The sequence below is a fragment of the Arachis hypogaea genome, chromosome 14 (assembly GCF_003086295.3).
Source record: "Arachis hypogaea cultivar Tifrunner chromosome 14, arahy.Tifrunner.gnm2.J5K5, whole genome shotgun sequence".
Lineage (NCBI taxonomy): Eukaryota > Viridiplantae > Streptophyta > Magnoliopsida > Fabales > Fabaceae > Arachis > Arachis hypogaea.
Window position 1 is genome coordinate 20305330 of NC_092049.1, and position 72089 is coordinate 20377418.

At 32.2% G+C, this 72089-nt stretch overlaps 5 protein-coding genes across 5 annotated transcripts; 1 reads left to right on the forward strand and 4 right to left on the reverse strand.

The window, feature by feature from the left end:
• The first annotated feature begins 11881 nt into the window (after window positions 1-11881).
• LOC112741775 (6-phosphogluconate dehydrogenase, decarboxylating 3, chloroplastic) lies at window positions 11882-13872 on the forward strand. Its single transcript, XM_025790874.3, has one exon. The coding sequence runs from the start codon at window positions 12193-12195 to the stop codon at window positions 13684-13686; it is 1494 nt and encodes a 497-aa protein (XP_025646659.1). The 5' UTR covers window positions 11882-12192; the 3' UTR covers window positions 13687-13872.
• A 638-nt stretch (window positions 13873-14510) lies between these two features.
• On the reverse strand, window positions 14511-19034 carry LOC112741776 (transcription factor GTE1). The gene is made up of 8 exons (XM_025790875.3): window positions 18902-19034; window positions 17606-17806; window positions 17156-17233; window positions 16057-16281; window positions 15825-15923; window positions 15661-15719; window positions 15038-15188; window positions 14511-14891 (listed from the first exon to the last, which is right to left on the reverse strand). Exons 1-8 carry the CDS (start codon window positions 18986-18988, stop codon window positions 14751-14753), a joined length of 1041 nt encoding a protein of 346 aa, XP_025646660.1. The 5' UTR covers window positions 18989-19034; the 3' UTR covers window positions 14511-14750.
• A 13944-nt stretch (window positions 19035-32978) lies between these two features.
• On the reverse strand, window positions 32979-34575 carry LOC112741777 (plasma membrane-associated cation-binding protein 1). The gene is made up of 4 exons (XM_025790876.3): window positions 34193-34575; window positions 33903-33992; window positions 33722-33806; window positions 32979-33627 (listed from the first exon to the last, which is right to left on the reverse strand). Exons 1-4 carry the CDS (start codon window positions 34301-34303, stop codon window positions 33242-33244), a joined length of 672 nt encoding a protein of 223 aa, XP_025646661.1. The 5' UTR covers window positions 34304-34575; the 3' UTR covers window positions 32979-33241.
• Window positions 34576-35618: 1043 nt separating this feature from the next.
• LOC112741778 (DNA replication licensing factor MCM6-like) lies at window positions 35619-41663 on the reverse strand. The gene is made up of 18 exons (XM_025790878.3): window positions 41423-41663; window positions 41152-41301; window positions 40924-41049; window positions 40449-40611; window positions 40129-40322; window positions 39838-40033; window positions 39677-39751; window positions 38721-38950; window positions 38521-38635; window positions 37930-38004; window positions 37710-37850; window positions 37415-37618; window positions 37170-37331; window positions 37033-37088; window positions 36783-36934; window positions 36575-36700; window positions 36201-36331; window positions 35619-36087 (listed from the first exon to the last, which is right to left on the reverse strand). Exons 1-18 carry the CDS (start codon window positions 41497-41499, stop codon window positions 35953-35955), a joined length of 2508 nt encoding a protein of 835 aa, XP_025646663.1. The 5' UTR covers window positions 41500-41663; the 3' UTR covers window positions 35619-35952.
• A 9584-nt stretch (window positions 41664-51247) lies between these two features.
• On the reverse strand, window positions 51248-54089 carry LOC112741779 (probable purine permease 4). Its single transcript, XM_025790879.3, has 2 exons — window positions 52912-54089; window positions 51248-51802 (listed from the first exon to the last, which is right to left on the reverse strand). The coding sequence occupies exons 1-2, from the start codon at window positions 53758-53760 to the stop codon at window positions 51431-51433; spliced, it is 1221 nt and encodes a 406-aa protein (XP_025646664.1). The 5' UTR covers window positions 53761-54089; the 3' UTR covers window positions 51248-51430.
• Between the last annotated feature and the right edge of the window lie 18000 nt (window positions 54090-72089).

Here is a 72089-nt window from a genome sequence, read left to right on the forward strand (position 1 = left end):
ACGGATTCAAGAATGATGATATCTGCCCATGTGTTTTCATAAAGAAAACTACATCTGGGTTCATTATAATTGCTGTGTACGTTGATGATTTAAATATCATTGGAACTCCTGAAGAGATTCCAACAATTATAAAAACTCTAAAAGAAGAGTTTGAGATGAAAGATCTTGGAAGAACTAAATTTTGTCTCGGCCTGCAGATTGAGCATATAAAAAGTGGGATCTTTATTCATCAAACAACATACACAGAAAAGATCTTAAAGAGATTTTATATGGATAAGTCACATCCCTTGAGTACCCCAATGATCGTAAGATCTTTGGATGTGGAGAAGGATCAATTCCGTCCTAAGGAAGAAAATGAAGATATCCTTGGTCCTGAAGTACCATATCTTAGTGCCATTGGAGCGCTAATGTATCTTGCTAATAGTACACGACCCGATATATCATTTGCTGTGAACTTACTAGCAAGGTATAGTTCATCTCCAACCAGAAGACATTGGAGCGGAATCAAGCAAATCTTTCGATATCTTCATGGGACGATTGATATGGGATTGTTTTATCCCTATGGATCCAAGTCACAACTAGTTGGCTATGCAGATGCTGGCTACTTGTCTGATCCACACAAAGGGAGATCTCAAACAGGATACCTATTTACATATGGTGGAACAGCTATATCATGGAGATCCACGAAACAGACGATTGCTGCAACATCCTCTAATCATGCCGAAATACTAGCGATTCATGAAGCAAGTCGCGAGTGTTTTTGGCTCCGGAGTTTGATCCAATATATTCTGTCATCATGTGGACTGATTGATCATAAGATAGCTCCAACTGTCCTGTTTGAGGATAATACAGCATGCATTGCTCAACTTAAAGGCGGATATATCAAAGGTGATAGAACAAAGCATATTTCTCCCAAATTCTTCTTCACTCATGATCTTCAAAATGAGGGGACAATTGATGTCCAACAGATCCGCTCAAGTGACAATCTGGCAGATTTGTTCACAAAGTCACTCCCAAAATCCTCCTTTGAAAGAGTGGTACATGAGATTGGGATGCGCCGATTTCGAGACATTAAATGATGTCGGCAAGAGGGGGAGACTGTACTCTTTTTTTCTTGGTCAGGTTTTTTTCCCATTGGGTTTTTCTTGACAAGATTTTTAATGAGGCAGTCCCCATCTCTAAAGGATATTGTACTCTTTTTCCTTTACTAAGGTTTTTTCCCACTGGGTTTTTCTTTAATAAGGTTTTAACGAGGCAATAATCCTAAATGGTCATCCAAGGGGGAGTGTTGTGATAAGGATAACTACGTGGATGCCCATTCCTATGAGAAGCTAACATTCTCAAGATAGATTATAATTAATAATGTTGAAGAAAGTTAGACTTTCACAAGTATAAATAGAAGGCTTGATCAGAAGCCATTTACACATCAATAAAAGCATTTTTTCTCTCTCTACGAAGTTTTTCTTTCTCTTCATATTACAAATATAGTATTAATATATAAATCATAGTTATTATGGTAGGATGATATTAATATTAGTGAATATTAATACTAGAGTCTTTCATTTATAATTCTTTATTTTATCTTCCTTATTTAGTTATTTTATAACACAAATAACAATTTTCTCAGGTGCCATTTTTCGCCCGGACAACACCCATAATTATCAGAATAATCCCCAGTGGAACGTCCCAAGTCATTAACTCATTATATTACTTGTTCAATCCTATAAATAAATATAGAAAATTTTAATAAGAATATAAATTTAAAAAAATAAAAATACAAAGAAATTTTTTTTGTCAAAACCATTAAAAGACTTTAATTAACAAAAAAGACCAATTATATTAAAATTATTAAAAAAATCAAATAAAAATTATATTAAGAAAGGACCAACAAATAAAACTTAAAATAATAAATTTATTTTATTGTTCTTTTCTTCTTTCTTTATTTCTTACTTCATATATTTTCTTCTTCTATTGTTGTTGTTTTGCTTTCTCTTTTTTTTTAGTCTTTTTTTTTTTGTTTCTGTTGGCTTCATTTTTTTTATACACAGATGTCTTTGCTACGCTTAGGTGATTCTGTTCTACATTTGTCATTGCCGGATCTCTTTTGACGAGTTCCTCTCCGTCCCTGAGTTCTCCATGAATCCCTTTTTTTAGGTGTAACATGTAATTTTTGCCAAAATTACTAATTTCTTTCTATGTTATAGATTTGATAGATTCTAAATTTTATCACTTGTTTGAATTTAACGAAGTTACTTAGATTTACTTGTTTGCCCATGATAAATAGAAATAGATATCACCAAAGACCCATATATGTTCTATTTTTAATTTTATTTTGCTATTGTAAAAAATAGAGATAAGTACTGTTTTTATCCTTAAAGTTTAGGATCAAAATCAAATTCGTCCCTAATTTTATTTTGGATTTAAAATCGTCTCCAACATTTTCATTTGGTATTAAAATTGTCCTTTCTATATTTTTTTTCGAACAAAAATACCCTTTCCTAACCCCACCTTTCACCATCACCACCACTTTTATTACCACCAACTATTCCTCTTCTCATATCTACTCATTTTAATCCATCAACAACAGCAACACAACAAAACTCACACTACTACTCCTCCTCCTCCTCCAACTCCTACTCATCACTATTTACCTTATCGGCGGTCGACGACCTTCTCCGGCGACAGCAGTGGCAGAGCAAACCGGCAACCTTGTTGTCTCTACTTTACTCTGGATCTCGTTTGTCTTTCTCTATAATTGATTAAGTTTTTCATTCTTTTTTTCAAAAAAAATCTGAATGCTTTGTTGTTGTTGTTGTTGTTGTTGTTAGATTTGCAGGATTTGATGTTATATTTAAAACAAAAATTTTTGAAGCATCGGAGATGGTGGTGAACATTAAGGCTGAGCTTTTTTGCTTCTCTGTTAGCATTTGCAGGGGCTTTTCTTGTTCCAGATCTCCTTTTCCTTCATTTTCCGGTGCAATTTTCAAGAACAACAGTGGCGGCAGTTTCGATGGTGGTGGCCACGATTTTGAGCTTTCTCCCTCTCGCTCTCTCGTTCTCTCGCTCCCCCCTCCCCGACAGTCTCACTCTCTTCTTAATCTCTTTAAAATAAATGAGGTTGTTGATATTGTTCTTGAATTTGAATAATATGTTGTTGAAGATGAATTTTTAAATTTGAATGTTATGTTGTTGATGATGAATTTGTGTTGTTATTGTTGATGGATTAAAATGAATAGATATGAGAAAAGGAATAGTTGGTGGTAATAAAGGTGGTGGTGGTGGTGGTGAACAGTGTGGTTAGGGAAGGGTAGTCTTGTCCGAAAAAAGTTGAAAGGACAATTTTAATACAAATGAAACGTTGGGGACGATTTTAAATCCAAGATAATATTAGAAACGAATTTAATTTTGACCATAAACCTTAGAGATCAAAATAGTACTTATCCCTAAAAAATAAGTAATTTGCTTTGTTGAGTATATTATTCGTTCGCCTTTGTTACAAATTGAAACAGGAACTTGACTCGACGCCAAAGCAGAATTCAGCTAGTGTTCCAAAAGGTTCTTATGTCCTGTGTTATGTTAGGAGGATTTAAAATTTTCTATCTCATGTTCTATATTTTGCTCTTTTTTTTTGTATTGATAATCTCTTATCCAAATTGAAAAATACTGTCTTACTCATGAAGTTTGCATAATTTTGTATTTTGTTTGATATGTATAAGAAATAACTTCATAATTTTATTTTTAAAATTTGGAAATGAAAAATCTTTCAACATAAGAAAATTCTTAAATTGCTTTATGCAGTCTAATGAATATTTTCATACACTAGATAATCATGGCTGCTTCAACTGCAATTCAAGTTTAATTTATACTTAAAATATTATTTTTATTTTTGAATGATCAATTATAGTATATGTTTCTATTGTTAGTCTAATAAAGTATAATATAATTTTAGTCTATTCATCATTAAACGACTCTTCACTCTTGTCTAGTGTTTATTTCATTTTTATTTTATCTTTGTTTTTAGTTACTACTTACTAGTTGTTATGCTAATAAATTAGAGAATTTTTGGATAATATTGCGGATAATAAATAGTCAAACCAAATTTTAAACTTAGCAATTTGTAAAACTTGATAATAGACCATGTTTTGATTGTAGAAAAGTTGTATTATTGGTGTTAACATTCTCTTCGATATTTTCAGATGTAGTTTCACTATGATCAAAATTACTAACTACATAACTAACTCAGAGATTTAAAGCAAAGTTCTTGGTCTTAAATGTGAATGAGTTGGTAGTCATGATTAGAAATTAATTACTTAATAAAAAATGCTAGTAAACTTTGATAGCAGGTAATTTTTTTTAAATTTAGTGAAACTCTAAACTTTAATTGTTGTAGGTATTTTATTAATAATGTTATGTTTAAGTTTCTTTTTAAATTATGCATATTTATATCCATTGTCAAGATATGCTAATGCCAACATCAATGCCATATCCTCTGTCAGTGTTGTAAAAACCAGACCGGATCGGCCGGTTCGACTGGAAAATTGGTGAACCGGATCTTAAACCGGTCCGGTCCTCTAATTAAACCGAATAAAGAAGAGAACTGGTGTGAACCGGTCAAATCCGGAGTGAACCGGTAAAAACCGGTCAAACTTGATAAAACCGGTCCAATCGAACCGCTGGTTCAAACGAGAAATTAGTGAACCGGATCTTAAACCGGTCCAGTCCTCTAATTAAACCGAATAAGGAAGAGAATCGATGTGAACCGGTCAAACCCGTAGTGAACTGGTAAAAACCGGTCAAATTCGATAAAACCAGTCCAATCAATGAACCGGATCTTAAACCGGTCCAGTCCTCTAATTAAACCGAATAAGGAAGAGAATCGATGTGAACCGGTCAAACCCGTAGTGAACCGGTAAAAACCGGTCAAATTCGATAAAACCGGTCCAATTGAACCACTGGTTCAAACGAGAAATCAGTGAACCAAATCTTAAACCGATCCAGTCCTCTAATTAAACCGAATAAGGAAGAGAACCGGTAAAAACCGGTCAAACTCAATAAAATCGATCCAACCGAACCGCTGGAAATTAAAATTTTTCAAAATGGGTGGGGTGGGGTTTGAACCCCTGTCCTCAATGAAAAAAGAGCAAGTCACAGCCACCAAGCTATCACAATTCTAATTAATATGTTTACAAATTATTATATATATACAGATATCTTTTATCAAATATATTTACTTCTATTTAATTTATTTTAATTTTAGTTATAAACTCATTTATTTTTAAATTAATTATATTTTTATTTAATAATAATTATAAATTCACTTATTTTTTCTTTTCATAATTATATAATATCTATTAAAATTATTTTTTAATAAATACTTATAGTATATAATAGTATAATAGATATAAATTTATTAATAAATTATTAAAATTTGAAAATAATTATTATTTTAATATAAAAACAAAATAAAATATTTATGATAGAGTAAAATTAATAAAATACTTATTATTTTTGTTTTATATTATTTTAGAATAGCTGAATATTCTTAAAATATTAGTAAAAATATGTATTTTAAATTTTAACTTTAAATTTTTTACTATTTTTTATTTTTTATTTACATAGGACCGGGTTAACCGGTTCAACCAGTGACCCATCGGTTGAACTAATGACCCAGTAACCCAGTAGCTTGACCGGTTCGATTACCGGTTCGTTTCTGACAACTATGTCCTCTGTAGTGAATTCCGAAATTTTTCAAGTAGTTGAGTCTAAGCAAGGTGATGTCAAGGCAAAAAGGAATGATATTTAACATGAAAAATCTGAACTAAGGCCTGCTCAATTTCAGCATCAACTTCATTCGAATGAATCTGATGTACTAATATCATCTACTTGTATAAAAGCATAAGGAATAGTGGTATAGAAGCATTAAAGTTGTCTAACTTTAGCTAATGTATAATTATGCATTGGATTTTTTACTTGTAATGAAATTATATCAATTAAAAATTTTATAGGTATTTCTTTTTCTAAGATATTTTGTTTTGTTTTATTAATTTTAGTTCTGAATTACACAATTTTAGTTCAAAATTATAGAATTTGTGCAGAATTATATAATTTTATTAATTAAGAGTAGACTTATATAATTTACTGCAAAATTACAGAATTTGTACAAAAAGTGCACAATTAACTATGTACAAAATCAGAGAATTAGTGCAAAGATGCGAAATTTAACTTGCTAAATGCAAAATTATAAAATGTGTGTAGAATTTTATTAACTAAGGCAGAATTACACAACTTCAACCCAAAATTATAGATTTTATATAGAATTACAGAATATAAGTGCAAAATTTTGTAGTTTACTTATAGAATTGCACAGTAAAACTAAAACCAAACCTGTAGCATAATGAAGGTGCATAATTTAGGTACAACTTTACGAAAACATTATTAAAATAAAAATAAAACTGCAAAAATCAAATGCAAGATTATACAAATATAATTAAAATAAAAGTAAAATAGCAAAATTCAAGTGCATGATTTCATAAATACAACTAAAATTAAAGTAGAATCACTTCATAAAGTTAGAATTATCTAAAGAAACTCATATTCTTTCTAGATTAGGATTTCTACATTTAGCACAATTATGACCACTCTCATCACATCGGCTATATTGTAAACACGCACATCTTGAAATCGTGACTCTTGGTGCTCTTGCATGGTCTTTCTGGAGGACGAATTGTTATAGGCGACATAAAAAAAATATTATTCTTTCAATTTGTCAGAGTTAAGTTGTTGACATCATGCATATCATGAGTTTCAACTGAAATCACACTATTCACATAAATCTTTTCTTGCGAGCTTTTTAGATAGGACTCTTCTACGTAGGTATAGATATTACTATGTAATAATTTGGTTGCAGCACAAGCATGTGAATATGAAATTCCAATCATTTGCCATTCAAGAGATGTATATTCTTTACATAGTAGATTCACACACACATCAACCGGTAACCCTCTAACCATAACATTATAATTTCTATATCGCATTGCTTTAAGAAACTCACCTCTAACTACATGCTCTATCAATATTTTATTAATCTTTGGCCCAACCTCATTCTTCCATTTAGCCATTTCTAATTTTGCGGTATATAACATATTTGCAAGTTTGTCTATATGCTCTATTATTAAAACATAAATACTGTGAATCCTCTCCTTTTTTATCTATGAATTAAATAATTCAGCAACATTAATAGTTATTAGGTCCCATTGGCAATGAGAGAATTGAGACTTTGCCCATTTATTAATATCTCATTTTTTTTCTCTAGCCAATTTGCAAAGCTATGATGAAAATGCATGAAGTTATTCCATAGCTTTTGTAAAATCTGTACCAAAACGAGTATAGCAAACTATATCTAGTAACTTTTTTGCATCTTCTTTCACTCCACCGTCACCGTGTATTCCCTTTTTGTAATTTTTTAAATTCCGCATTTAAATTTTTTTTTCATGTGTCGATAATAATATGCATATCTATCCTTATCATACACTTGCTCCACAGCTGTAATAATTGATTGATGCCTATTAGATACCAATATAATTGGTTTTGACCCAGTTAATTCTTTTAAATTAGACAGAAACCAAAGTCAATTCTCATTATTTTCGGTACTAACAATTGCTTATGCAATCAAAAATAAGTTATTATTGTCATCAAAGAAAGAGGCAGCTAGAAAAGTCCCTTTGTAGGGACAACTTAAGTGGCAATTGACAACCATCAATGAATAATATAAGCCTTGTTCCATGGAAAAAACTAGTCAATTGTTTGTGAATCAGTTTCTACTAAAGAATTACATATCCAAAGAATTAGTATACATGAATCTTTAGATACACCATTAGTTTTAATTAATATTTTTTTTTGCAGCCCAAATTTGGTGATATGTTAGTGAAAACACACATGCTTTGAAAATGTCATTTTTTATGTTATTAGGCAACTGATCAGAAGTTAATCTTAACTTGTTGACAATAATAAAAAATGCCAAATTAAACCCGAGAGAGTGATTATTCTCTAACACATCTTGAACTGAGTACTTATAATTCTTGGTAAAATGTGACTTAGGGGTGTGCATGGCCCGGCCCAACCCGAAGACCCGGCTCAGTCCCGAACACTTTAGGGGCTAATTTGTTGTGATTTCATCGGGTTTAGGGCCGGGTAAGGGTCTCAAAAATAGACCCGTTCATTATTTCGGGTCGGGTCCGGGCCATGGCTTAGGTCACCCGAAATCGGCCCGGTGGTCCGGTCATCATACACAATTAATATTTTGTGTATTAGTGATGGATGATGGCTATTTTTACATGAAATTTAAATATTGTAAACCTTAATATTTTGTGTTATTAGTTATTATACGACTATAAGTTAATGTTTTATGTTTAAAATGCATAAGATTTTAGACTAATTAATGCATAATATTGTGTTATTTGTATTGATTTAAATATTTAGTGTTATTAGACAATATTAGTATTGATTATGGTTATGCTTTAATTTTAGAGAAGAGTTGGTTCTTGTTATATTTTTCTAAGTGAATTTTACCATGTCAAATAATGGTTGGAGTCTTAGAAATTTGGATATTTTCACATGCTAGCTTATAAGAAGGTATCAAAGTAATGTAATGTTAACGGCCCGATTTTCATCCGGTTTTTACCTAGTATAATCGTGGCCCGAAAGTGTATAAATTTCATCGGGTCTAAGATCGGGTTCGGGTCTAATAAATATGTCCGGTATATATTTCGAATCAGATCTAAATCACATCAAACCCGGTTTCACCCGACCCATGCACACCTCTAAAATGTGTCACTACGGGCCTTTATAATAATTTTTTCAAATACAAATGATAAATACATACATGCACGAATTAATTTCTATATTGATTTCTTTTCAGTGATATAAGTGGAAAAGTGATTAAATGCAAGCCTGTATGGGTCTTAGCATCTCGCAAGTCATGAAGATTTGACATTGCATATCGCTGGTGTCGAGATGCTCTAATAGCAACAAGTGTCCTTCGATCTGTTTTATGCTCTGTTGCTCTTGCTACTCTACTTCATGTGACCAACGAGAAAACTACACTATGACATGCGTCCTGCATGTTTGTTGCGGGTAGTTGTTGTTGGAATAAATTATTTTATTAATTTAGATCATTCATATTGAGTCACAAAAAATATATTATAATGTGGAAACGTATTTTTATTAATAGAAATTAGAAATTAGACGAAAAACTTGTCTCAGTCTTATGATTCCTTTGATCTTCTTCAACCAAAGCCTCCTGTATTTTTAGGCGGTTGAATTGTAACTTTTTGATGGGGAAAGAGCAACAAAGACGGTTTTGGTATATTAGGGACCGAAACCCTAAAGGTCTATTTATATTTGAGCATGATACACATTAAACCTTAAAGACCAAATAAAATAGTATCTAAAGTCTATATCTAAAATCCAAAAGATTATTATCTAAGGAACAAAAGATAATATCTGGTTTTATTCTCATTTAATTCTAAATCAAAAGTAATAATGACTTATTTAATTTAGCATTTATAACAATAAATGAGATCACCATTATATAAGTCGGAAATGTTTGATAACCAAAGAAAATCAGCCAAAAACAGTCATAACTTGCCTTATTTAGCATTTATTAATTGTTGTAACAATTAATTAATGCTAAATAAGACAAATTTCTGGCCTTTTTTTTTGTCTACCTAGCATTATCCTAATTTAAAATAACATAATTTGTGATTATAATTAATATATGAATTGCCCACAAACAAATTAAAAAATTAAAATAATTTCCTAATAGTTGTCCACCACTCTCAAAATTTGTATAAAACCAGCTTCATGCATTTTATCTTGAAGTGTGCATAATATAGTGAGTTAGTACTGAGTTAATGAGTTTGTGAGAGTGAGAATGAAATACTAAATTGTAAGAGTTATATATATATTTTATTTGTGAGAATTAAAGATGTGTAAAGTTTGAGTGTTTGAAGTGTGGTTAAAAAAATTATATTTTTTTAATTTTGTCTTTAATAAAAAATTGTACAAGATATAATTCTACTAAAAGAACGTATTGTTGCGCATTTAAACAATCCTCAATATGTAGGTTACTATTTTGTTGCCAAATCATTTATATGTGTATGTTTTTTTTGAGTAAGATGCTATTTTAACTTCTAATATTTATGCTAAGTCCTAATTTTGTTCTTAACGTTTGAAACATCTTACTTTTATCTCAAACGTTTTATTTTGTCCTATTTTACTTATGTGGTTAATAACACTATTATGAAGCTGTCTTGGAAATTAGTTTAAGACAGAAATTCTCTTTAGATAAGAGTAATGTGCAGCAAATATAGTTGCGGTGTTGATCTTTATTCCGATTATGAAAAAACATATTTTTTGTTCAAAATGTTTAGAAAGACATTTCAAAAGTGTGGCAGAAATTTAAAAGAAAGCTAGTTTGGAGATTTTGTTATGGATATAACATCAAATTTTGAAAAGACCATTGGATCTCAAGTGCCTATAATTTTATTGATTTTGCTTAGAGCGATATAACTGAAGACATACTTGATGAAAGAATTTGTGATTATATTGCTGAAAATGAATAGAATTTGTAGTGCATTACAGATGTTTTGGGAAAGGACTGATGACCCATTTTTCATTGTCTTAAAGACCTCAGAACCAGGTTTAGAGAAGAATATTATTAAATCGACTTATAATCTTTACTTAACCTCGTGAAAGATGATAAGACCGAGCTTTAAGATTTAGAGGTTTGAAATACCTCTAAAAATTTAGAATTTTTGATAGTCGGGTGCTAAAAAAGCATTGCTGACTAATGAGTTCCGCTTTAGAAGACATATGCTTTCGAATAATTTGTGCAATATTTATGAAGTTTCATCTGAATCTTTACTCCATATTTTTCGTGATGGTAGAATTGTACATAGGACATAAAAGAGCATAGACGGAAGGCTGAGTTCAGATAACTTTTTCACCTTATCCCTAGTCTCTTAGTTATTGGTGAACTTATCTTCTTAGTCTCATATCAAAAGGTTCAAACTTGTGGCTCTTCCTTTTTGATAGTACTTTGTATTAGTTTTGTGAGAATAGATTCGTTTTTTAAAGATATAGAGCTCTTGATGAATGTAAGATTCATGGACTAGCTCTCCATTAGCCAAAGACTACCACCTAATTCAAATTGAGTTGTTTCAAATAAGGAAGGTAAATAATTTCTTAGAAAAACAAGTGTATTGGTTGTCTCTCAAACTCTTATCCATTAAACTTAATTCAGATAGCTTTGTGATAAAAGACAGAAAGATGACGTGTTAAGAAATTTTTAGAGATCATGAAAGAAAATTTTTAGAAGCTTATAGTACTAACTTAAGTATTTGTATTGTGACATTTTTTTGAGGTTAGATCTAACGATGAATATGAGTTTCGCTTATGCGAAAATGAAAATTGAGTCAAAAGTAATTATGGTTTTGTATCTACAAGATTCAATTCATTTTCATTTTTTGGATTTTTTTTGTCTTTGCCATCCAAAACAGATGCAGCAGATTGAAGAGTTGGAATCTTTATCATATAGTTAGAGAAGTAAATTTTGTACACATAAATTAATCTTACGTAGATATAATTTATAATATAATTGTTATATATTTCTTTTTATGTTGTATTTTTCTTAGGTTTTTTGCAGATTCAATTAGAAACTATATTTCTTAAAATAGTAGTTGTATAATCTAGATTTTTTTTGAACGTTTCTGTCCCGTTGATTATAAAATAAAATTTTATATTTAAATAAATATGCAAATAAATTTATTACATGAATTAAATAAGGAAAAGTAATTATTTTATTATGTAATAATCAAAATATATTTTGTTTCTGTTTTTCAAAGATGTTGGCTGAGTTGCCAAAATGTATTAAGGCGAATGTGTTTTCAGGTGAGGACTGAGGTTACCTAACCCTTCACACCCTCGAAAAGTCCGCCAACCCCCGCCCTATCACTAACCCCATCCCCTAAACAAAACAAAACTGAAACCCAACCCCCAAAGTCACTGCTACTTGATTAGTAGTTAATTACAATTAGTATTGGTATTAACAATTAAGAATCCCATTTATACAGAACCTAAACCATCCTACTACCACATTCCCCATTCGCCAACCCCCCTCCTTCTCTGTAACTGATGGAAGCATCGGCAGCGTTGTCGCGCATCGGGCTTGCGGGCCTGGCGGTGATGGGCCAAAACCTGGCTCTGAACATAGCGGAGAAAGGCTTCCCAATCTCCGTGTACAACCGCACAACCTCCAAGGTCGACGAGACCGTAGATCGGGCCCGCCAAGAGGGCTCTCTCCCTCTCACCGGTCAATACAACCCCCGCGACTTCGTCCTCTCACTCCAACGGCCCAGATCCGTCATCATCCTCGTCAAGGCCGGCGCCCCCGTTGACCAGACCATCGCCGCTCTCTCCGACCACATGGAGCCTGGCGACACCATCATCGACGGCGGGAACGAGTGGTACGAGAACACCGAGCGCCGCATCCACCAGGCCTCCGAGAAGGGACTCCTCTACCTTGGCATGGGAGTCTCCGGCGGCGAAGAGGGCGCCCGTAACGGTCCTTCCCTCATGCCCGGCGGCTCTCTCCAGGCCTACAACAACATCCAGGATATTCTCTCCAAGGTGGCCGCTCAGGTCGAGGACGGCCCCTGCGTCACCTACATCGGCGAGGGAGGTTCTGGAAACTTCGTGAAGATGGTCCACAACGGAATTGAATACGGAGACATGCAGTTAATCTCTGAAGCCTACGATGTTCTCAAGCATGTTGGTGGTTTGAACAATTCTGAGCTCGCTGATATTTTCGCGGAGTGGAACCGTGGGGAGCTTGAGAGTTTCCTCATTGAGATCACCGCTGATATCTTCAAGGTGAAGGATGAGGAAGGTGGTGATGGTTTCTTGGTGGATAAGATTCTTGATAAGACCGGCATGAAGGGCACTGGCAAGTGGACGGTTCAGCAGGCTGCCGAGCTTTCTATTGCGGCGCCAACCATTGCTGCGTCCTTGGATTCCAGGTACTTGAGCGGGTTGAAGGAGGAGAGGGAGAATGCTGCCAGTGTTTTGAAGGAAGCTGGAATGAGTGATGATATCGCATCTGCCGCGAGGGTTGGCGTCGACAAGAAGCGATTGATTGATGATGTGAGGCAGGCATTGTATGCTTCCAAGATTTGCAGCTATGCTCAGGGGATGAACTTGTTGAGGGCCAAGAGTAATGAGAAAGGTTGGAACTTGAATTTGGGAGAGTTGGCTAGGATTTGGAAGGGTGGATGTATCATAAGAGCTGTGTTCTTGGATAGGATCAAGAAGGCCTATCAGAGGAATCCCAACTTGGCGAGCTTGATCGTGGACCCAGAGTTTGCGAGGGAGATGGTGCAGAGGCAGGCTGCTTGGAGGAGGGTCGTGGGGTTGGCCATTTCGGCTGGAATCAGCACTCCTGGGATGTGTGCTAGCCTTGCTTACTTTGACACGTACCGGAGGGCACGGCTGCCGGCTAACCTTGTTCAGGCTCAGAGAGACTTGTTCGGAGCTCATACTTATGAGAGGGTTGATCGCCCCGGAGCTTTCCATACTGAGTGGACAAAACTCGCTCGCAAGAGTGGATCTGGGGTTGGTGCTCTCAATTGATACGTGTTTTGGTTGGGTTGGTTAGTTGTATTTGTGCTTTATTGTTCATGCAGCATTTGAGTTGAAAAATTGACACTGTATGTGCTTCTTTTGAGGATCCTTGTTTAGGCAGAGGAAAAACCACTATTGTTTACTTCTTATATCTGTTTTTGCTCTTAATTTAATAAAAGCAAGGTTTTTTCCACACAGGTTTTGATTTGTTTCCCTTTTTCTTTACAATCAACTAGGCTGTTGTATTAAAATTTGATGCTTTAAAACTTTGCAGTTGTATGAGATGAGACTAGTTAGTAAGATTAAAATTGCTCCATGTGATGGATAAGGGTGTTGATGATTACTGCTAATTGCCAAAAATATTCCCCTGTAGAACATGTTACATGCAATTATGATATTGTCCTATAGTGTGAGAAGACTAAGAACAAGGTACTGTATTATGTAGTCTTGGCATAGATAAAGCCATTAAGTCATATATGGTAGAGTTACAAATGCATTCTTCATTGCACAGAATAGAAGAAGCCAGGGTTTGTTGGGATCAAAACTTAAGGTTTTGGTTTGCCAAGTAACTCATTCCACACTTCCCATTTTGGCTTTTGATCTTGAGATGAGACTGAAGCAGTTATTTTAACTTGGAACAAACATGGAATCTTGCTTCTTTGAAAAGAAAGGAGAATTGCAGAGATATATTTTTGTTATTATGAATCAAACTCTACTTGAGAATTATTTAATTCCGTCCGATTTTTATGACAGTTTCATGTAAACAAAGTTATGTCAATCACCAGAGAGATGTCTCCAAAGAATCAATTTCGCATTCCGTTGAAAAAGAATCATAGAAAATTTTACCATCCATTTTATTTCAACCAACCAAATACACCAAAGGAAACTGTACCCCTCTAGATTTGTTGAAGGGTCTATATGGTGAAACATTATCAGACACAAACTACTCATTGATCCCTCTAACTAATTGAGCATATCATAAATGATTTTACAGAATGATCCTATCCTACTGCATTACCTAACACTAGATATAAGATTTTTCAGTACTTTCAAAAGATATCTTGGCAAGAGAATCACAAAATTCTCCTCCTTTTGGAGTAGTTCTTGTTCTCGGTTTTATTACTATGGTCAACACCTGTGCCCTCAGCAGTTCTTCCCTGAACTTTCAATGCATGCTTGACAAAAACGTTTAACCTCCACAGTGTGTAGTCGTTCTGTAAAATTTAGCAGAAAAAAAAAGGTTTAGCAACAAGAAAGAGCATGCTTCGCGGAACAACATAACGACTCAAGGAAAGGCAAGGCAAAACTGAAAAATGGTTGACAGCAAACATCAGTAGCTATAGATACAACGTGGAGAGACCTGAGAATTAATGTCAAGTTCCACAACTTCAGCATTAGGTTGGAAGTTTGGATTGTTTTCATGAACTATTTGCAATGCTCTGATGAGGTATTCAGGAGACAACCTTGGGAGAGCTGTCCCAAGTAGAACTTTCTCCTGAGATGAGAGTTTCCTGCAGTATTTTCAGCAACATTTAGCAATACCAAAAGAAAAAGGTTTCTTGAACAATGAACATGGACATCAATGTCACGATGAAATTTAAGGAACCTATGAGTTTTGAAGGATATAAAAACCTATCAGCCTTCAATGTTATATTGGCATAAAACAGCTTGTTCAAAATCAACTCAATGCCAAGACACATGTACGTGAGACAAATTCAACAGCGTAAGTAGCAAAGGGACATCAATATTAAGAACAAGTGGTATACTTTATCATTCAAATCTTCTTAGAGGGGATGTAGGTTGTTATACATGTAACCGCCATTTGTATTCATCTCAGTTATAAAGTCTGGTGACTTTTAGAAAATTTTAACCTTAGTGTAAATGATAAGACAGAAAAACAAGCAAATGGCAACGTATAACACATATCTATTGCAATTTGACCATCATCAAGAGGCATCAATACGAGGTTAATAGTTTACAAACCTGCAGTTTTGAATAACCAATGCTTTAAGACTCTTCAAATGCACATCAACCTTGTCCAGCTGAAACAACAGGAAGAAGATCAAATGGCAGCATAAAGCATACTCCTAAGTAAAATCAAATAACTGATTTAGAACATGATTCTAGAATAAAAATAATCAATCAACCTCAACAGATAAATCCCTAGTCATATTGGCATAAGTTGCTTCTTGTGCGAGCTGTGTTTCCAACTGTGCATCCGCTTCTTCCTTTAAATGTCTCCTCTCCTAACATACAAAATAAAAAGTTACATAGGACAACTGAAAACTGTGTTATTTCTATATATGTAGCCATTGAAATTATGTGTAATCTTTCACTCATCTAAAAGAGAGGCAAAGATTTTGGGAGAAAAAAAGTTACCTCTTGGTCAACTTTAGGCAACAGGAGCAGCCATTTCTCTTCGAACTTGTTCAGCAAGGTTCTCGCCATAACATGGACTTCATTCTTTTTATCATTGTATTTCATTGCATTCTTAAAAATCAACCTTACATCAGAATATATCTCCCTGACATTCTTATAACCAGAGCCATCCTTAGCTTCCATTTTTCTTTTTATTGTGCTGAAATCCATAGGCTTATTGATAACCTATGAGAAGGGAAATTTAAAAATAAAATAAAAAAGGGTAGTATTATCCCAAGAAAGAAACATTGAACATAAAAAGAACTCCTTTAATAGTTTTGGATCAATACAAGGATTTCAAATGTCATTTATCTAGAAGATATAAAGTCTACTCACTTGCATTCCCACCTATAATGGTGCACATTAGAAAGGAATTGAGAAGCAAGGAATCATCTCCCAAGTAAGTAGGAAACTAGAAATAGTAACATAGTAAGTGATATCGTATGTGGCACGTTTCTCATGATAGTGAGAGGAAACAGTGAAGATACTTTTGTAACTAGATAATGAAGTAATTATAGAGGAGAGAACTAGTCATCCAAAAGTCAGAAATTAATTTTTAAATGATTTTTTAGTTGGTGTAATTCACCAAAATAGGTGGTTGGGGTGATGTACAAGAATATGAGTTGGTCTGCTTTTTGCAACCAGCAAAAAGCTAAGGAGTAACTACGTATCGCAGAAGAAAACGCATACTGTTTTCACAACTTATGAAATGCAGAAAAAGATTAAAAAATATTATTTTTCACAACCTGAAATATAGAAGAGGACAAAAAAACAATTGCTTTTCATAACGTGTAAAAGATTTAGGCTCATATTTCTAAAATTAACCTATATGACCCATTTTTAGGAAATTCACATTTTTTTTTATACCATATACCAAATTTTCAGCCTCCAAAAGCCAGTTATTTTATTTTTTCTTAGTTCTGTATTTGATGCTGAAATATCCAAGTTTGGTTACAGCATAAGCAAGTACATCCAACATAATTATTTGTCATCTGGTACAGTTTTCCATGAAATTATAAACAAAGAATTCCCAGAAAAAGGAAAGAGAGAAAAATATTACCTCATAATAGTCATACAGTCCCAGACCTTCAACATCTACAGGATCCATAAAAGGCCAAGCCCATTCATGCTGAGTAATCTGTGAAGCAATGAATGCATCACAATTAAAAACTTGGCAGAACTCAAAATTCAACACAAGCGGTCATATTTATTTGAACAACCAGAAAGAAAACTGATCAATTTTTCTTGATGAAAATGAAACTTAGCATGTAAGGAAATACTATTTTCCATCAAATGAATTCATCTCAATAAAATGCTTTCTACCAGTGAAAGCAGAACAAAATTGTCCTTAATGGATAATCATTTGTTTGAATTCAGTTCATTAATTTAACAAAAACAAAATTCATATTCAAGCAAGATACTGATAACATACATTGGAATTCCATGATTTCATCTTAATCCAACAATAGACATGAAACCTTAGACGTAGTTGTAGAGTGTTAGCAATTACCTGACGCAATATAACGGAAAACTGGCGCATGAGTTCTTCCCTTCCTTTTGCAGCATCAGCATCAGCTTCATTGTGTGAATCACCTTGCAGTGACTTCTTAGTTCCAATAAGATGCTTATTTTCACCCTTGTTTTTGGAATTATTAACTTTAAAATCGTTGGATTGGTAGAACTGTTCAACTTCATTTACTTGTTTCTCTAGCTACATTGAGCACAATACACAAAGAAACACTTTTTTGTTAACTCATTTTCAAATAAAGAAGTTTAAATATTAACAAGCCTATGCATGCATAACAGCAATTCCACACTTAACATGTGCTAGATCCTTATAACCCAACTAACATTAGCTTCTACCTTCCAGCTTTATAACAAAGAGAACATTTCAAAGGGAATCATGAAAACAATATAACAATATCCTAACTAATGCAATGTGTTTAGAAGCATAGAAAACTTTTCTTTATATTGTTTTCAATCATAGGGATTATGAAAACATTTAGATGTCAGAGACTTCATGAAAATATAGATCAGAGAACTTCTAAAGGGGACTAAATTGCCATATTTTCATGAGAGGAGCATACTATTGAGAATGTGCTGTGAATTTATACTCACTATTTGAATAAACATTACCCCAAAGAAATAAACTTTAAGAATTTAATCTTTATGCACTGTTGGTATCAGTGTAAAATGGCTATACAAGAATCTAATTATATATTATTACGTTAAGAAAAGTAATTACATTTCACACTCACTATTTGAATAGCAATCTAAATGAAAAAGATTGATTGAAAACAATATATCAAAATTAAACACAAAACTCAAACCAAAATAAGTTACATCCACATATGAGGAGTCCATTTTGATCCACATACACTGACCCACATTGCATGCACAAACATGAAGAACATTTTCTTCTTGGACTCACACGTGATAATAAAGAGTTAAAGACAACAAGACAGGGTAAAACTTTACCGAGACAAGAAGTGAAGAACAAGGCAGAAAAACAAGAATCAGCAGCATTATCTAGTATCAAGAAAAAAATCAATAGAGATATTTAAAATCTTCATCATCTGGTACATGTGATGTGAGTGAGTAATGTTGGATCCTATATTTAAAAAAAAAAAAAATTGAATGCTATGTTGAACATGAATTGTAATTAAATAAAAAATTAAAGCATCATGGACGCATGAATTATATATCAATTATGGTTGAAAAATGATAATCCACAAACATAGATAATTAAATAAAGAAATAGTTTTGAGTTATTATGATTAGTATTTAGTAGTATAGGATGGTTCACCTTGACAACTTGAGTTTGAATTTGATCGATTGAGAACCTAAAACCGTTCAGATCCTCCTCTGTGACACTGGAATACAAAGCAGCCATTGATGCCAGAAATCTTTCTCTTTCTTCTTTCCTTTTTTTTTCTATAAAAAAAATATCCTTTTACTATTATTATTTGTTTGAGCCATTATTTATATCAGATTCTGTTTTACATATTCGGGTTTGGAAGCGAGTGAGGGTTTAGTGAGGGTTTTTTTTCCTTCTTTGATTCAGAGATAAGTTTTTAAGAGTTATATTTAATGTGCTTAATTAAATAAGTTTTTAATTATAATAATAGTATTTTAAATGATGTTAATTAGAGGATTGGTCATGTTCTCTCACTCTCTTTTAGACTTTTTTTTTTTTTAGTGAATAAATTTTAACACACCATCAAAATTCTCTGTAACTAAAACTAATTTATGTTTGTGATTAGCTAAACATGCTCATTATTATCTCTTGAAACAAATTTTGAAATTGCTTTCTTACTACATGTCAATACGTCATTACTCCAAATATTAGCATGCTCTGTCTCTGTGTTGTACAAAAATCAATAGCAAAATTAAAAGTGAAAAATTTATAAAACTGCAAATACCTCTCTTTTTTCTTTCTTGATTTTTCACGGAATTCCTAATCAAATAAATTAAGGACTAATCTATTATACATTTATATTTTGTTTAGATATAAAAAAATAAAAAAAAAAGAAAAATAAGAGAAAATAAATGAGAAAATAAAAAATAGAATTATTTATGTATTGTTTGGATGAAAAAAATAAATAAAAAAAATTTGTTTGAATGAAAAAAAATAAAAAAAATCATAATAATATATAATATCTTTATAATAAAATAAGAGTTAAATATCAAATTCGTCCCTGAAAGATACCTCGATCTCCATATTAGTCCCCGAAAGATAAAGTTAATCAAAAGAGTTTCCGAAAGTTACACGAGTGAATCACGTTTGTCCTTCCGTTAACTCCCGTGCTGACCTGGCTAACGTCTGCTGACGTGTGTGGTTAGCTTCCAACGTGGAAGAGGCCAACGTGTCATAACCTATTGCTGAGAAGGTAAGTTTGGCAAAACAATTCAAATAAGTCCCTAAGTGTTTGAAACCTAATCCTAAATTCCACGATAAATAGGTCGCCTTCATCAATCAGAGGGTCATATGCCTGGGTTCGTGTTGAAATTGCTGGTTTGGGGCAACGATGGAGGCAGGAAATGGAGTCCGTGGTGGTGGTGTGTCGTTCTTCTCGAACGGCAGTAATGCTTCCAGCGCCTCAATGCGAACCAGGAGGAAAACCCATGAGGAATCATGTTTCTGTGGGTTGAAGGCTGCGATAAGAAAATCTGGGACAGCGGAGAATCCAGATAGACTATTCCGTGCATGTCCAAGGTACTGGGTGAGTGTTGTGTAAGACGTTAAGGGTTTTCAATGTTGTTTTGTGTGTTGGGTTTTCTTTAATTTTTTATTTTCTAATTTCTGAATTTGCAGAAGGGCAGTCACTGCAACTACTTTAAGTGGGTTGAGGATGATGAGTATGAAGGGGTGGGCGAAGGTGGAACAAAGAAAGATTATGGGGCGGAGCTGCAGGTTGATAGTGACTGTGATGAATGGAGGTTGAAGGTGGCATGGAGACTGGGCAGCTTGGAAGCTGAAGTAAAAGCATTGAAAATGTTAATAGTTTTTCTGTTTGTGGTAGTTGTGCTTAATGTGATCGTTTGTAGTTTGTTGTCTCGTTCCAAGTAAAGCAAATTCTGTTGAAACGTGATGGTGTAATGACACGAATCAATTGAATGAGAATAGATGTTGCATTTGGCTTTTTTAGATGAAGACAACACAATCCAATTCAAAGGTTCCAAACCAATTCGGATCACTATTAAAGTAAGATGCACTAAGGAATGGACATAATTAGTAGTCAAAGTACTGTTAAACATTGAGTAGTCAAAGTACTCTTAAACATTGAGTTGCCATAGGAGGCTAGATGTCACATTTTCTTAAGGACCAAAATAAAAAGGTTTAACATAGGATACAGACCACATCAAAGTCATAAGCTTTTACATGAGGATACAAAACCTAAAAGGTATCCTAGACCAAAATAAAAGGGCATAGTACAACTTTCAGTTACATAGATAACCAATTGCCCTGTGCAAAAAAATATAAAGTATCCTCACACAAAACAAATTCAACCAGAATACATTTCAACACTAATCAAAGTCATTTATCAATCTTTCTTGGGGGCTTGAAGCCGGGAGTAGGAACGAAGGTCATAAAGTCGGCCAATTTTTTAGCAGTAGTTGAACTAGTCCCCTTGATTGTCTCAGCAGAGATAGCAACTGGTGCGGCTACAGTAGGTTTAGGAGAGGACTGAAGTCTGGCTTTCCTTTTAATGACCTTTAATTTGGATGGCCTAGCTGTGAGTTGTTCCTACACAATTTAAAAGGTAGATCTAGATTTAGATTTAGCTTATAAAAGAAATGAGATTTATGAAATAACAAATGTTTAAAATAAATCACATATGGCAGATTACCTGTTGTGTTTCTTGGGTTGATGGTATACTGTCACACTGGCTAATATCAATTACTGTTAGAGTCTGTGTTGTTGATGGAGCTGGATTAGGTTCAGCTGGGATAGCGGTTGCTTCAGGGGTAGCCCCTTCTGCAGCAGGGGCAACCACAACTAGTTGCAGCTGCAGCTGCTTAGCATGCTTCTCAGCTTCGGTAGCTTTCTTCTTTGCACAGCTTCGCTTGTTGTGTCTTATCTCACTGCAATACATGCATCTGATAGGGTTATACTTCCTCTTCATCTTTGTTTTTGACCCAGTAGGTTGTTCCTCTTTGTCCCTTCGCCTTTTTTTCGTTGGCCTTCCAGGCTTTGCCTTAAATGGTGGTGGGACGGGAGCTGGGTGTGGAGTTTTTTCCCACAGATCCTGACCTTTCACTGGATTCACATTGAAGCAATAAGTCTTCCTGTACGCTTCCATCTTCAACCAGTCATGACAATAGTCTTCAGCACGTTTGTCATTCTTATCCTGTATAGCCGAGATTGCATGCATACACGGCATCCCTTACAAAGACAAATTGATCATTATTTGAAGATCGTGCATAAAAGTAGATGACAGTAACTAATGTTGAATTTTTTACCTGTGAGTTGCCAAAAGCGACAGCTGCATGTATGCTTTCCCAGGTCAACCACCATATTGGTTGGCCAGCCATGAACTTTATACAGTTCTTTTTTTTCATCACCAGACCATTGAGGAGCCCAGTGGCTAGACAACGTTGTCATGGCTTCAAGTCTACTCTGCTGAACAGGGGGGAGAATCCCTTGATAATTCTCTAGCTTCTTCCGATTGTCAACAATACTCTTCATGATGATTCTTCTAACTTCCTCTGCTAATGTCAGAATCAGCTTGCCCCTATCATGCTTGATTTTCGCGTTGAAAGACTCGCAAGCATTGTTGCAGATGTTATCCACCTTTGACAGTTCACTAAAGTGGGCCTTTGTCCATGCATCTTTAGGCCACTTGCCGAGATATTCCCAGGCTTTTTGATTAATTAGCTTCACTCTGTTCATGTTTCTATTGAATTCAACTGTTGTCCTAGACCGAGCACATTCCCAAACCATATCTTTCAGTTCAGTGCTAGACCATTGTTTTGAGAAATTGCGCCATAAATGACAGGCGCAGAATCGATGGTGTACCCTGGGAAACACTTCCTGAACAGCTGGTATTAAATCCTGCAAGTTAAAACACACACGACAAGATGACAAATCAATTTCATCCCTACAATAACTTCATTAAATCAAATTCATCCCTCAATGTAACCTCATTAAATCAAAATAGTCCTACTAATTCCTACTTGTAAGTCAATAAAATGCTAACCTTCTGCATGTCTAAAATGAAGCACCATTTGTTCTCCCTGTAGTCTCCCAGGTCATTATGCAATAACTCAAGGAACCACTTCCAATTGTCTTTGTTTTCAACACTCACTATGGCATAAGCAATCACAAATATGTAATTGTTAGCATCCTGCCCACAAGCTGTTAAAATCTGACCCCCATGTAGTGTTTTCAAAAATGCTCCATCAAGACCAATTAAGGGTCTGCAACCTGCCTTAAACCCCCTCTTGCAGGAATCAAGACAAACATAGAAGCGATCAAATAGGGGAGGACACTTAGGCATGGGGATAACAGACACTTGAACTGTGGAACCGGGGTTACTAGTCAGCAACTCATTGGCATAGTCCCACACCAACCCATATTGAGCTATCTCATCACCCTCGACTATTTTCCTAGCGGCTTTCAAAGCTCTTGTAATGCATGTGCTATTCAGATACACGTTGCACTTTCTAACAAACCAGTCATAAACCTCTTGATGCTTCATGATTGGGTGTTTTCTAAGCTTAGGTACTAGTTTACTCAGAGTCCAGGTTTGGGTTGCAGCTCTGTTTTTCCTCCTTCTTGGACAAGTGTGACTATCTACTAGTGTCTTAATTTGCCAAGATCCATCTTGTTTATTACATGCACAGTAAACTACCCAGGGACAATCTTCAGACTTACAGACACCCCTAACTCTAACTTTGTCATTTTTTGAAAACAGAATATTTCTACCCCACTGGATTGTATAATCCCTAGTTGCTTGTATGAATTCAGACTTGGACTTAAATACCATACTGACCTCAAATTTCAACTCCTCAAACTTTGTTTTCTCATTGAACTGAGGGTATACAGCTGGTGATTCTTCATCAGACTCCAACACCTTATCAGAATCCTCTGAATGCCAGAAGTCAGCATCTGAGGCACCATCACTATCATCTAAATCTGGTAACAAAAATTTGAACACATAAGCCACCCTAACATTTGCAAAATAGTTCAAAAAATAACTAACCCTTATGGAATTAACATACCAGACTTAGAGCTTTCATCATCTTTAGACCCCTCATAGTTAGAATCATCAATGTCTATCTCTTTATCAGCTAATCTTTTCTTAGGGGGCTTCTGCTTCTCTCTGACTTCAGACCTGCTGTCCCTCTCTCCACTTCTTTTTCCCTTCCCAGAGTCACTGTCACTGTCACTACTATAGAGGTTGTCTCCTACAACTTTTGGAGGCCTATATAGTTCATCTTCAGTACTCTCATAAGAGTCATGAGAGTCAGTGTCATCTTCCTGGAGGGGAGCTTCCTTCACTTGTCTTCCAGATCTTGTGACTCTGCAGCCACTGCTACTTCATTTGTCATTTGCCCCTTGTGAGTTATTGGCTGCCTCTGATGAAGAATTTGATTAAGATGGGACTGATTTGGCCTGATAACTGGTCTTCTTGGCCTGAGGAACAGGCTTCATGGGCTGAGATGTTATCTTCTTGGGCTAAGATGTTGTCTTCTTGGGCTGGTGGGCTGCTTTATTGGGCTGAGACATGGGCTTCACCTTTGGTTGGTTGGGCTCAGATATGGACTTCATTGTTGGATTGGGCTGTGACTTGGGCTGTGAGGTTGTTCTGTTGGGGTGAGAGGTTTGCTTGTTGGAGCCAAGATCCATTGTTGTGGCTTTTTTCACAAGTTGGGAACTGCACTTCTTGGCTTCGAAATTCCTCCCTTGTTTCAAGCTTTCTGCTTCCACATTCACTACTTCTTCCTCAATCTGGTCTACTATACAAGGCTGAGAAATACAATTCTCCAGGTAGATATTGATTAGATTGTGGTTTCTCCTGCAATCCTTGCACATGGCAACCAAGTCTGCGTCTGTGACTAAGCTTCTCAACCCTGATGAAAGGGAAACTCCAGGATCTTTCCACCAACAGTTTCTAGCTTCAATGTAACCCAACTCCCTGTAATAACCCCTTACAAAGAACACGTCAAGCGTGTCTCCTTCAACCCCCATCAAAACCTCTGTATTATCGGGTTCGTATACCATATCTCCTTCCGCATTCTTCTTAAACAATCCACCATGGTGAAACACAAAGGTCATCGGAGGACCTTCCATCTACAATCAGAAAAAAGAAAATATCCTTAGCCCACACAGATTGCAACTGGCTATTCTCAATCATAACATAACAAACCCTAACCCCAAAACAAACATGCAACAACGAAAACTAACCCTCATTAAAATGAAAAATCCATAACTCAATATCATCACAACGCCAGTCAAAGCAATGCATTCTGACACTTAAACAATAGTCACACAAACCCTTAGGCTCCTCAAACCCCTACCCGTAATCAGACAGAGACATACAGAACGCCACCCCTAAGTCATCAGGCTAAAAACTGACTTCAAAAAAAGGAAAAAACTTTAATGCTTACCTCTAACCGTCACGATTGCTTCTTCCACAATCAATGTTGCTAACAGAGCTGACGACCACAATTCTCAGTAACAACACCTACTCGGCTTTGATCGTCAACTAACAACGAGAAACGTCAATGGCGAATGCAAGGTGAAGGGGTTAGGGCATGGCTTGAGGGAGACGAAACATTTTGGAACCAAACATGGAGATACTTGTTATGGAAGAGGGTGAATCTACTCTGCAACGTTTTGAATCCATGCTGCCCACAAAACGACGCCGAATCATGTCTATCTGGACATTCACTCAAAATGGCGTCGTTTTCCTTCTCTGCCAGCATGGCAGTTAACGTCCCACGTGAGCAGACGTTAGCCATGTCATCAAGCAAATTGACGGAAGGACGAACCTGATTCACTCGTGTAACTTTCGGAGACTCTTTTGATTAACTTTATCTTTAGGGGACTAATATGGAGATCGAGGTATCTTTCAGGGACGAATTTGAGTATTAACTCAATAAAATAAAGTATAAATATTTTTATTTATTTATATTTTATTATATTTTATAAATATTATAAAATATTATAATTTTATATATTTAATTTAAAAGTGGAGAAGTAAAACTCTTTTTCGGTCCTTATTCTTTTTCAATTTAGACAACTTACATTTTAACGATTGAAAAATGACAATGCGTCCCATATCTTTTTTTTCATTAGATGCATGAGTCTTTATCCTTTTTTTTCATTAGACACATGAGTCATTCTATAAGAATTTTTGACAAAAGATAACGAAAAATACTTACGTGTGACGTAATTTGTATGAATTGGCCTTCATTAGTCCTACGTGAATAATAAATATTCGATTGGAATTGTTTAGCTCCTACATAATCATCAAAACGATGTTTCAATCAAATGGTTATCATCCTTCTACAACATTATTTTGATGATTGTATAAATAATAAATAGCCACAATCAAATGGTTATCATCCATGTAAAATAGGTGAAGAGCAGATTATACAAATTAACATCATACGTAAAGCATTTTTTGCTATTTTTTACTAGAGATTTTTATTAAAAAAAAAAAAAAAAAACTTATGTATTTAAAGAATAAAAAGATAGAGGATGAATTTTCATTTTTTAATTATTAAAATATAAATAGTATAAACTTAGGGGCGAAAAGAAATTTTACTCAAAGTGGAATATCATGCATATTTACACTTTATTTAATGGTAAAAGATATGCATAGTGTTGGGAATAAGGAGTATGACCACAATCCAATCAATTATGTGTCAAATAATTTGTTATTGTTATTATATTAAAATGTTAATATAATCCTTGATTAAATTTAGAGATTTATCATTGTGATAGTAATCATAATATTGAGAGATAAATCTTTTATAATTTAATCTAAATTGTTCTTGATCATAAGATTATTAAAAAGGACATTAATAATCCGAAAAGATCAAAATATATATATATATATATGCTTTATTAGAATCTTGAGTAACAAGATTGAAGAACTTGCAAATGAATATTAGAGAATGAGAGAAGAAGATAAACTTGATAGATTGAATATGATAGAATGAATATTAGGAAACTCTGTTTCTCCAAAGAGTAAAGTTATTATATATAGCATATACACAAGTCATCCCTTATTAGGGTAGAAAGACTAATCTACCCTCTAACTAATCATAATAGAATAGAAAATTAATTCACTACTCTAACACCCCCCCTCAAACTGAGGTACTTGATCTGTCATGTACTCTCAGTTTGGTTCTAAATTTCTGAAATGCTGGCAAGGAGAGAGGTTTAGTTAGAGTATCTGCTATCTGATCTGTGGAAGGTATATGCACGACAAAAAGTTCTCTGCGGTTGACTAGATCCCTGATAAAGTGTAAGTCTAGCTCCAAGTGCTTGCACCTGCTATGAAGGACAGGATTAGCAGCTAGAAGGCAAGTGGACTGGTTATCGCAGTAGATGGTAGGTGGGATTTTTTGAGGAATGTGCAGCTCCCCGAGCAACTGTTGAAGAGACATAATTTCAGTTTGTGCAGCAGCTATAGATCTGTATTCTGCTTCAGTACTGCTTCTGCTGAGTTTGGTTTGTTTATTACTTTTCCAGGAGACTAGATTGTTGCCAAGATACACACAAAAGCCTGTAATAGATTTTCTGTCATCCAAGTCACCACCCCAATCAGAATCTGCAAAGGAAAGTAAGCGAAAATCAGTAGCTTTTGTGAAGAATAAGCCATGATTCAAAGTTCCTCTCAAATATCTCAAAATTCGTTTCACACACTTCCAATGGTGTAGTGTAGGTTGGTGCATATATTGAGATACTTTATTAACCGAGTATGATAAATCTGGCCTAGTAAGAGTTAAATATTGTAAGCCGCCTACGATTGACCTATAAAGTTTTGGATTATCAAAGAATTCTGAGTCATTAGCAGACATCTTAAGACTAGATATCATAGGAGTAGGCATGGGACTTGAGTCCTCCATAGCTGATCTTTTTAATAATTCTGATGCATATTTAGATTGAGTAATTAACAAATTTCCTTGTGGCAAATAATTTGCTTCCAGGCCCAAGAAAAAGCTGAATTGTCCCAAATCTTTCAAAGAAAAAATTTTATTGAGATCAGATATGAGAGTATTAATTTCATTCATATTATTACCAGTTACGATAATATCATCAACATACACAATTAAGTAAACAACAGAAGAGGAAGTATATCTAATAAACAAAGAAATATCAGATTTAGCATTCTTAAATCCAAATTTGGCTAAGGTTTTGGCCAAGGTATTGAACCAAGCTCGTGGAGCTTGCTTCAAACCATAGAGAGCCTTGTTTAGACAGCAAACTAAGGATGAATTTGAATGAGAGTAACCTGGTGGTTGGGCCATATAAACAGTTTCGTCTAGTTTACCATTGAGAAACGCATTATTAAAGTCAAATTGTCGTAATGGCCAACCTAAAGAGACAGCAATACTAAAAATAACCCGAACTGTACTAGGCCTCACAACCGGGCTATAAACCTGCTCATAATCTATTCCCTCTGTTTGATGAAAGCCTTTACCAACTAGCCTAGCTTTGTATCTTAGAATGTTTCCAAATTGATCCTTTTTAATGGCAAAAACCCATTTGCTTCCTATGATGGTAGCATTTGGGGGTGGTTCTTTGAGAATCCATGTTTGACACTTCATAAGTGCTTGAAATTCAATGTCCATGGCTTGTTTCCAGTGTGGAGAGGCTAGAGCTTGAGCTACAGTCTTAGGGATGTTATGTATCAAATCAGTGGTTGTAGGTTTGGAAGTAGTCGTGGTAGCTAAAGCTCTAGGTTTAGTAATTCCAGATTTTGATCGAGTTACCATGGCATGAGTGTTATTGGGTGGGGATGGAGTCGGAGAGATAGGGGGTAAGACAATGTCAATGTCCCCAATTGGTATAGAAGAATCTGATGTACTAGAAGCTGAATGTGGAGTTGTGTTATTGGATAAAGTGTTTGATGTAGATGTAGGAGTGGATGGACAAGTGTGAGGTTGTTCTAAATGAGGGGGTTGACCAAGAGATTGATGGGACGATGTACTAGTTGAAGGGGAAAGAGGGAAGGAGGCTGTATTAGTTGGTGGAGTAATATAAAAAATAGGATTCTCAGCCAATGCTACAGATTCAGACTTATTAGAAGAGGAATCAGACTTAGAAAACATAATACTATAGGGAAACACAGATTCATTAAAATTAACATGTCTTGCTAAGTATATTTTTCCATTTTTTGCCATACACCTATAGCCTTTGTGATTAGCATCATACCCTAAAAACAAACATTGTTCTGATTTATATGCAAACTTTACCTTATTATATGGTCTTAAGAAAGGGTAACATGCACAACCAAAAATTTTAAAGAAATTATAGTCTGGTTTTTGATTAAACAGCATCTCAAAAGGACTTTTATCTTGCAATACCTTTGTAGGGAGTCTATTGATGATATAAGCTGCACTAATGAAGGCATCTTCCCAGAAAGTCATGGGTAAGGAAGCTGTGGCAAGTAAAGAGAGGCCCATCTCTGTGATGTGCCTATGTTTTCTTTCCACACTGCCTTGTTGATGATGCGTGTAACCACAAGACTGTCTGTGCAAAATGCCTTCTGATGCCAAGAATAGAGTAAAATCTTTTGAAAGAAATTCCATACCTTTATCCGATTGTAGTGCTTTGATTTTGTGACCACTTTGCTTCTCCATAAAAGCTTTATAAGTTTGAAATGCAACGAATGCTTGTGATTTGTTAGTTAGCAAATAAAGACAAGTATATTTTGTATATGCATCAACAAAACATATATAGTATCGAAATCCATTTCTAGAGTTCATGGGGGCTGGTCCCCAAATGTCTACAAAAACAAGTTGTAAGGGTTGTGTATAGGAAGTTTCAGAAGCAGGAAAATGTAAGCGATGCATCTTTGCCATAGAACATATTTCACATACATGTTGAAATTTAGTAGCAGAACCAGAAAAATTATAAGTTTGATTAAGAACAGTAAGAACAGTCTGAATAGCACTATGGCCTAACCTCTTGTGCCATAATTGCACATCTTTATTTTTATTTGCCAGAGAATTAAAGGCCGGATCCAAACATGAGTCTAATACATGTGAATTACTAAAATCAGAAATAGGCACAGTGTTGAGTACAGTGGATTTAGTTTGAGGCTGCTGAAGAGTAGCATTATTACAAACAATTTCAGAACTAGTAGTCAAAGATCTTGGGATCCTAAGGTTATCTAAGGTATAAATTCCATTCCTAGCATTGCCTTGTAGGAGTAGGTTCTTGGTATCCTGGTCACGAATTAAGCAAACATCAGGCCAGAATTCAAAATAAACATGGTTATCAAAGGCAAATTTTGAAACACTTAATAGATTCTGCGTAATTTGAGGAACATGAAGAAGATCATTCAGACAATAAGCAATGTTAGTGGAAGGGTCAAAAAGAATAGAGGAACCTGAAGAAGAGATCGGTATACCTGCCCCATTACCTACATAAAGCTGGTCTGAATTAAGATTCGTGGAAGAGGCAGTGAGTAAATTGTTGGAGTCTGGGGTAATGTGGTGACTTGCTCCTGAATCCGGAAACCAAGAAGCTTCACTAATGGATGATGGTGTAGAAATATAAGCTCTTGGTTGATGAAAGGTGGAAGACGGAGGTGGTGGCTGGGAATTTCCATATGGTATCTGAAGTTGATTAGAGGAATTAGCCACATTTGGTTGAAAAGACGTATCAAATCGATGATAACAGTTCCAAACCACATGGCCAGAACGACCGCATAGTTGACATTGGGGTCTTTGATTTGTGAATCCAAACCTCCCACCTCCTCGAAAGCCTCTTCCACTTCTACCTCTTCTTGCTCCTCCTCCTCTGTTGAAGTTGAAGGGTTGAGTGAAGTTGGCCATCGGCATAGCTAATCCAGGATTCTTGTGTCTGTCAAGCATATTTTCAAATGCCAAAAGGAAAGATTCAGCCTCTACAACCTTGAAGGAGCCCAATCTTGACATTACCGAAGCGTTGTAGACAGTGTACTCATCTGGGAGACCATCAAGAATAGCTTGAATATGGTCATCCTCATGAACTTGATAGCCAATTGCAAATAGAGAATCTACTAGTTTTCGAATTTGAGCAAGATAATCAGGTACGGTGCCCGTCTTCTTCACGGACTTGAGCTGCGATTTGAGGCTCTGAATGCGAGCTGAGGATGCGGCGGTGAAGTAATCATCAATCTTTTTCCAAACTAGATGAAATCTGGTGAGATGTATGACCTTACTTTTGAAGTTAGTGGTCATGGATGCCACGATCCAAGTAGTGAGGGTTAGGTCTCGGAGACGCCATTTCTTGAAGTCCGCCGATTCGGTAGCGGTTTTCTTTGCCTCATCTGTAACAAATTGAGGAGGAATCTTCGCTGGGTTTAAGTGATCTTCCAAATCGAGACTCTGGATGGTGAGTAACGCGAGATACCTCCAGGTTGAATAGTTGTCTTCATTCAATTTGTCAGCTATGACAGTGAGGGGTTTTTTGGTGGTGGAGTCGTTGAACTCGATTTCCATAGTGAAACGAAAAAAAAATTTCAAGAACCTAAGCTCTTGATACCATATTAGAATCTTGAGTAAGAAGAACTTGCAAATGAATATTAGAGAATGAGAGAAGAAGATAAACTTGATAGATTGAATATGATAGAATGAATATTAGGAAACTCTGTTTCTCCAAAGAGTAAAGTTATTATATATAGCATATACACAAGTCATCCCTTATTAGGGTAGAAAGACTAATCTACCCTCTAACTAATCATAATAGAATAGAAAATTAATTCACTACTCTAACATGCTTCATATAGAGATATGACTATTGAACTAACTCACTTTGAGAATTTCTAATGGTTATAATTATCGCATATTTGTCAATAGGATATTCTCAAGATGAACATAGTAATAGAGTTTTCTTTGAACTGCGACTGTCATAGTAATTAACAATGTATTTATTATACTTTGATTTCGGACACCTAATATCCTAAGGTACTAGTTGAATGGATATTGAGTATGATTTAAATACTTGTAGAATTAATGATTAGTCAATAAGAAATCCGTCAACTCTCGATAAAGAGTTTGAGCTTTATGATTATAATGACTGAGATGAATAAAACATTGGCTAAGGGAATTGAATGAATGAAGAAATGAGTTTCTTAGGTCATTCACAGTTCATTATAATAGTAACAAGTTAGAGTTTGACAATTAAACCGTACTCTAAAGGTTAACCAAGAGCTGGAAAGATGAAAGGAATTATACTTTGTTCTTTTGGGGTTCTTAGTAAAAATAGATTACTTCAAACTATCGGGTCGTTGAGGAGTGTTGCTAGACGCCAACCTTGATTGGTAAATTTAGTATGACTAATTTACTATCCGCTTAGTATTGAACCTATGGAGTCACACACTAACGAGTGTTTTAATCTTTGCTGTAGAATTATTTAATTATTATTTTAATTTGATCAAATAAATAATTATATTAATTCAAATGAATATTATTATATTCTTTGCTGGCACCAATAATATAATAATAATATGATAATTGAAAATATTAAATGAAATTTAAGAATAATTAGTTATTCTATTCTAAACTTGAATTCTAAATTTGGATGAGATCCTAACTGATTCTGTTTCAAATTAAATTATGATATAATTCATAAATTTAAAAGATTCAAGTTTAAAATAGTAAGATATGATTCAAATTTGAATTGAGATTCAAATTTAAAATCAATAACAAATTTCATAAATGTATGTGAGCCTGATTCTTGGAGAAGAATTTTATAGCGTGCAAAGAGTTGCAAGAGGTTTTTTAATTTAGATCAGATGTCAATTGGTTAAGGAGTTGACAGCAAAAATTGGTATCGGTATGGATACGTATAATACTTTCGTACCATCGAAAGAAAAAATGATTTTTACTAGTGTATACACAGATATTTAGATCTGATGTATATATTATTTATTATTAAAATAAAGTTTAAATACAAAATAGATCTTTTAAGATTACTTTATTACTTCCGCTGCTTGTCATGAACAACGTGTAATCCTTCACAAAGACTATGTTACTATGTATAAGGTAAGAATAATACCAGAATATTTGGATAGAAACCAATTCAAAGAGGACTCTCACATGGAAAAAAGAACGACAGAGACAGGTAGGATTTATTAATGAACCAAAAAGACCCACCTCACTTCGCTTCCTTAACTAAAAAATGAAAAAAAATTAAATAAATACACAATCAATTTTACAAAATGATGCACCAATAATGAGCATTCACATTTACATTAATTAACAAACACATATCCATTATACAAAAAATTAATAACAATGAACAAACCCAAATGAATTACATAGAGATACAAAATTTAAAGAATATAAGAGAATAATAATGGTGTGTAACAAACAAATATTTGAGTGTTTATGCACACTACTATACTAATAATACACACACACATATAGATATATATGGTGATGATATATGTAAGATTGAAATAACGGAAATTCGTCAAGGTTTTGGTGGTTCTTCTGCAGTTTTCTCAGCTGAAGTTGTTGCTGCTGCTGCTTCAGCAGGTTTCTCTTCTTCTTTTGCAACTTCTTCAGCCGATTTTTCCTCAACTGTTTCTGGTGCAGATGATGATGTTGGATCTAACGATTCAGTTTTCTCCTCTGCCTCTTCCTTCTTTTTTTCCTTTTCTTCTTCTTCAACCACAATTTCCCTCTCTTTGACACCACTTGTTTCTTCTGTTGTAGTAGTAGGAGGGACCTCCTCAGCTTTCTCTTCAGTGACTATGAAAGTGGAAACTTTCTCAAACACAAAGGAAACTGGGCCTGGAACCAAGGCTGGTCCAAACTTGGAACATGCTTCACTCACTGGCTTTGATCCAGGGAAATCTGATTATTCAGATAAATAAAATTCATTGTCAATTAAATTAAATTAGATCACTCTCTTTCTTCTATAAAAAAAAAGGGGCTAAAAATACATCACCAATTTTAACAAGCTCTTCTAGGAACTTTTGGACTGATGTGGAGTTCTTCTTTAATCCTGCTTCATTAGGTTCTTTTACCAAACTCTGTAAAGTGATGATGTGAAGATAGTTAATTAGTAAAACACTTGTTCAGTGTATTGGTCAAATATGTGTGCGCGTGCATGTTTTATATGATCATACCTTCACTTCAGCTGATGAAGCCTCATATACTTCAGTTACTTTTGTTTGAAGTTCAGTCTTCTTTTCTTCAAAGGCTTTGTTGTATTCCTCCTAATAAAACAAGCACCAATAAGCCATAACACGTGAACTTCTGTTGATTTCTTGACAAATAAATACCATCAATCATTTATTATATGCTTAATGATATCTAATGTTACGGATGTAGAGCAGTTGAACAAAAATATAATGTTACATATATTATTTAAGGTTTAATTTATAATCAAAGCTAATCAGTTAGAAGAGAAACTAACCTTGGAGTCATCAAATAACTTGGAAGCTTCAGCAGCACCAGATTTCTTGGTGCTATTCTTATCAAAAACCTTCTTGATCTTTGGAAGCACCTTGGATTTCCAATACCCCATCTCTTTCTTTCTTTCTTTCTTTCTTTCTTTCTTTCTTTCTTTGGGGTCCTTAACAAAATCAAACTATCAAACTCAATGCAACACTGTTCCAGCCACTTGTCCCTCCAAATTAAGCCACATATATAATATAATTTTTTAATTCTTTTATATATATATATATATATATATCACTCTCCAGCACATAATCAAACATAGCTACATTTAAAACACATATACTTCCAAGTTCCAACCAAACAAGTAGCCCTTCAAATTCCAGCCTAATTACGTGCATGACCGCTTTCCCATTCAAGCAAGCCAACTTGCTAATACTCAAATGACTTTACTGCCCTTCCATGTCGGACCATGCAACTAGTATCATACGTAAAGATCAAACATTATTCAAGGACACAACTGTAAATTCTCAGCTATTTTATTTTTTTGAAAAACAAATAGAGTTGGGTCTAACAGATATGATTGACATGCTTCAAAGACAGGGTGTTGGTGGTAAATATGTGGGGAGCCACAGGGGTATAAAAGGGAACAAATGTTTTTGTGAGGGGAAGTGACAGCTGGCAATCAACTCATACCATAGGTGGCAAATATCATATGTGGGGTCCCTGACATTTTGTATTTATGTCATCTATCATTTTTTTAAATTTCTTAAAATTTTATTAATTTTGATGCCATTGATGTTGATCTGTGACACAGTTTGGCTGTGTCAATTTAAATTGTGTACGCATAGTGCCATTTAGGACAAGGATGAACCTGTGCTAGCTTCTGATATGAAACTTGGCACATGGCTTCGCTGGTTCTTGCAATCACGCCTCCAATGAATTCAAATTCTATTAAAAAAAATTGAAGGTTGTTTGCATACTAAGGCTTGGACTAATCGGGGGGTTAATTACGACAAGGTAACCAACTAGCTAAGAAAAAAAACAATAGTACACAATTTTGTGGCGCGTTAACTGAAAAGAACTGTTTTAAAACGAAACTTGAGTTGAAGGTATCTTTCCCATGTGGGGTAGGGATGTCCTTTTGTTTTCACTTTCACTAAAACTATAGTGACTTCTGCTTGCGGTTTGAACAAGAGGGACCCTAATTGACTAATTCATATCAAATAACGGTAATGTTGCCGAGCATTGAAAATAACAGTTATGTAATAGTTAGGTAACATTCTCCTTGATAAGAAAAGGCAAAATGATAAAATGAAGGTGAACCTGGTTTAATTAATAATTCATTTATTACTATAAAACATTATGTTTATACTTTATATCATTATTCAATAAGAGTAGGTACGAATTTATTGGCTAAATTTTCCTTGTAGCTGCAATCATCATCAAACAAAATTGAATTCATAGTAAAATGAAAACATACATTCAACTCTTCAAGCAGCATCAGTATAAACACTGTTCCTAATCTAATTAAGAAGGTAGTTAAGTTACATATATGTCTGTCAAATGAAAGGACCAAATAATGGAGGAAATTTACTTAGGCTGTGTGCCCCTCCTTGGTGATAAATTTTTTTTCTAGTTACAACTTACAAATACATCAGAGGGGCACTCACAATTTTCCAACATATTTCAAGGAACCAGCTTATAAAATAAGGAATCCCCAGATCACTGCAACAATATGAATAAAAATAACTTCTTAGTTCTCACATCATTATGCTGTCAATCAATGTAATAATTAGGAGCCACGGCTAAAATTCGATCATTTCTAGATACGTGCTCTGGAGCCGCACCTTCTGCTGCTTCTTGCATCCCATCATCCAGCACTATCAAATAGCCCTCTCTTCGGATTAAACTCTGCAGTACGTGTTTTACATAGTTAACGCGCCACATCCATGTCCAAAATAATTGTGTTCTTGTTTGAAAGCAAAGTAAATGTAATTCTTGGAAGGGTGTAGACAAATGTATACCTCTATAATAGCTTTGAGTCTGGAAAGTTCTGCTTTAACCTCCTCCATAGAACTGTAAGCGTTTTTCTCATTTTGTTGGTCTACATACCATTGAATCAAATCTCGTTGCCTTATTCCAGCCAACCCAGTTCCTGCAACATTCACAAGTAGCATAAATTTCAGTTTTCAGTATAATATACTGTTACATTGGACACCATATAATGGCTAGTTATATTCATAGCAAAAGTTTCTTTGTACAAATAACTATTAGATGTAGAGCAGACAAAGGCATCCAGAGCTTCAGAACTTGATTGAAAGGTATACAGTTCCTTTACCGGAGCCTAATCAATTGAAGTAAATATTCAATAACAAATAGCAAACATTTCAAGTCGCACCTTGTTGCAGAACAGTTTCTTCGTGCTGTCTAAGATGCATGATGAGTGCCCTGGTCACTCTCTGAAAGTATTCATCACTTATGATTAGTTTCTTCGGCTGGGGGTTAGATCCATCTGCTGCATTTTCTGCGAGAGTTGAGGCAATGATTTAAGCTTAAAAGCTCTTATCACGATAGAAGTCAAGGTAAAATGATTAGTGACATCTCACCATTTGTTCCAGCAGCTTGCTGGGTTGCCTCTTGACTACCAGCTTCCCTTTTAATATCAGCCCCGTCATCTCTATCATTATCATTTCTATCACCATCATCACCCTGGTTCTCTTCTTGAAACTCAGATAGATCAATGTCACCAGACTCCACACTGCAAGGGGGAAAAAGTAAAAATAATTTGAAAAAATGCAGTTAGCACAAAAAAGCAAGCTCATAAAATAAAAATTAGAAAAAGGGTATTTGTCCTACCTTATTATGGATGTTTTCAGCAGCTTCACTGCTAGGTTAACATGTTGAGGTTGCACCTGTTAAAAAGACATATTTAGACCAGGGAAGAAAAATGTACCAAGTTAAATACATTAATAATAAGCCTCCCCCAAAATCACCTGATTTTCCAAATGACATCGTGCAATGGCTTCAGACAGCCTGATTAATGCCTCCAACTGCCTAACTGTCATACGATATGCAACCCTACTCCCAGGATTTGTATCACCTCTGCGGAGAGCAACATAAGAGTCTACTAGTATTTTTTTGGCCTCTGCCGTAAGCTGCATTAATCAGGCTTAATAAGTAAGAATCATAAGGAAAAAATTATCTCGATTCAGGAAAGCATCTACACAAGACATCAAACCTTTGGTTTGAGAGTTTTTGCATAAGCTATATAACGCTTCAGTTGCGCTGTGGTGAATGTCGGAGTAAGAGCCTCTTCACGCTTTTGATGAACTCTCACAATATGATGAGCTATGTGGTAATCTGTCTGATCGTCTGGATCATCAATCATAACATATACAAGATCAAACCTCGAGAGTATAGCAGGTGGAAGAGCCACATTGTACTGAAAAAGATAAATCAAAGCAATTAGGCTACGTTGTAAGGCAGATGAGTGCCACAATGATCCATGCATTTCGTAAATAATTGGCAATCACCTTAAGTGGTTTAGACTTGTCATAGCGTCCCCCAGCAGGGTTGGCAGCGGCAAGAATAGAAGTGCGGGCATTAAGTGTTGCTTGAATTCCTGCTTTTGTGATACTAATTGTTTGCTGTTCCATGGCCTCATGAATTGCAACCTTCAAACCAACCAAATGAGATCATTTCCAATCCATGACCATGCAATGCGAACTCAAAAGCACGTGCCTAAGGTCTTACCTGATCCCTGATCTCCATCTTGTCAAATTCATCAATGCAGCAAATGCCATTGTCTGCAAGCATCAATGCACCAGCCTGAAAAGAAGTTTTCACGTATATTAGGATAAAAACATAACAATCAATTATATTGATTAATGCATCACCAGAACATATCAAGAAAATAGCCTCCACATCTTGGTTCTTTCGTGGCTAACTTGGGCATTGCCTCTCAGCCATGTTGCATGTAATTATAGCAATCATGCTACACTTTATGCAGGTGGCTCAATGTACAATCCTCTTTGTGACCATGCATACAATTTGGCAAGCCTAGAATTCCCAATCCAAGATAGGTAGAAAAACTTTTCATGTGCCAGCACACATGAGAAATGAGAGGATGCACATTCTAACTATACTTTCTGAGTGTGTATGAAACATATTTTTTTCCATTTTAAATGTCCTTAAAACATGCCACTCAAACACAAATTACAACAAATAGTACAGGTTTCAAATAGTTGTGAACTTAAAAATATCTCCCAGAGAAACCCTGTTGACCTCATATGAGACCATAATTACTTTCTAAACCCAGAAGCATAAAATAGTTATGTCATTTACCTCAATACAAAACTCCCCAGTTTCTGGTTCTTTAGCAACTGTTGCAGTCAATCCAGCAGCAGATGATGATTTCCCAGATGTATAAACAGATCTTGGAACTATGCCTGAAGTATACCTAAGATAATAAACAAGCATATACAAGTCATTCAATCTGCATAAACTAGTATAAAAGAATAGGCAAAAAAGGAAAAAGAAAGTACTTGAGAAATTGACTCTTTGCACAGCTGGGATCCCCAACAATGCAAACGTTTATATCTCCTCTGAGGTTGATGCCTTCATGAGTTAATTTGTGGACACCGCCCATAAGCATAAGAAGGATTGCTCTCTTTATGTCTTGATGACCAAAAACAGTTGGAGCAACACTGTTAACAAGTTTTTTGAAGAAATCTGGAATATTCCTCATTCGTTGTATTTCATCCAGCTCCTGTGTCTGTAAAACCACAAACCAAATACTTTATTATTTTTTCCAGATACTATGTAGAAAATGGACCAAATATATCCATATGCATTCATGTAGTGGGAAATGATGGACCAGGTTAAGAACTTCACTAGACAAAGGGAAAGAGAGAACAATCAACAGGTTGCAGATATAAAATAAGTATAGGTCATGTCAGAGAAATACAGTGGGTAATAGTGATTAACCTAAACTATCACTTGATTAACGCAAACATAAATAAATAGTTGCAATCAACGATGAAAAAACTAGTCCTTGAAATGAGCATCCAATGTGTGTCATAATGGAGATAATAGTTCTATGCATTGGAGACACGGATATGACCAGATGGCATGATCATGAAAGACAACTTTTAAAATGGCAAGAGATAGTGCCCTTAGTTTCTTTTTTCATCATTAAAAAAATGGTATTTTAAAAATTAAAACAAGCCCAAAACTTGCGTGTGTTTCTCCGTGCATTTTGCATACAAATGTTTGTCTTCAATTTTGAGTGGCCTATTCCATATTTTGCCTCCCCAGGTCAGAGTTGAAAGAAACTTTCAAATTAAACACAAATGGGTGTCATACAAGGTATAACATGGAGATACTAATGGTTTGCTTTATTGTACCAAAACCGTTACAATATAAACAAAATCAAATGTAAACCAGACGGTGATATAACAGCAACGATAATGCACATAGATAAAGAGAATGCTGAACTAACAGTAAACTGCATATCATCATCATCAGACTCCTTCTTTCTATTTCGGATGTCAGCATCTCTTCTACCATCGCAAATCTGAAATAAACCATTTAGAAGAATCATCAACAATCAGAATAAATGAAAACCCAAGAGTTGCAATTAACAAGCCACACCAAACTAACCTGAACGGAGTTGGCAATAAATGCTAGGCGATAAGAGAGGTCTCTGACTCCAAGGGCCCTAAGACCCCTAACACCTTCATTTCCAGCTGCAGGACCCTTGCGCTGAGAACCTTCCCGGCGGCATTCTGATCTCTCTCCAGGGGACGCCAATGCCAAAAGATCAGGAATAACAATTACAGTTCCTGTGAAAATCACCCTGAAAGAGAACAGAATATGATTATATCGAATTCCAACTGAGTTTTTACCACAATTTGGCTAGTCAAAGCAAGTGTTGGGAAATATAAGACTCACGTGTCACCAGCCCTGGCCTGTTCCACAATCTCATGTCGAAGAATAACATCCAAGGACCTAGGCAGCGACCCAGCAGGTATCTCTTTGGAAGTCTCTTGCATCCTGACCCGTTGCCAGTCAGCAAATTTGCTCTCTTGGCGCATCAGTAGCCATCTTGCTCGTTTGTTACAGGTTGGAATCGGGCAGATTGTGGGCTGCAGTGCCATTACATTAAAACAAGAAGAGTCATATATAGATATCAAAATCAGCAGCAGACAAAACGGCATTTATAATGTATCAATAGTTAAAGGTAATAACTGTTGTTATTATCTATTAATCACCTCGGTATACTTGAATTCTTGTTCCACATTTTTTATAACCCCACCACACTCTAAGCACTTGAATGTTCCCTGGATAAGCTCAGGACGAACCTCACTTGTCCTGGTTACTACCCCAGTCACGGATACTAGTCTTCCAATTTCTGATGTGGCCAGTTCCCTCAATCTGCAGTTGAATCAACAAGCTATATAACCAAAAATACTTGGAAGATAGAACTGAAGTACAAAGTAACATAAATATAAAAACAAGGGAAATGATAGAGAGCCTTCTGAATTTATTTTTTTGGATCACTTTTAGCCATCAACCCAATTCTATTTAGCCAAGTAATTCAACAATATCCTTTAGTCCACACTTTTAAACCTTGATAGCTAATTGATGGCCATCAACAATAAATTTTGATAGCCCTCTAGCATTTTCTGCAACTAAAAGGTTTTTTTTTTAAAGAATATAGAAAATTGGAATGGGGAATTCACACACCGCTTAACGATTGGAAGGTTGTAGAAGGCAATATTGATGTCTTTGTTGGGGTTATCATCAGATATGAAGGTCGGCTTCAGTTCCGTAACGAATCTCTTGCAAGCATTCTTCAGATAAGGCTCAAATCTACCACCAACAAAAAAAAACAAATAAAAAAGTATCTCAGTGCCCTAAAATCATACCAAAAAAACTAGGGCTCCAACAATTTGAAAAGGAGAGAGGAAAAACCTCAAATATTCATCAGAGATAGCTTTCTGGAGAAGGTCACTGAAAGTGATGACGTGTTCGAAATCGATGAACATTGTGTTGGATTCGTTGGCCCTCATTACTTCTATCTCCGCCTCATAGTGGAGCTCGTTCCGGTTCCCGGACCTGAAGCTGATTTTCCAGTTTTACCCCCGCCAGAAACAAAAAGTTAGCATCACAACATCACTGAAGAAGAAGAAGAAGAAGAAGAAGAAGAAGAAGAAGAAGGAGGAGAAGAAGAAGAAGAGGGTACCTCTTGAGGAATTCGAGGAAAGCGTTCTCGACCCTAACGGCTTTCTCATCAACCAAAATCCCACCGTAAGCTTCCATTTCTTTTCTTCTTCTTTTCCGGTTTCAGTGGTGTAGTGAATCTAGCGAAGGAGAAGCTTGTAACTTCGGCGCTGTTCTCAGTAATGCTGGAAATGGTAACCAATATGCACGTTCGCGCTCTTCTGTGGCGGGAAAATCAGAAGTGGGCCCAACGATTTCCCGCCAAAACCCCTTTCCTCTATAGGAGACGCTTTTGACTCCCATGTTGGGCTTTTCTGGGTTTAGGAAAATCGTATTTCAAGTCTTGTCCGGCTTCTTTGGGCCGACAATGGGCCGTTGAACACTTCATGATTTTCGACCTCTTTGTATGATTGTGCCACAATATTTCTTCTCTCTTATATTTCTTGAATGTTGTTAGGCTGGAATTGGTTATAATATAAGCATGACATATTCAAATAGGAACATAAAAATATAAAATTATGTTTAATAATAAGATATAAATAAAAATATTATATTCAAAAATATTAATAAGAGATTTAATTTATTTTTATAAATTTTTATAATTATATTTTTTATTATTATATTTTTTAATTTTTTATATAAAAAATTAGAATAAATTAAATTTTCATAATTTATTTTAATTTATCATTAAATAAAATATAAAAATATTAATTTTTATATTTTAATTTATTATACTTTATTTTTAGTATTTTGTTTTTTTTTATTTTATTTTTAGAATTAAATGCAGTCTTATAATTGCTTTGTTTTAGACCTTAGAGTGAAATCAATTGATCACTATTCTTTATTTATGTGCACGCTATTTGTTATAAGACTCTGCAAATCAATTTATTTAGCTTTTTCGAATGTGTGAATTGACTCTCAATTTAACCTTTTTGTATCCATGATTGCTAACTAGATTAATACACTTCCAAAAAAGTTTAGGATCTAGGATTATATGGTATAAATAGTTCATTTTTCAAGAGGTGTTCAGACAAAGCATTTGTCCACACACTATGATAAACCAATGCATCTAGATATAATTTTTGTTCATAAACATATAAGATTGTTAACAATATTTGGACTAAAAAATTTAGACATAGAAATAAGATGAGTGATATATTTTAATATTATAATTTTTTTGTATTTTTTTAAAATGGTGAGATATACACAAATTATATCCGATTTATGTTTAAAAAAATCTAAAAATTTAGAGTACATAAATTAGATTTGTGTACTCCAAAATTTTTTTATTTTTTAAACAATCTAATTTGTGTATCAAAAAATCTGACAGTCCAATTTTTATACCTTTTACAAATTAAATAGTTCGATTTTAGCTTTTCACACCATATATTTACGTGAAACATTCATACACTTTACAACTACATTTTACACCATTCTTCTTTCTATGTTTAAATTAAAAAATGTAATATTTGTGTTCATATAATATTATTTTAAGACTGCCCGTTTCTCCTTTATCACCATGGATAGAAACTTGCAGAGATTTGACGTGATTATTACCACATATATGTTTACCCTATTATTACCTATTGGCATTTCTCTGCTCCATATTGATTTTCTTATTTTCTCTCTCCTTCTCTTTTCTCGATGTTGCTTAGTAACAATATCTTTGTCATTAAGGACGATAATAATGCTATGTATATTTTTAGTCTCTACTCCTCTAGCATGTTACTATCAGATCCAAATATGGGATTACTAGTCACCACATTGCACTAATCACACTTACAAAAGGAAGCTACACATATATATATATATATAGATTTTTATTATTTCTTCTCATAGTTATAAAACTCTAAATAGTTTACTTGTAAGTAAATATTAAAAATATAAATTTTATTTTTTGTGTGTAATAATTTATCAATCATGTTAGAAATATATAAAAATCAGTTATTAATATATATATATAATAAATTAAATAATATATGTAATATAAATAGATAAAAAATTAATTTTAGTAACTAATTTTAATATATAAATAATATTTTTTATTATTTATTTGTTATTATTAAAGTGTTAAATAAAAGTTAAATCTATAATAAATTAATATCTAATTTATTGGACTAAAAAATACTGCAAAACACCAAAAAATGAGAATTTGTTAGCCAACATTTGTACTCTTTCGAATAGAAGAAAATCTTCAATATACAAAGGAATTTGGCTATTGCATAAATAATTAAATACTTAAAATATAGCGCAACAAATGAAAAAGCAATGTAAACTTTATTATTGGATGCACCCTAGATAAATGCCTACGCGTACTGTACGTAAGATAACATCCAAAAAAGCTTAGGCAAATAAAGCTTCAGCATTTAATAAATACTAATTGTGGATCAACATAATTAAATGCAAGATATATAGAAAGTGATGTCCATATTGTCAACTATCTGATCCATGGCATATAATTCTTTGAGCGAGGACGAGGATATTTGCTCATTATTAATAGAAAAATTTGTACCAAAGTTAATCTTATCTCATCCCATCATCATTCCCCCTTATTAGATAAGGGTCAACTTTTGCATATATTAAAGTAAGGATAAAGTTGATTTTGGTCTGGAAAGAATATATACAAATTGCTTTGATTTTTTTTGAAAAATTATATTTTAATTTAACTTCTGAAAAATATACATGCCAGTTAAGTTATTATATTAGCTTTGTAATCCTTAAATATCACATACTATGCTAAGAATTAATAGGTGGTTTTTTATCTTATACATCAATAGTTATCAGTAAAATATCAACAAAAAATTAACAAAAAAGCTTAATTTAACTAATGTCTAGATATAATTTTTAGAGACAAAATTGAATGTTAAATCTTTAAGAGACGATTAATTAATTATGAGTGTTTAAAGATCATTTTGAACATTAATCCTTTAAAATATTAAGAAGTGTTAGTAATATGTACATATTTTAAAAGCTATGGAAGCTAAGATTGATATAAACTCACAGTTGAAAGAGTATGAGTACGTATAATTTTCATCTTTCATATAAATAAATATTTGAGTATAATTTGGATGTTTATTTTTTTCCATTAACTTTTTATTTTAAATTTTAAACCGTATATCTTAAAATTTATATCTTTGAATTATTTAAAAAAAATACAATAAAGATTAAAAAGAAGATTGGCTAATAATATTTATTACTTAAAAATTAATTCTATAATCTTTTCGTATAATGTTTAAAAGAGCATTAGAATTTATTATTTTTTGTCATCAGTCTACTGTCAATATATAAAAGTATGCGATGAAGTATGTCGTTAGATTACTAAACTAAAGAAATTAAGTTGATAGTTAAGTGATGATTAAAAATAATAAATTCTGATAACCCGTTAAGATTTTTTTTAATATGTGAGATTGGTTTATTGGGTGGTAGGGGTGCACGCGGATCGGATCGGATCCAATATCCACAGTTTTTAAGGTTGGATCTGATCCGATCCGATCCGCACATTTTCGGATCGGATATCGGATATATCCACAAAATACAAAATATTTTTAAAATTTTATTTTTACTAAAAAATATTAATAAAATTCATTTTTCTATTCTTTTGAATATGTTTACTCTTAAAATAATTTTAAACATACTTTTTTTAAATAATAAATTAAAATAATACAACATATATGATAACTATTAGTTGAAATAAAACATAAAAAGATTTACTTATTTATTTTTTTATTTTTGCGGATAAGCGGATATGCGGATCGGATATGCGGATACTAACACAAAATCCGCAATCCGATCCGATTAATGTGTGGATCTGATCCGATCCGATCCGAAAGCATTGCGGATCGGATCCATATCCGCAATTTTCAAATCGGATTCGGATAAACACAGATATGCGGATCGGATTCGATCCATGAACACTCCTATTGGGTGGTATATATGTTTTCTGAAATCTTTTCTTTTAATCACGTGTGACTCTAATTTGAGATTTAAAAATTAAATTTAGTTTCTCTAAAACAAAAAGAAACTAATAAAAATAAAGTGAGATTAATCATCATTAATTTATAATTTTTATCATATATAAGTTTTATTATCTTAATTTAAGAATAATTAACCTCTTATTTTATTATATTGCTAACTCTCTCACTTTAGAAGAGCATAATTTTAAAAAATTAATAATATGATTATCAATAGCACATCCAGAAATTTTAAACCGAAGGATTCAAAATCTCAACATTTGTATTATATAACTCTCTTTTATTATTTTTAATAAAAAATTTTAACAAATATCATGTCAAAATAGAAATTTAATTTATAATAAAAATATAATTTTATATTTTAATGTAATTCATAACAAAAAACTATGATGCACGGACACGGGACACGATACGATACGGGACACGCCGACACGCAAATTTTAAAATCTTACATAATATAGGGACACGCATATATATAAAATATAAAGTATTTTTTAGATAAATTGTAATGATATTTTGATATTTTATTGATATTAAAATATAAAATAAATTTTTTAATTATTTTTAATGTCTTATTTTAATTATATCAAGTATTTAAAATATTTTTTGTTTTAATAAATAATAATATATACTATATCTAAATTTATTTTAAGAATATATGTTAAGAATAAGACTGGACACGCAGACACGTAAAGATATTTAGGTGTACAGGCGTGTTCGGAGAAGAATTTTTTTATTTTTTATTAAGACACGATTAGACACAGCAGACACGCGTGTCAAACGAGTGTTGGTGAGTATAGTGTCCAAAATGTGTCTGACACACGGACACGATAACTCAGCGAAAAGTATTTTTCTCTAATATATTTTATGTATGCATTTAAAATAATTTAGTAAATATAATATGTTAAATATATTCATATTAAAAAATATTTTACTTAATATATTCTAATTTTAATATCATAAAAAATTAAATAAATTAAAAATAAATTAAATTTATATATTATATATATATTCTTAATACATTCGATTAGGAGTTATTATAAAAATTACAATATTTTTATACGATAATAAATGTAAAAATTTAAAAAAAATGAAAGATAATAAAAAATTATTGAAAAAATGACTTGAACTATGAAAATATATTATTATTATTATTATTATTATTATTATTATTATTATTATTATTATTATTATTAGTGAGAAAAATCTAATAAAATTTTAAAGATAAAAAATGAGATTTAAACATAAATTTTATAGTAGAAAAGATTTATTAGAAAACCACTATATTTAGACACCATCTTCTAATATCCCCGGGCGGCCGGGCCTTGGATCTACTTCTGACGAATATACATAATGCTTTTCATTTTTTTTTGTGTTCGAGTTCAGCTATTATTTTCTAATAATATGGGTATTTAGTATTTTTATTTTAGTATGGATATCAAAAATTTATAAGTCAGATATTTAATGGTCAAATTTGTGATTTTTTTTAATTTACAAATTTAAAGATTAGATTTGATTTTTTTTATTTTAAAATTTTTTAAATATATAAATTTGAGGATTAAATTTGTATTTTAACATTAAAAATTTTTTTGAAACATGCAAATCGGATCCGCTAATTTTCTTTACATCGAAAAAATTTATTTCATCACAAATTAAACCCTCTGTCACCAAAAAAAATTAAACCCTCCAATTTCTGTACTTTGAAAATTCTGATCATCAGTTTTAAAAAATATGAGAATTCGATTTTTTTAAAAATAAATAAATAAAATTTATATAAAAAGATATATCAATTAATTATAATATCAGATTATACATAATTTTTTTATTACTTAGAAAATTAACCTCTACATAAATCTCTGAAAATTACCGGTATTCATAAAACACTACAATCCTAAATACTTATATCTATATATGAAGAGTCTATGCCATTTAAGCTATTACTCATTGGGTTATTATTAGTAGTTGTGTATAACACTTTCATTAATAATTATTCTCATATGAGACCACAATCTTATTACACTATATTATTATAGTTTGCTTGATAAATGATAATAGATTTAGAATTACACCTATTCCTTGAACATAATGATCTCATTACTATAAAATGTAAGCATCTAAACATGGTTCATCTATTAGATAATAATCTCACTATGTTTAATTTTTTTTAAAAAAGAAATATTTGAATACAGTTATTTTTATGTACAGTTGATAATAAAAAATTATTTGATATCAATTTAGTTAAATATATCAAATTATCTAACTATTTTTAACTAATAACTTTACATAATATGTGATTTTTCCTTTTTTATCAACAGAAAAAAAAATTCTCGAATCATCTCGTCTTTGTCCTTGTTTATGAAAGAAGAAGATGAGTAGTGGTGGCTGTTATTGGTATAGAGGCCGTAGAGATACATAGGAGCAGAAGTCCCAGATTTAGATAGCAATGAAAACAGCCTTAACAGCATTGAAGAAATCTCTGAAGACAAGCAGTCCTCCACCGACAACGTTAATGGACACTGCCCCGTCGTGCATATCCCTCCCGTAACAGTCAACCAGTATATTCTTCTTCCTTTCTCAAACACGCTTTCCACCTACACTACTCTTTTGGAGAGAGTACTAAGAAAATATTAGAGTACTATCAAAATTTATTATTTTATGATCATCGAATTATTAATATTTAAAAGTATATAAAACGTTTTGTTAGATTACTAAACTACAAAAATTAGATTAAAAGAATATAATTAACGAGAAAATAATAACAAAAAAATAATAAATTCTAATAATTTTTTATTTTTTTTGAGAAAATAATATTAATTTAATATTTAATTATTATGATGATATAATTTTATTAAATTTGTAATTAAATTTTTATATATTTGATCTCTGTATTATTTTTAATTTTATAACTAAATTATTTTTAATATAAAAAATATTAGAATTAATAAGATAAAAAATTTAATTAAATTTTTTATCGTATATATAAAAAATATTTTATTAATTTTAATAATTTTAACATGAAAAGAATCTAATTACAAAATTAAAAATAATATAATAATTTAATTGAAAAAAATATATATGTATAAAAGTTTAATTAAAAATTTGATAAAATTATAAGAATCAACTTAGTAATAAACCTTAATTTAGGGCACCATCTATACATATGCTATGTCTATATCTATTTTAAAAAATAAATATTAAAAGAAGAAGAAAAATACATAAATTATTTTTATTCTCTTTCATATATAATTGTATTTAGTATGCGTTTTGGCCTTATAGGATAAAAAACTTTGAGAAAATAGCTGGAATTAAAAAGTTTATATACATATTTGTGTTTGATAAAAATTTTATGGGTTTAATTTTTATATACAGACATCTTATTATGTATTGTTTTAAAAATTATGCTATGAAACTATTATTTTAAAAATAATTTAATTAAATGCATGCACATAAATTTAATTAGATAATGTGTAAAACTTTTTATTATCTTAATAATATGTAAAATTTAAATTCATATCTTAAAACAAATATTACTTTTTCAGTTTATAAATGACTAAGCAAATATATATATAAATTGTCTCTATCAAAATATTTTATTTGTCTACAATTATAGTTTTTAATATTTCTTTATTTTTGTCATGACAAAAGTAAAATATACGGAAACAAAAATATTTTTTGATGAATAAATATATATAATTGAGCAACAAACATGTGACACGTAAATTTTTTTTTATTATTTGGTCAAATTTAATTACTAATTTTTATTATTAAAACATGTCAAAAAGTATTTTTCCTTCTTCATGTGTGAAAAACCACCATCATTGCACCTTCTTATTGATGCAAGAAGAGTCGCCAGCAACCTCTATAATGAGTTACATCTCCATAACTATCTGGTAACAATAGATCCTTCTGTAAACAAGCTCCATTGCAGGTAGGTACAGTGCAAACAACAAACCTGCACCAGAAGAATCCAACGAAGTACTTGTTTCTTTCCATTTTTGTTTCATTCTTAATAATAGAGAATCTTTATATATCAATTTAGTTAAACATGTCAAATCATCTAATTATTTTTAACTAATAACTTTACATGAATACAATACATGTGAGTTTCCACTTTCTATCAACAAAAAACTAAAAAAGTCATTGGAATTTAATGAGTGAGAGAAGGGTTGACGATAGGAATCATCTCGTTCTCTTTGTCTTTGTCTATGGAAGAAAAAGATAAGTGGTGATGGTGATGGCTGTATTGGTAGAGAAGCCGTAGAGATAGGAGCAGAAACGCCAGATGCAGATGGCAGGAGGCGGCCTTAACAGCATTGAAGGAATCTTGAAGACAAGCACTCCACCGACAACATTCATGGACACCAGCGCCGTTGTGCATATCCCTCCCGTGTCATGTATATCATTCCAGTCGTCCCCATGAATCACTTTTGCCATGTCATCATGTTCGTCATAACCGTCACCCAGTATATTCTTTCTCCTTTCTCAAACACCCTCGCTTTCCACCTGCACTACTCTTGATAATAGTTATTAACAACAATTACATGCGCTTTTGAATTGGAGAGAGTACTTAGAAAAATATTAGAGTACTATCAAAATTTATTATTTTGTCATCATCAGTTATTTATAAATATTTAAAAATATATAAAATATGTTGTTAGATTACTAAATTAAAAATATTATATTATAAGAATTGAATTAACGATAAAATAATAATAAAAAAATAATAAATTTTAATAACTTTCTATTATTTTTAAAAAAAATAATATTAATTTAATATTTAATTACTATGATGATATAATTTTATTAAAATTATAATTAAATTTTTATATATATTTTTTAACTAGATTTTTATATTATTTTTAATTTTATAATTAAATCATTTATATTATAAAAAATATTAAAAATAACTGAGTAAAAAATTTAATCATATATATAAAAAAATATTTTATTAATTTGAATATTTTTAATATAAAAAAATTTAATTATAAAATTAAAAATAATCTAATATATATATATATTTATATTTGATTAAAAATTTGATAAAATTACAAGAATTAACTCAATAATAAACCTTAATTCAGGACCATCTATACATGCTATGTCTATGTTTATTTTAGAAAATAAATATTGAAAGAGGAAGAAAGATACATAAATTATTTTTATTCTCCTTCATATATAATTATATTTAGTATGCGTTTTGGCCTCTTGGGATAAAAAACTTTGGGAAAATAACTGGAATTAAAAAGTTTATATACATACTTGTGTTTGATAAAAATTTTATGGGTTTAATTTTTATATATAGACATCTTATTATGTATTGTTTTAAAAATTATGCGATGAAACTATTATTTTAAAAATAATTTAATTAAATGCATGCACATAAATTTAATTAAATAAGATGTAAAACCTTTTATTGTCTTAATAATATATAAAATTTAAATTCATATCTTCAAAAAGATATTTACTTTTTCAATTTATAAATGACTATATAAATTGTTTATATCAAATATTTTATTTTTCTATAATTATAGTTTTTAATATTTCATTATTTTTGTCATGACAAAAGTAAAATATACCGAAACAAAAATATTTTTTGATGAATAAATATATAATTGAGCAACAAATATGTGACACGTAAAACGGGTCAAATTTAATTACTAATTTTCATTATTGAAGCTGGTCAAAAAGCATTTTTCAACCTTCACGTGTGAAAGAACACCATGGATGGACATTCCTATTGATGTAAGAAGAGTCGCGACAACCTCCATGATGAGCTGCATCTCCATAACCATCTGGTAACAATAGGCTTTTCTGTAAACAAGCTCCATTACAGACAGATACAGTGCAAACAACAAACATGCACCGATTGTGCAGAAGAATCTAACGAATTACTTGTTTCTTTTCATTTTTGTTCCATTTTTTATAATCCAGAATAGTTAAATATCAATTTAGTTAAATATTTTAAATTATCTAACTATTTTAACTAATAATTTTACATAAATACAATGCATGTGAGTTTCCACTTTCTAACAACAGAAAAATAAAAAAGTCCTTGAAATTCAATGAGCGAGAGAAGGGTTGACGATAGGAATCATCTCGTTCTCTTTGTCCTTGTCTATGGAAGAAGAAGATGAGCGGTGATGGTGGTGGCTGTTGTTGGTATAGAGGCCGTAAAGATAGGAGCAGAAGCCCCAGATGCAAATGGCAGTGGAGACAGCCTTGACAGCATTAAAGGAATCTTTGAAGACAAGCACTCCACCGACAACGTTCATGGACACCAACGCCGTCGTGCATATCCCTCCCGTGAGCGAGGACGTCATGTATATCATCCCCGCTGTTCCCATGAAGCACATTTGCCATGTCACCATGTTCCCGGTAACCGTCACCCAGTATATTCTTCCTCCTTTCTCAAACACCCTCTCGCTTTCCACCTGCACTAATCTTCAATAGTTATTAACAAGTAACAACAATTACATGCGTTTTTTAATTGGAGAGAGTATTTAGAAAAATATTAGAATACTATCAGAATTTATTATTTTCGATCATCAATTATTTATAAATATTTAAAAGTATATAAAATATATGGTTAGATTACTAAACTAAAAATATTAGATTATAAGAATTGAATTAACGATAAAATAATAACAAAAAAATACTAATAGTCTTTTATTATTTTTTGAAAAAATAATATTAATTTAATATTTAATTACTATAATGATATAATTTTATTAAATTTGTAATTAAATTTTTAATATTTTTTAATTAAATAAAAAAATTTAATTACAAAATTAAAAATATTCTAATAATTCAATTGAAAAAAAATATATACGTATAAAAATTTAATTAAAAATTTGATAAAATGAGAAAAATAAACTCAATAATAAACCTTAATTTAGGACACCATCTATACATGCTATGTCTGTATTAAATTTAAAAAATAAATATTGAAAGAAGAAGAAAGATACATAAATTATTTTTATTCTCTTTCATATATAATTGTATTTAGTATGCGTTTTGTCCGATAAAAAAACTTTGAAAAAATAACTGTAAATAAAAAGTTTATCTACATATTTGTGTTTGATAAAAATTTTATGGGTTTAATTTTTATACATAAACACCTTATTATGTATTGTTTTAAAAATTATGCTATGAAACTATTATTTTTAAAATAATTTAATTAAATGCATGCACATAAATTTAATTAGATAATGTGTAAAATCTTTTATTGTCTTAATAATATGTAAAATTTAAGTTCATATGGTAAAACAGATATTACTTTTTCGGTTTATAAATGACTAAGCAAATATATATATATATAAATTGTTTCTATCAAATATTTTATTTATCTACAAATATAGTTTTTAATATTTCTCTATTTTTGTCATGACAAAAGTAAAATATACGAAAACAAAAATATTTTTTGATGAATAAATATATATAATTGAGCAACAAATATTTGACACATAAAACAGTTTTATTATTTAGTCAAATTTAATTACTAATTTTTATTATTGAAGCTAGTCAAAAAGCATCTTTCCACCTTCATGTGTGAGAAACCACCGTCAATGGACATTCCTATTGATGCAAGAAGAGTGGCGGCAAGCTCCATGATGAGCTGCATCTCCATAACCATCTGGTAACAATAGACCCTTCTGTAAACAAGCTCCATTACAGGCAGGTAAAGTGCAAACAACAAACCTGCACCGATTGTGCAGAAGAATCCAATGAAGTACTTGTCTCTTTCCATTTTTGTTCCATTCTTCTCGTGACTAGAGTCCAAGCCCAATAGGATAGAGCTCAACGTCAATAGCACAACACAATTAAGGTTGGAGAATGTGAGTTTCTGCTTCACAATGATGATTGAGAGTACAAGATTGAAGACAAGTTGGGAAGAAAGCAACAGTGAAGAGGTTGAAACGGGTAAGAAGGAGTTACCCCATGAGAATAGGAGGTTGTTGATTCCAAGCATGAACCCTATTGAGATTGATAAAGCTACCATCTTTGTGGTGAAATCGGTAAAGGGTTTTCTTTTTGTGAGGTTTAGAAAATAAGGGAGGGTGATTGGGATCAAAAGAAGTGGGAACCCAGAAGATTGTACCCATGTTGAGACCCATCTGCTTGAACCTTTGTGGTTGAAATAGTATTTTGAAAGCAAGCTTGATGCGACTGAACCAGTAAATAAGCAAACATAATTGATCACTAAAAGAGGTATGTACCTCTTGTTGTTTCTCCTCCCAATTTGCATGATCTCCTCCTGCATTGTGATGTTATTGTCGTCCATTGTTGATGAAGGTAGATCTAGCTGTGTTGTTATTTCTTCTTGATCATCATCCATGGAGGATTCATCTTCAATAATGTCATTGTTGTTCTTGAGTGGCGGAGTGGCCATAACGTGGGATTATTGTTGTTGATAGCTAGTGATGAATTTAATTAGGTGTGAAGTGTTGGGACTTGTGAGGTGGTGAAGAGTTTTAATTTGATTTCCAGAGTGAAAGAAATATAGTGCTTTCTTGTTATTTTCTGTGGGATGGATTAAATTGTTGTAATGTTGAAATGGACATTACGATGAATTTGAAGGTTTTTCGGCTAAATATAAGTTTTGATTTGGTTGGTTGTCACCTTGTTTGAGAACCATGTGTATATCTGTGTGTCAAGTTGTTGTTTTTGCATCAAACTCTTACATGTGAAAGCGTTTATTTTGGCTAACCATGGGTTTAAAAATCCAACCTTGTGTCACCACTCACCACACACCACACAGCAGAGTTAATAGTGTAATTAATAAAATGTACTAATTAAGAAAATCATGGCTATCCTTTACAAATAAATATTTTTTAATATTATTATTAATATTTTTTGTTAGATTTTAATTTTTTATTAATTTCTATTTATTTTTTTTATTAATAGTATGGATATTTTTATTTAAATTTTTTTATATTTGTTTATGTATATTATTATATTTTTTAATAGAATTTTCAATATTTATTGTTCATATAAATTTTTTTAATAATTTTTATTAATACATATTTTTTATACAACCTTGTTTTTTTATTTAACTTTACATATTTTTTAGTTTTTACTATGTGTTCTTAAATTAGTATATATTTTATTTATTATTGTTAATTTTTATATTATAAAAAAGATATAATTAAATACAAAGAGAATTAAAAAAATACTAAAAAATTATAACCAAAAGAGTAGTAAATTTTAACATAAAAATTTAAATTCTTTTCAAAAGAAATTATAATCAAAGAATGTTAAAATAATATAATTTTAGATAATATAAATTTATGTCTTTTTTTTAGTAATTTTTTTTAAATGTAATTTTAAATAATATAATTTAAATAACATTTAAATATTTTAATTTATTTTAATACAAAAATTACTAAACATAAATTACATGATTCTTTAATAAAAAATAAATTTATAAAATTAATTTTATACAAATTCTCATTTACAAATTTTAATTCAAACACACGCTAAAAAATGCTTTATACATAGTAAAGATTTTGGTGAAATGAAAAACAAATATAATGAGAAATAATAGAAGCTCAACTCAAAGCAATTTAAAGTTATTTTATATTTTATATACTATCTTTAGGTAATGACATCTTATTTCAGCGAATGAAATTGTTGCCGGCAAATACTGGTTATGCCAGCGATCAATGATGCAGCAAGTAATGATGAATTATGACACCGATTAAATATGTTGACAAAATTTGATTATCACAGCAAGAATTGTTGCTGATCTAAGATGATCTTTACATGCGACTTAAGAAATTGTTACAAATTTTTTTTCAGCAATACTTTTTGACACAATATACCTTAGCATATCTTTGAATAAGTTTATTTGTCAGTTATAACATTTTTTAATAGTGAAAGATGTGGTTGGAAAAAATGTTATTTTTATGACTAAAAAATTTTGATATGAAAGTAAAATGAGTGATATACTTTAACATGATAATTTTTTGTATTTTTTTTAAATTGTGGGAGTACACAAATTAAAAAAATTAAAAAAAATTCAGAGTACACAAATCAGAGGGTCCGATTTGTGTTAAAAATTGAAAAAACTCAGAATACACAAATCGAACCATGAGAGTTGTTTGATTTTAAAATTTTGCTTAAGAAATCGCATGGTCTGACTTGTGGTTGGACAAATATAAATTTCGGAAGCTAGAAAACGGATCCTCCTCCGAGTTGTTTGTTGTTGTCAATTTTTTTATGAAATGGAATATCAAACGCAATTCGGACCGTCCGTTTACTGATGAAGAACTCGCATGGTCCGAGTTATGTTCCATTGACACCGCATGGCTGTGAAGCACCTGTATTTTCCATATCCGAGTCTAACACCACTTTTGCTTTCATATTCAAATTAAAAAGTGTATTTCTAGTCATGAATATTAATGAGTGGATAATTAAGACAAATAAAATCATTTTAGATTATTATCTCTCTAAATATGATAATAGTAATTTTATAACTATTTGAATATGCTAAATATATAAATACCTTTTATATAAAATTATAGTTATATATAGTCATGAGAAAAAAAAAAACTATTTCACGTAATCTGACATGATATTTTTGAAAATTTAAAAGGTATAATTATTTTATTATTCACTTATTAGTATATAAAAATAAAATAATTACATAAAATTTTAGTAGAATATACTAACTATATGTTTTTTTAATGATATTCTAACAATAGTATGTAATACACAGAGATATATATTATATATATAAAATAGATTTTGAAATATACACGCATATTTAGTACGTACACACTAGTATAATTTTTTATTTTAAAATGAAATTAAATTAAATTTTTAGATCTAACAAATAAAAAAACACAGTATAATTTAGAGCAAAATACGAAATTAAATCAAATGGAGGATGAAATTACACAATTTTACTAAAGTCAAAAACGTTATTTGGATCACCCAAAAGCACCTTTTTATGTAATTCGAATGAGACCCATTCGAATTAGAAAAACCAAGAGTAATTTAAATTAGACCAATTCGAAATAGTAAGGAAGTGTAATTCAAATTTGGCCAATTCAAATTATGCATGCATGTAGTTCTAGGGTAGTTTGAATAAGCTCGATTTGAATTATGCATTCATGTTGTGTTAGGGCAGTTCGAATCAGACTGATTCGAATTATGCATGGAAGAAATGAATAGTAATTCGAATAAGGCTGTTTCGAATTATATATATATAATTTGAAATTGACTGTTTCGATTATCAAGCCCCCGACGTGTATAAATATGGTGTGAACGTGAATTTCTCTCATTAGAGTGAAACACAATGGTTAGTGAGGAGAGTTTTTCAGTGTTGGTGCACTATAGAGGGTCGATTAAGAAAAAAATACATTCTGCCATTAAGTTTACTAATAAGGATCCCCTCAGTATTTTTCTAAAACCTACAACAAGCTTCGCTAAGTTTCTGAATTCTATAATACAGAAATTGGGGTTGCAAGGCGTGAAACGGATTGAGAAGTTATTCTATCACATTCCGATTTCAGTTTTGAGAGATGATGTGAAATACGATTCGTTTGTCATAGGGAGTGATGAGGATTTGGAGGTTCTGTTCCATTGTCGTCGGCAGCTCCCCGAGGTCAGGACACTTGAACTATTGGCAAAGCTTGTAGATGTGGTCTCTAGCTCAGGTGGTTCGAACCGGAATACCCAAACTTCAGCAACGGCAGCCTGCTCTAGTTTGAGACCTGTTGGTGCATCTTCATCCATACCTGTGATTGCACCTCAGGAAATGGTGGTTGCCTCCCCGTCCTTTGCAGTTGATCTCAATCACATTGGTGAAGGAGAAGTTGGTATTATTGATAGGACGCCAGTTTCATTACAGCATGGGGCACCGGATGGTATAGACGATGCATTGCCGGATGATGATGACGCTGATGATGTGGAGTCGGACATCATTGCCGATGATAGCGGTGATGACATAGTAATCCAGGTGGGACGGGCGGAGCGTCCACCTCAGGAACTCAGCAGTAGCCCCCGCACTTTTCATCTTTAGACTTGGATGCCATGAGACAGGAGGGGGTTCCTAGAGAACCTATTGGATTTGGTGCCAGAGATACTCAGGGTACCGGAGGTTTATTAGAGTTTTAGGTTAATCAGCAGTTTTAGGATAAAGTAGAGGCCGTGTTAAGCGTGAAGTCATATAGCATCCGGCGTGGGATAAAGTACAAAGTGGTGGAGTCCGATTATTGCAAGTACCTTGGGAAGTGTACCGAATTTGGCAACGCATGCACATGGTTGATTAGGATCAGTCTCTGCCAGCGTAGAGGTATTTGGGAGGTAAAAAGGTACAATGAACATCGTAATTGTCTGGCACGTCGATCTCAAGCGATCACAGGAATCTTGATTATCATATGATCTCGGCCTTTATACTGCTAATGGTTAGAGTTGGTGCAGCCATCTGTATCAAGGTACTGCTGAATGCGACAGAGGCACATTTCGGGTTTAGGCCGACTTATAGGAAGGTTTGGTTGGCTAAACAGAAGGCCGTGACACAGATTTACGGAGATTAGGATGAGTCATACAATGAGTTGTCGCGATGGGCCTTAGGTGTGCATATGATGATGCCTGGTAGTGTTGCAGTATTGAGGACAAGTCATGTGCGAGTGGGTAGGCATGTGGATGACTCGCAAGCCTATTTTCACCGGCTTTTTTGGACATTCCCACCGTGTATTGAGGTATTTCGGTATTGCAAGCCGTTGGCCAGTATCGACGGGACCTACCTGTACGGAGAATACGGGGTACGTTGCTAGTTGCGATTGCACGAGACAGGAACTCCAACATCCTGACTATTGCATTTGCACTCGTGGAGGGTGAGAATGCTGAGTCCTGGTTGTTTTTCTTATCCCACCTCTGCCAGTATGTGACTCCGCAGCAGGGTATTCTGGTGATATCAAATCGGCACAACAGTATCAAGGCGGCACTTGAGGCTCCCGATGGAAGTTGGCTACCACCTACTGCATACTGTGCATATGTATTCAACATGTGGCTGCAAATTTTGCCCTGACTTTTAAGGGCAAGGATGCACAGAAGCTTCTGGTAAATGCGGCGTACGCCAAGACTGAGATTGAATTTGATTACTGGTTTGATATTCTACGAACCGAAGACCCTGCCATGTGTGACTGGGATAACAAGATTGAGTATGCGATGTGGAGTCAGCATCAGAATGAGGGTAGGAGATTCAGACATATGACGATGAATATCTCTGAGTGTGTGAATTCCATACTGAAAGGAGTCAGGAACCTTCCGGTTTGTTGACTGGTGAAGTTCACGTATGGAAGGTTGGCCGAGCTATTAGTCATTATAATGTGAATCTTATTTGATATAATAATATGTTTTTCTTTTTTATTTACCAAAGACAATTATTTTATTCCAACAATGAGAAGAATACAAACTGTCCAAAATTCAGGACGAAAATAACAAAGAAAGTGGGTGTATCCCAATAAAATCAACTAAGTGATGAATAATTAGACATAAACTTGCTTAAGGAAAAGGAAAGTGCTGAGAAGTTAGGATTGTGAGGTTATGCTATTTTATCTAGAAGAGTAGAATATATTCGGAGATGCCTTCAAGCTTTCCTTTGTTGTCACCTTCTTTCTCTCAAACACCTAAAGATTTCTAGCAATTCAATTCTACCAGCAGATAATAGCCGTGAAGCTGAGCTTGTCCTCTTTGTCGCTCTGTTTCCCAATGTTTACCATTAATCTCGGCCACCGTTGATGGAAGTGACTGTATGGTTGAGAAGGGAGGAATCTGGGCAAAAAGCTTTCTCCCAAACGCTTCTCGTCTCCGCGCAAGTAAAAAGACAATGATTAATTGATTCATGGTCATTGTAGCAACAAGTACATTCTGGGCTTGAAAAAGCAAACCTGGCATTGAGGTTCAGCATCACTGGGAGAGCTTAATGGCATGCCTTCTAAAGGAACAACTGGATTTTTAGAGGGATTGCAAGTTTCCAGAGTTGAGTCCAGAGATGGGGGTTCTGCATTATGTTTGGGCAATGGTCAATTGCAAACATGGTAGAATTGGTAAGCAAAGTTACAGCCTGATGCGACATCATAGTTGTTTGTCTTGTTGAGACACCATTGCAATTTATCTTCTTCACTTAAAGGTTTAATTGCAAGGATTCTACTTGCTATTTCTAGGGAAAAACACTCTGAATCAGGGTCTAGTTCCATGACCCTGGGTTGAGCATGAAGTCCTTCACCAAGAAAATTGAGTTACATTGCGGTTGGGTAGCTTGATTCCAATTATTGCAAAAAGGAAAAGGAGGTGGTAGCCAGTGATCCCCAAAAATTTTAATGCCGCTACCAGATCCTACTTTCTAATTCAAGCCTTTCTCTACAACTCTGTGTCCTTTTAGGATACTGCGCCAGTCTTATAAAGGTAAGCTTCCAACCTTTGCAGTTAATGCATTTCTATATCTGAAATATTTACCTTTTAACATTCTACTTAGTAGAGAATTAGGTTACGTAACTAATCTCTAAAATTATTTTTGTAATAGAGTTAGGTTCTGAGCACACGTAAATCTTTTACCTCAAGACCACCTTCTTTTTAACTCCGTATCATCTTATTCCAGCTCACCCAAACTATGTCTCTCTGTTCTCTTTCGTCCCTACTAAAATTAGAAGAATATACTATAAATTTCTGATAATAGAGTGTCCAAAAATCGAAAACAAAAAAGTGTATAAATTATCCCTTTCTAACTCACTTAAATTATTCTCCTTTATAATCAAACCAAATCCTAATTACAATCAAACGCACGTTTACACTAACCACCTGATGATAGTTGATTATGTGATATACAGGCAGCTCTTATTCATAATAATTAAACATATCACATTTCATGAAATTCGTATATCAATAATTAAACAACTTAATAGGTAGTTAGTATCTACTTGTATATTTTTATTAAAAATTACTGTGTTATACCAAAATAAAATATTATGATGAAACAAAAAATGGCTTTTAAGTTTTTTAAAAATTCTAAACAATTTATTTATGCGGCGAAATATCTCAATTCGATCAATGGTGTTATTATGAGATATTTAAATTAATAAGGTTATTATATATATTAATATAAATTATAAAATTGAATACATATTTAAATTAATACTATAATATATCCTTATAAATATTTTATAACATCAATTAATTATATTCATGTGACTTTTAAATTAATTAAAGAAAGAGTTAATATTTTTAAAATTTAAATTTAGCATTTCATACATATTAACATTTTTTATGACAAAATTGTTAATAATTAGAATATTGTGTAAAAGAGGGGAAAAACATTGTCATAAAGAGAAAAAAAAACGGTCAGTCTAAAATGATGATATAAGAATAGTTATATATTTAATATGTCATCCATACAAAATATTAAGATCCATTTCTTTTGTATTTTTATTTATTTATTTATTTTTAATATTTTTTAGGTTTAATTAGTTTGTCGGTTTTTATAATTTCACTGAATTTTTAATTAGGTTCCTATATTTTTTTTGGATTGAGTCTTTATATCATATCAGATTTTGTAATTAAGTTCTTACTGTGACAAAAATATTAAAATTAAAAAAATATTTCGTTAAACAAAATGAATATACCTAATACTTGACTGAATATTCGTATAGTTTAACTGAATATTTATTAATTTTAACATTTTTATCATGGTAGAAATTTAATTATAAAATTTGATATAGTGTAGAGATTCAATTAAAAAAAAATAATATAGGAATCTAATTGAAATTTCAGTAAAACTATAGAGATTGACGGAATAATTAGATCTATTTTTATTTTAAAATCTTATAAAGAAAAATAAAAATTAAAATAAAAAATAGAAATATAAACTAAATAAATTCTAAATTTTTAAAATAATTTCATAATAATTTTATTTTATTTTTTTTAAATCAGAAAGACATGAGCAATCGGAGAGTACCTGGTCAATGTGAATATGAGATCTAATGAAGCAACTGGCTTACCCCAATGCTCATTTAAATTTATCTTTACATACTTGAAGAATAGATGTTTTTTTTTTTTTTTTGCAACTGAAGGAATAAAATATAATTTTTTATTATTAATTTTATAAGTAAAATTAAAAAATATAAAAATGTTAAAAAATAAAAAAAAATATTTTATTCTCTTAATTATTAAAAACAAATTGAAAAGATCCATTTCATCCAACAACATAATAAACTTGGTTCAGATTTCTAATAATGATAAGTGATAGGGATTTAACCATTTAGGTATGAGATACTAATTAAGAGATACACAAGATATCTGTAGTAGAATTTTTTTTGAAAAAAATCAATAAATATATGAGAAACAACACTGTTTATAGAAAAGTGTAACATACAATGCTTGGTGAATTCATTACTTATTATGAATATGAACAGGTAAATTCAGTGGCCATATATTACATTGGACCACATCTACAAATGTCAACACTGATTGTATCGAAAATACTATTGAGATGAACATGAACTAGTTAGCTAGTGCGACAGATTTTTTTTAAAATAAAATTATTATTTTTTTAAATTTTATTTTTTAATTTTAATTTTTTAAATACGATTTTTTTGCTTAAGACAAATTTGTCGCACCTTGACAAACTCTATAATTTATATAGAGTTCTCCTAACTCTTCCTAAACTCCACCCAAATTTTCGGATATCCAAATTTTTAATCTATTATCATAGTCTCCAAACAGTTTATAAGTCTCCAAACAGTATATAAGAGTACATTACTTTTTCGCCTTCTTTAATATCGCCGGCATCAATGACAACTATTATCATCGTCTCCAAAAACACAGATATACAGGAATAAGCCATATTTAACAAAAAAATTTTTTAATTATAAATTAAAAAAATACGACGTATTTCTGTGTACTCCTGTGCATTTTGAAGACGATGACAATGCTTGTCATTGTTAATTTCTTAACTATTTTTTTCTCATCCAATCTTATATTTATGAAGAAGAATATTAAAGTTCATCGCTGACTAATTTATTCTAAATGCCAAAAACATTTATTTAAAAAATTAAAGTTAAAAAATTTAATTTAAAAAAATAATAAATTTTTTAGTTTATTTCTATGAAATTTTTCTAGTGTGGCACACCAATTTAATTTGTGCGCATAAATAACTTTCTTTCCTTAGAAGAAGAACTTCTTCTGTTTGTATACTGATTTGTAAGCTCTCGGAAAAATATTTTTAGAAAATTATAGTAATTTATTTTAGTAAAATATAGTAAAAAATTGTTTCTAATAAATAGAAACCACAAAAAAGGGTTATGTGTCAGTGAACAAAATAAAGAGAAATACTAAAAAATTATAAAAATTTATTATTTTTATTATTATTTAATTATTAATTTAATTTTTTTAATATAATTTATTTAGTCTAATAATTTAATTATATATTTTATTTTATATTTTTAAATATTATTAATAAATAATTAATAATAAAAAATAATAAATTTTAATAATTTTTTAGTATTTCTAAAATAAATAATAGTTCAATCCAAAATTAAAATTGGTCAAGGTGATTGGTGGTAGATCATATATTAACAATTTAATCAAAGTGTCAAAATCGAGTAATTAATTAAAGCGACAAATAAAAAGGTCCTCGTTGAAAAAATAATTTATTCTCTTTACTTGAGAGTATTATAAAAGTTCTTGATTTTAGTATCCGTAATTTATTAGTTCTATCACTAAAAAATAGAGTTTTCTCATTTTACATACGTCCTCTTTAAAATATTTATACTTTTAATTTAATAGATGTAAATATAAAATTATATTCAAATATATCGAGCTATATATATAAATATCAAAAATTGGAAGTGATATATATTTAAAAAAAAAATAATGATACTTATGATAACTGAAAAGTAATATATTTAAATTTTAATATTATTAGAAGATGAAAAAAAAAAAAGTAATTTATTACTTATTAGTAGTAGCAAAAATAATTCTTGTCCAAGATTCCGTACTAAAACTCAATGCAAGAAAAGTGAAAAGTACCACATGTAGGTTTTTTTACCTAAATGCACATGTAAAATGTTTTAATTCTCAAAATGCGCATGATTTAAAATTTTTCTGAAAATACGCACTTTCATTTCTTGGTCGGCGTCTGCGAAATGGAATTCAACTCCATTTCATCCTAGGTGTCCACAAAATGGACAAACCATATCAGGTTTAGCTCCCACGAAATGGGTTGCCCAATTTCTTGGTGGTAGCAGCGAATTGAGAGGAGGCGCAAAATGGGGACACTACGGAGATGAGTTGCCCAATTCCATTTAACTCTCTCACTACTCCCCTTGTTTCAGTACTAAAGTTAGGTCAGTTGTGGATTTGCCCCTCCTTTTATTTATTAGCAAAACTTTGACTAATCTAGCTTCGTGTGTGTTTGGCAAACGTGAGTTTGCATAAAATTGATTTTACAAAATTGATTTTGATAAAAAATAAGTTTGAGATAACGTGATTTATGTTTGATAATATTTGTATCAAAATTGATTATAGCAAAATAAATGTTGTTTAGATTATACTACTCAAAATCTTAGATGAAAAATTACTAAAAGAGACATCAATTTAAATTATTTTTTTATATACATGCAAAAACAGAACCTAACAAAAATAATATAAAAAATATTTATTATATAAATAAATAAATACAATAAAAAAATATAAAAGAGATTACTATAAATTTTATAATGTTAAACAAAAATTTTTTTTTATAATTTTTCTAATATTACCCCGTACTCTTTAATTTAGTATTATTTTGGACTATAAATTTTCATTATTTATGGCTATATTGTTACTTATAATTAATTTTTTATTTATTTTATCCTTTTTTATAGAATCATAGTTTATATTATACAAAATTTTGATAATAAACGTAGTATATAATAACTATAATTACAAATTTTACAAAGTCAAAATAAAAAATAAAAAAATTAATATAAAACAAAGATAGAGTATATCAAAGAATAGAAAAAAAATCATATAGATAAAAAATAATAAAAATTTCATAAAACCATCAACATATATGGTATGAACAAAAAAATACAATAAAAACTAAATAAAATAAATAACAAAATAAAAAAATTTCATACACAACATAAATATAATATAGTAAAAGATAGAAAAAAAAGAATTCATATAAACAAAAAAATAATAAAAAAATTATAAAAGCAAATATATATATGTCAAACAAAAAGAAAAAAAAAAAGGATTGAAATAGAGCATATAACAAGTGGAAAAAGAGAATAGATAAGCATTGAGAAAAACTGAAAATTGATGCACCGAAACAAATTTGAAAAGCAGAATAAGTTTGTTATCAATGGAGTGTCCAACTCACTTCGACAGTGCTCCCATTTCGCGCCTGGCGCTTCTGAGTTGTTCCTCCCAATTTGCTGCTGCCACCAACGAAATGGACAACCCATTTCGTGGGAGCTAAACTTGATATGGTTTGCCCATTTCGTGGGCACCTAGAGTGAAATGGAGTTGAATTCCATTTCGCAGACACCGGCCAAGAAATGAAAGTACGTATTTTCAAAAAAATTTCAAACCATACGCATCTTGAGAATTAAAACATTTTATATGCGCATTTAGGTAAAAAAGCCCCACATGCATGATGTGAAATGTGTTTAGATAAGAGCACTACAAAAAATATGGATTTTGCCACATTTTTTAAGCATATAAAAAAGTGAGAAAAAGCATACTCACAGTTTCCAGCCATATTTTTTCAGTTATGGCCACTCCTATCAGTGAATCACATCTGTGACCGTAGTTGTTGCTCTAACGACACATTTTTATTAAGCTATGACAATACTTATTTTGTTGCTACGCTATTATCTATTGTCACGCTTTAAAAGCGTAGCTGTATATATAACCTTGTAGCCACGTTTTTGTAAGCATACTTAGTAATTTACGGCTACACTTTTGAAGCGTACCTAGTGAATTCTTTCGTCACTCTTTTAGAGGTGGCTTGTCAGCTAGAATCTTTTGCCATGCATTCAAAGCGTGGCTTATTCTTTTGTCAAATTAAAAAAAAAACAAAAGAAAAAGATAAAAAAGTTTAAAAAGAATTAATTTTTTATTGATTTACATGAATTATTTACATGCTATAATTATAATCGATGAAATATTTTAAAAAATAACTCCTTAAATTTCCAAAAATTATTTTTTAAAAAAATTACAATTCAATAATAAAATTAATAATTTAATTCCTAAATAAATTTTATAATTCCATGTTCAGTGATTTCATGACATTTGAAATTTCTTTTGATTTACATTTTGCCACTTTTTTAGCCTGTTAACATAGCAAAATAAAAAGATCATCGGACATGTTAACATTCAACTATTCAATGCATTTGGGATGGTGAAAAGAAATAGATAATTATTCTTATAGTTAATAAATGACCAGTGGACAGAAAAGAATGAAAAAACCACCGAAAGTAAGGACATTTTTAGTATGTATTAGTATAATAGCTATGAAAAATAGGAATGACATTGCTTTCAAATCTGACAGCAATAATAAGAAAACGGGTGTAGTTCTACCTCTGACGATTCTCTTCAAGCGCGCGAGGACGACTTACTCCTCGGGTTGGGTGTTAGGCGCGCGACAAAAATTCTGTGGTGACCTTGAGAGCAGGAAGGGGAGGAGCGTGGTGGTTAGAGGGGAGGAGGGTGGCAGACAGCGGTGCGCGGAGAGGTGGGGGAGAATATGAAATTTGGGTTTGAATTTTGAGGGGAGAGAATATGATCTAGAAGAGAGGGAGTGACAACAAATTAAAGGGTTAGGAATTTAGGGTTTCTGAAAATTAATATATGGGTAAACTACTAAAAGCGCACCCGAATCATTTTGTCGCTGACAAAAATGTCCTCAAATAATTTAAAAAAGTGACAAAATGTCCAAAAAGAATATTATTATTTTCTTGTAAGTGGCAAACGACTTGTGTATTTGACAAATTGCTTATGTATTTGATCTAAAATTTTATAGAAATATTTACATAACTATTTAAAAAATATACACAAAAAAGCGGATAAAACTTTGATCTCTATATTTTTTATTTTTTAAAAGTAGTATTGGTTGTTGATAAAAAAATTATAAAAAAATATATACTTAGCAAAAAATTATCAAATTTTGAGGATAAAAATATCATACTTGCAAAAAATACATCAAAATTCAATCTCTAAAATATTTTTTATAATACATATTTAATATTGGACTTTTGTCGTATTTTTAAATTATTTGAGAATATTTTTGTCGATAACAAAATTTAAGTGCATTTTTGTCAAGAATAAAATTATTCAAGTGCTTTTTTAATGGTTTTCATTTAATATATATAATAGGATTTGAAATTTTTTGCCACTTTTTTTTGGGTATTCGAATAGTCAGAGGAAATGGCACATTTTTAAAAAGTCATCAAAACAAAAAAATAGTTACACTTTAAAAACATGTCAATTTCTATATATAAGCACGTTTTACAAGTATAACGTGAAAAATGTGGCCAAAAATCTAATCAATCGTCACCATTTATAAAAGCATGGTTATTAACCTCATTTGGGCACGCTGAAAAATTTTAAATTTTTTATTTTAATGAACGTGCAACAAAGGTATAAAAACTCAATTTTGTATTTTTTTTATTAAAATCTTTTAACCGATAACTTTAACTTATATCTTAGAACGTTAACATATGTTAGCTTAATCTATGTAAAATATCATAAATATTTTAGAACATCTTATAATTTGTACTTTAGAAATTTTTTTGGGCTTAGAATATCCTTGATAATCAGATAATGTTAAAAAAATATTTAGTTTTTTTTGGGATGTCTTTGATTTTTTTCTTATTACGGTCGAGTTGTTTTGAACAATAAAAAAATTGTAAAATATCATAAAGCTTAACTCTGATCCTATGTTTGGGGTTTAGGAGATTAAATATATTTTTTTTCGCAAAATTATTATGTGCATATAAAAACTAATTATTATGTATTTTATATTAGTAATTAATCATTTGATATCTACATAATATAGTTTTTTTTAATGTATTATTTAATTTAATTTGTATTTTAAAAGTCCTGATTATTACATTTTTTTATTTTCACAGTATTTTCAAATCAATTGGCTAAATATTAATTTATCGCAAATCAAAGTTCTATCTAAAAGTTTGTTATTGCCGAATAAATTATTATATGCACAAAACGAAATTCGAACTTTTAACACTAATTTAAACAAACAAGTGAACAAAATTATTTATTTGTATAAAAAACTATACAAAAAGTTCAAGAAACAATTATTATAACGAAAAAAGCTCAAGGACTAACAGAATTCAGTATTTTTGATCAGTACTTTTAGCTATTATTCTAATTCTTTTAATCAAATAATCTAATAACATAATTTTAGTCCACATTTTTAAGTATTACTGGCGAAAAACAATAATAATTGATCTACCGGTTTCTAGTATTCCTATATTATAATTACTCAAAATGTGTATTATTAAATATGAATCAATTGTCAAAATAGTCCTAAAAATATTATGTATTCGTTAATTTTGTTAGAGATATATATAATTATTCATGTGACTTCTATTAGCTAGATTAACCTTTTGAAGAAAATAATTTTACAATATGGTATTAGAACTTTTATATCCGAAAAAAATTATAAGTTTAATTTTTGTTGATTCTAAAAGAAATAATTTTAGTATAAGACCAATAAAAAAATAAATTCCATACAAAAAATTTATGCAAATCCAAAAGTCCCTCTTGTATGAGAACATGTGTTAAAGATATATAATAATTTATTTGTCTTCTTTTATCTGCTTAAACTATTGAAAATGAGTGATTTCATTATAAATTTAATATTAAAAATATGATACATTCTTAAATAGTTGGTCTTGAAAGATAAATGGATTAATTTAATCAGTGTGAGACCTATACAGTACGAACACATCACTGAATTGTCATGTTGGTGTATCGGATACAATGCACAATGATACTCGTTTGACACGCGTGATTCTCGTATTCACAAGTGTCATATCCCAAAAAAAAAAAAAGCCAGACACGACCCAAAAATGAACTTCCCTGATTTTACAAAAGTAAAATTCTTTCATACAAAGTAAAAACCTTAACTTTTTCCCTTCCAACCAGACCTAGCGTCCCAGCCTCTGTGGCTCTCTACCCACTGCATATCCTCTCCTTGTTACTACCACTACCTCCGATCATTGCTGCCATACAAGTGTTCCTCCCTCATTCCTGTCACTGTACACGTACAAAAGTGCTCCAGTCGTGTGAATCTCAACATTTTTTGATAAAGAAATAAAAGATAAACATAAAGACAAGAATTCAAACTGAATAAAAAGATACATTGAAATTGAAATAGAAATAAAAAGGATAGATTGAAATTGAATACAAAGAGAATCACTCTACTTTTTATCCAATTTTTTGACGCAACAAGAAAGGGACTCCTCAACCTAACTTGTCAATGCCATAGTTTGGGAATTGAATCGAAGGGACTCCTCAACCTTCTACGCAATTTTTCGATGCAACAAGAGGGAGGCTCCTCAACCTCAATTGTCCACACCATGATTTCATCACGAAATAAAAAAAAGGGTTTTTAAACCTCTAAATCATTCTATACTACGACTACCCTAGTTTATGAGGTATTTATAACCTCTTATTAGGTTAAACTATAGAAAACCCTAAACCCATAAACATAAGGCTCAATCTAGTAATTAAATAAACAAAATCAAAATACATCAAATTAAATTAAAATATTCTAAAAATGTAAACTAATATCTTCTAAATAATACTTGAACTCTTCATATCTTGAACATTTGAAGCACATATCATTTTCTCCTCATTGTCGCCACTTCTGTTGTGCTTGTCGTTGTTGCTCCCGTAGTTACCCGTACTAGGGGTGAGCACGACCCGGTCCGGCCCAAGACCCGGCCCGGACCCAATGAAATTTGGGTCATGAAAACTCGGAGCCGAAGAGACCCAGGGTTGACCTGGCAGAAAAAAATGAAACCTTGAAACTTGGTGAAACCGGGACCGGGCCATGGCTCGGGTCACCCGGACCCGGCCCGGCGGCCCGGTAACTCAATTATGCGCTCATAGTCTCATACAATTTGAATCAGGGGGAAAAGGGGCTAGGGCATTAACGCATATGAGAAATTCAACCTCACTCCCTCAGCCATTCAACCTCACTCGCCCAGTCCTCAGTCCCCACTCCCCACTCCCCAGTTCGACAGTCTTCACTATGCCACTTCCCACGGCCAACGCCGACCAGTGACCCCTGACCTCATCTTCTCTCCCCACGGCCCACTCTCAGTCTCCCAGCAAGCAGCCATGAATGACGCACTCCCAGCAGCACCAAGCACGCATCACGCAGTCGCCCGCTACTTCGTCCTCGTCTTCCCAGCAAGTACGCACCAGACAGTCTCACCCCACTACCCCAGTCTTGAGTCTTTGGAGAAGCCGTTCGTTCGACGGACGACGGTGCTGCCCTGCTTCTCGTGATGTGTCGCATCTGTGCTTGGCCCGGTCGTCTTCTTCCCTGCTCCTCTACTAGTCCTTCTCCTTCTGCTCCGCTCTCTTCTCCGGTCTTCTTCTCAGGTAAACAATTAATTTTGTTATTTAATTAATATTCTGATTAGAGATTAGGGATTTTGATAATTTGATTATAAAAATTTGTGAATTTAGGGATGTGGTTGTTGATTCTGATGATTAGAATTCTGATTAAGGTTGTGGGTGTTGATTCTTTATTATTGTGAACTTTGATTATTAGAATTCTGATTAAGGTTGTGGTTGTTGATTCTGATTATTAGAATTTTGATTAAGGTTGTGGGTGTTGATTCTTTATTATTGTGAACTTTGATTATTGTGAATTTAGAGATGTTAAATTGTTGATGCGTTTGGTGTTTACTGATTTTTTTTGCTAATTTGTTTAGTTGATTATTGTTTTGTTTAGTGTAATGTTTAGTTGATTATTGTTTTGTTCTTCATGCATTATTATAAGGTTTCTATCTTTATGATTGAGGAGAATACAAGAATGGAAATTGAAGCTCAAAATCCTGTTGCTTCTGCTGAAAATCCTGATGCTTCTGCTATTGATGCTGCCACAACTCCTGCTGAACCACAAGTTAATGAAGAAGATAAGGATACAAATATTAAGAATCCAGAAGCTTCTCGTAGGGGAAAGAAATCGTATGTTTGGTAGCATTTTACTGAACTTCCGTTGGCTGAGACAAAGGGACAGCACCAGGCCAAATGTAATCATTGTCAGAAAAAATACGGTTGTCATCCTACTAAACATAGAACAAATTCTCTAAATAAGCACTTAAAGGGTGCTCATAAGTGGATATTTACTAAAGCGGGAAAGAAGGGGACACTTCATGGCTATATGCCCAAAATTGAGGAAGAAGAGGATCTATGCAAAGCCTTTAAGGGTTATAACTTGAAAAATTGTAAGAAATCTGTAGCTGAGTTTGTTGTACTAGATGAAATGCCATTTAAAGTTATTGAGGGGATTGGGTTTCGCAAGATGTTAAATCGTTTTGAACCAAGATTTGCGGTACCATCTAGGTAGACAGTCTCAAGAGATTGCTTTCAACTGTATTTAGATGAGAAGAAAAAGCTAAAAGAATGGTTGGCAAAGTCATGTGCTTGGGTTTGTTTGACAACTGATTGCTGGACATCAAATCAAAATTATAATTATATGAGCTTGACTGCACATTTTGTTGATGACGAATGGAAGTTACAAAAGAGGATTATAAATTTCTGTCAAATTGAGAACCACAAGGGTGATACGGTAGGAAGAGAAATCGAGAAATGCTTGAGAGAGTGGAGAATTGAAAAAGTTTTCACAATCACAGTAGATAATACAAGTTTGAATGATGGAGCTATTACTTATCTTGAAAGGAAATTAGGTGCAAGAGGTGGGTTGGTGTGTGGAGGAAAGTATATGCAAGTGAGATGCTGTGCTCATATTTTTAATTTGATAGTGAACGAAGGAATTAAAGAGCAACAAACTTCAATTGAAAGCATTAGAAATGCTGTCAGTTATGTTAGGTCTTCTCCTCAAAGGACTAAAAAATTTAAAGATTGCATTGAGGGCGAGTTAATTGAATCTAAAAGTGTTGTGTGCTTGGATGTTCCAACTAGGTGGAATTCTACCTATCTAATGTTGGAACATGCCGAGAAATTTGAAAAAGCTTTTGATAGACTTTATGATCAAGAACCTAATTATCTTAGACGGTTTGGAGAGGACAGTGGGGGAAAAAAGAAAGTTGGTCCACCAATACCACTTGATTGGCAACATACTGATTATTTATTGACTTTTTGAGAATATTCTATGAGATAACTTTGAGTTTCTCATATTCTTTGCGTGTTACATCGAACAAATATTTTCATGAAATTGCATCTGTTGCTTCTCAATTAACATCTTGGAGCCAAAATCATTCTGAATTGTTAAGAAGCATGGCATGTTCTATGAAACATAAATATGATAAATATTGGGGACCGGTTGACAAATTTAATCCATTGTTACTTTTTGTGGTTGTATTGGATCCTCGGTACAAACTAGATTATCTCTGTTGGTGTTTGGAGGATGTTTATGACAAGGAAGTGTCTACTAGTATGACTGGTTTTGTTAAACTCACATTAGACACGTTGCATAAGTTTTATGAAAAAGAGGTTGCCGATGAT

Bases quoted from the DNA above. Each gene is read 5' to 3' on its own strand.
- LOC112741779 (XM_025790879.3), bottom strand. From the start codon at position 53,760: ATGGCCACTCCGCCACTCAAGAACAACAATGACATTATTGAAGATGAA. The intron at 51,803-52,911 runs GTGGAAAGATGC...AGATTAGTGCAG, and splicing joins GTGGTTTCTCACACATGAAG to GTGGAAAGCGAGAGGGTGTT.
- LOC112741775 (XM_025790874.3), top strand. From the start codon at position 12,193: ATGGAAGCATCGGCAGCGTTGTCGCGCATCGGGCTTGCGGGCCTGGCG.
- LOC112741777 (XM_025790876.3), bottom strand. From the start codon at position 34,303: ATGGGGTATTGGAAATCCAAGGTGCTTCCAAAGATCAAGAAGGTTTTT. The intron at 33,993-34,192 runs GTTAGTTTCTCT...TTGTTTTATTAG, and splicing joins AGTTATTTGATGACTCCAAG to GAGGAATACAACAAAGCCTT. The intron at 33,628-33,721 runs GTGATGTATTTT...CTGAATAATCAG, and splicing joins AGAAGAGCTTGTTAAAATTG to ATTTCCCTGGATCAAAGCCA.
- LOC112741778 (XM_025790878.3), bottom strand. From the start codon at position 41,499: ATGGAAGCTTACGGTGGGATTTTGGTTGATGAGAAAGCCGTTAGGGTC. The intron at 38,636-38,720 runs GTACTTTCTTTT...TTATTATCTTAG, and splicing joins GCAAAGAGTCAATTTCTCAA to GTATACTTCAGGCATAGTTC. The intron at 36,701-36,782 runs GTGAGATGTCAC...CAACTCTCGCAG, and splicing joins GCAAGCTGCTGGAACAAATG to AAAATGCAGCAGATGGATCT.
- LOC112741776 (XM_025790875.3), bottom strand. From the start codon at position 18,988: ATGGCTGCTTTGTATTCCAGTGTCACAGAGGAGGATCTGAACGGTTTT. The intron at 16,282-17,155 runs GTAATATTTTTC...CCCTTCTCATAG, and splicing joins GACTGTATGACTATTATGAG to GTTATCAATAAGCCTATGGA. The intron at 15,720-15,824 runs GTTGATTGATTA...CTGTTGTTTCAG, and splicing joins CTAGGGATTTATCTGTTGAG to CTGGACAAGGTTGATGTGCA.